General features: G+C 42.3%; 2 protein-coding genes across 2 annotated transcripts in view; one reads left to right on the plus strand and one right to left on the minus strand.

Moving 5' to 3' along the window:
- Positions 1–13502: 13502 nt before the first annotated feature.
- On the minus strand, positions 13503–51418 carry slc7a11 (solute carrier family 7 member 11). The gene is made up of 13 exons (XM_055224992.1): positions 51244–51418; positions 35674–35947; positions 33965–34091; positions 33032–33147; positions 32169–32294; positions 31250–31349; positions 28460–28504; positions 23536–23659; positions 18059–18162; positions 17829–17925; positions 16293–16442; positions 15162–15339; positions 13503–13987 (listed from the first exon to the last, which is right to left on the minus strand). Exons 2-13 carry the CDS (start codon positions 35933–35935, stop codon positions 13935–13937), a joined length of 1482 nt encoding a protein of 493 aa, XP_055080967.1. The 5' UTR covers positions 35936–35947; positions 51244–51418; the 3' UTR covers positions 13503–13934.
- A 17933-nt stretch (positions 51419–69351) lies between these two features.
- LOC117377935 (nocturnin-like) overlaps positions 69352–72089 on the plus strand; it is a 7778-nt gene continuing 5040 nt past the window's right edge. Inside the window, exon 1 of the mRNA XM_033974461.2 lies at positions 69352–69863. Coding sequence (XP_033830352.1) covers positions 69707–69863 — 157 coding nt within the window. The 5' untranslated portion in view covers positions 69352–69706. The remainder of the gene's footprint in view (positions 69864–72089) is intronic.

Genomic DNA, 72089 nt, shown 5'->3' on the forward strand with positions numbered 1-72089 from the left:
CAGCAATTTCCATCCATCAATTTTCTTCTGTCTTATCCAGGACTAGGTCACGGAGGCAGCACGGATTCCCAGACTTCTCTTTCCATGCACACTCCTTCCAGTTTTTCCAGGGGGATCCCAAGGTGTTCGCAGGCCAGTGATGGGTATTCCTTGGGGCCTCCTCCCAGTGGGGCATTTCTGGAACACAGGAGGTGTTCAGGGAGGTGTTCCGAGGCCCCAGGGAACCGGAGCCACTTCAGCTGCTTCTGCTCCACCTGGAGGAGTTCCTCACCCTGTCTCTAAGGGAGCACACTGCCAAACTGCAGAGGACACTCATTTCGACTGTCTGTGTCCGAGTCCTTCTCCTTTTGGTCATTACCTAAAGCTCATGACCATAGATCAGAGTAAGAACAGAGATCTAAACCAGGTCTAAACCAGGACTAATACAGGAACCATAGGTGAGGGTAGGAACGTAGATTGATTGATAAATCAATAGCTTTGCTTTGGCCTCAGCTATGTCTTCACCACAACCGTCTGATACTCATGAACAGGACTCCAAGATACATGATCTTCTCAGGAACTTTACAGGGACTCCCCACCACCTGGAGAGGACAAGCCACCTTTTTCCTGTTGAAAACCATGGCCTCAGATTTATAGGAGCTGATTTTCATACCAGTCACTTAACTCTAACTCAGCGCATGTTTCACCACTTTTCTTTTTGACATATCAATATATTGAGGTTTTGGCACATTTGTATTTTCTGGATTTTCAAACTTTTAAATAGACCACTTTGCTTTTCATACAGCACAAACAAAATGTGCTGGACAGATGAAATTGGATAGGATCCTATATAAATATTTATGCAACCCTTACAGTTTTCTTGACCCCTCCTCTCTGTTGGGTTGTGAGAGGCCACTAAATTTAAGGTGTTGCACATATGCTGTTGTTAGCACCTAGGGTCACCTCCTGGTCCTGACCATTTGCTGAATGTCTTTAACCTCTCTTTTCATTTCAAGATACAACTGCCTGATAAAGCATTCAACCCACAAAATTGAAGAAAGGAAAAAAGGGTCACCAAAAACATTTGAGAACTTCCATTATACCAATATATTCCATGTCCCCATTAACACCATCCTGTCTTCTGTCTGAAGCAGGATTTTTTATGCTTCTCTTTAGCACACCTCCTGCATTCTTCTCCATTCCACCTCAGTGTTATAGACTTCAGACTGACTAACTTGTTCTGAACGCTGGGATCATCAGAGACGCAGTGGCCTGGAGCAGACAGACTCTCGACAGCTCTCCTCCTCATGCATCTTTGGAAGGCACTTCAAAAACAAAGTCATTTTGCTTTCTGTGTGTTTGGTATGGAAATGAGACGTCCTGATGATGTGGGCCCTAGGTCTGTACGATACACACACACACTTCCTGGTTCAGCCTCATCAGCTCCCCCAGTGCCTTGTGGGAGTTGGAGTCCAAACTTGTCTCTGTTGGTTCCAGGCTCCTCCTGCATACCCCTTAAATACAGAATATTTTGTCTTTGAAACAAGTGCTTTGTGCATTTGACAATGGACAAACCAATCGCCTTGAAGCATTTGAGTGAAAAGTCCACCTCATTTCCATCCCTTCTATAGAGTGATCTCAGATTTATAATGTGTGAGACTTATTTCTATCTCTGTAACAATCTAACACCACATGTTATATTGTACTAACAATATTTTACAGCGTTTATACAAAAGCATTACACTGAGAATTGTTTTCACCTGATCTATTTTTACATTATTGTATTAACTTGTCAGCTCAAGTTAAATATTGATTTGCTCTGTAGAAAGTGTTTCCCTCTGAAAATATCAAATGATGACAAACTTACAAAATCCGTTTGTTTTTGTTTTTTCTTGTTTATGCCAGATTTTTTTATTTTCTCAAATTGATGCCCTTGCCTCTCTCTGTCAGGAGCAGAGCAGTCTACACACTATCAGAGCGGGGCTGTGGTTGTGCTCCAATTAAACATGAATCTGATGCTCACACGGCCTGCTCATCCAGGACACACCAGCCTCGTCCCAGCAGTGTTCCCCCAGCAAAACAGGTCACACCCCCCCGCCAGGCCCCGCTACACCCGCCCCCACCACTCCACCCACCCCAACGCCTGTTGCCATGGAGACATAATGTACTATTAGGAAAAGAGATTAGGAAAACGAGCACTTTTCAAAACCATTTATTCCTGTGTTGCTAGGATGTTCACCAACCACATGTGACTGCAGTAAGGTCTGTGGGATTTGGGTTTCAAAATCAATATTCATATTGGTCACATCTTTAATAAGTCCAGGAGCAGTAATGAAATATGAACTAATACAAGAATCTTATGCTTTTCAGTCGTTGTAGAGGTTTAAACTACAGGGTCAGTAGTGACATGACGTGATGTCACATGATTGAGTCGGCTCTTTGGAACGGTTCCTTAAAGTGATCGATTGGAACCGGATCTCATTTTTTAAAAGAGCCTAATCTTTTTCTTTTTTAATTTGTATGTATTTCTATACTGATTAACTTTGAACGAACACAAAAATCAGCACAGAAGCAGAGCAAGCAACTCGAGTGAGAGCTTTGTATATAAAAACATATTTGGGATCATAATGACACTTTGTTTGTTTGTTTGTTTGTTTTTGTTTTTATTGTTATTATTATTAGTTGTAGTAGTAGTAGTAGTATTGTTATTATTATTATTATTATTATTATTATTATTATTATTATTATTATTAGTCGTAGTAGTATTGTAGTGCAATGTTTTATATAGATTTTCATAATTTCACAGGCGAAACACAGTCCCATTCTCAGTCTGAACCATTAAAAAAAAAATCTTATCCTTGGTCATTTCTCTGTAGATAAAATGAGTTCTCAGATAGGCTTCTGTCATATAAATAAATAGAAAAGAGCCAGTGTTTTGAATGGCTCTTTGAAGCAAACAGATCCAAAAGATTCAGATCCCATAAAGGAGCCAAAAGTCCCAATACTAGTTATCAGCTTTTATACAGAAAATGCAGAAAGTCTTGGCCAGAACACCCAAAAGCAAGACACTGCAGCCATAGGATAAAGGACAGGAAAATGACAGGGACACTATTTGTTGTCCAATTAACACACTGCTGGATGAGAACCTTGTGAAAATAACTATATGTGAACATCTCAGATAGTTTTTGTTTGTCATGGTTCAACATTGGATTGAGTGACATGTTTAAGTGGGCAGGGCTAACAGTTCAAACTAAAACTTGCTACGACTGTGCTCATGGTTCTAAATCAGGTGCCGCACCTTTAAATGGATGGACCACTTAATGATGTAAACTCAATGTTTTGAGATTAGAGAAGGCCGTATTAATTACTGAAGTATCCATGTGTTTTTCAATACATTTTGAATTAATAAAAACACTATATAAAATGATTAAAGCTCAAAAAAGAAATGCTACTTATGTGACAAATGACATGACAATATAATATACACTTTAAATAACAAACATCGCAAGAAAAATATAGAATTCTGTTACTGGACAAACATTTTAAAGTGAAGACATTTCATCACTCATCCAACCAGCTTCTTCAGTTCTGGTCGAGTTGCTGGTGGGTCACTGCTTTATATCTTTTTGAAGGACTGAAACTAACACAAACTAGGATATGTTATTATATACGTTAGTAGCTCACACCATTTAACTAGTGAACTGTCCCTGAGTCATATTTTGCATGATGTAGAATTCAGTTTTCTTTTGTGCTGGAACCTTGATAACAACAACAAATCTTCAACATTACTTAGGTTGCAGTGGCTCAAAGGTAAACCAATGATCCACTAATCAGAGTTAGAGATTCTCAGTTCCCAGTGGCTCTTGCACATTTCTTTTATACTGAGCTTTGACTTTGAGTGCCCAGAGATGTAAGTAGGTCCACCTCCTCCCCTGGGGCCAGACTTTAGGGGTGCTCCTCCTCTTTCTTGGGGGCCGGGGCTGTGTGTTATAGGTCCTGCTCCTCCTCTCTCTCAGGGGCCGGGGCTGTGTGCTGTAGGGGGCTCTCCTCTCTCTCTGGGACTGGGGCTGTATGCTGTACAGGCCACTCCTCCTCTCTCTCAGGGGCCTGTCTGCCCATCTCTGCTATGGGCAGACACGTCACCTGTTCCCTGGCTGGTGCTGCTGGTTCTGCTGGTGCCTCTCTGTCACTCTCCCATCTCCTCTGCATCAGCGCTATGGCAACAGGGAGAGCCAGTGAGCGCCACGTGCAGCCAATGGGAGCTCTGGTCAGAGGCTGGGCAGAAAACAGGCTTCTGCCAGGCAACAGGGAGGAGGGAGGTAGGGTCACTGTGCACTGTGCTGTATGCGGCTCTGTATGCAGTGGAGATGACCCGGGGACCCACATCACGTTCACAGCTAAGAGGTCTGTGTAAACAAGTACACAATAGTAGTGGTTAATAGGATTGGTTGTTTAAAGGTATTCCTGTCTGGGTTCATTATTTACTGAATGGTTATTCCAATTCATTAAAGACTTTGTGTCAGAAAACATCTGCATTTGGCTACAGTGTGAGAGTCTAAACCCATTACTGGCACCGAGAGGAGTAAGGAATTTTAAATTAGGTTATGAACAGAACAATTGCTCCCTGCTCTGTGTGATAAGGGTAATTTGAGCGCTATAATGTGTTATGTTGCCAGAGCCTTAACCTGCAGATAGAAGACACATCCAAGTTTTTTTTTTTTCCTTTTCAGTATATGGACAGGCCTCCAGAATTCACTCACTGAGCTGCAGAGGCTGCACTAGCACAGATTCATGATTGGCTGCAGGTGCTGGTGTTTAGGTAGTGACCATTCATGTGAGGCTCATTTTGCTTTCTGATCTGAGAACCAAAACACCAAAGTATAACTTATAACTCATGTCCAGTGTTTTTGTAATTAAAAATACATCAATATTACAATTGTTATCAGTTAGTGCTATATTTGTTTTGAATCTCTTGTCTGGGGACATCTAAATCTTACATAGGTTTCCTTTAAAGGTGCACTATGTAACTGTATTGGTGGAGGGTATGCCACCTGCTTGTATCCATGGAGTTATTATTGCTTAGACCTACTTTAATGGAGACAACCAGATAACCCAACCAGGATAAGTTGCAGGTCAGATCTGTGGAGAGGCAACACCACTTAGAGTAAGGATGAATGTTTTTCATGAATATTAACAATTAAAATGTGAAATGAAAAAGTTTAATGCCAATTATAGCTCCATGGAGACAAGCTGGTGGTGTATGTGTCATCAGAAAATGTTATAGTTGCATTTTTAATATTGTAAATCTTGTATTGTATTGTAATTGTTAAAAAAAAGCCTAATTAAAGTGAAGTTTTGCAGCTCATCCAAGATATTTTTTCAGTTCAGGGCCGATTGCTAAGGGAAGAGCTAACTGCACTGAAACTAACACACCTGTTGTTTAGAGTTTCTACAGTTTCTGTTTGTTAGCTAGGTCTATTGAGCTACACTAAGTGTGAACTGTGCCTGAGTCATAGTTTGCATAGTTATTATTCAGTCTAAAAATCTGACCAGAACTGGGCAGCGAAACGTCTTCACTCAAAAAAACATTGTGTCCAATTGACAGAATTGAATTTTTCATTGAGGGGGGGTATAGTGAAGAGGAACAGTGTGATTGGTGTAACAGGTATCCACACTTCAAACTCCGCCCCTGCAACCAGCTGTTTGTAAATTGAAACACCTGGCTGCAATCTGGGTAGTCCTGTGTGATGTCATGTAGTACTTGAAATTGCAGTGGCCACTAGAGGCAGCACACACTGTCAGTTTTAGAACAGAAAGCTGCAAATGTACCAAATTTACACTAAACAGACAAAAAAGTTGCATTAGTGTCCATCCATCCATCCATTTTCTTCCGCTTATCCGGGGCCGGGTCGCGGGGGCAGCAGTCTAAGCAGGGACACCCAGACTTCCCTCACCCCGGACACGTCCTCCAGCTCCTCCGGTGGGACCCCAAGGCGTTCCCAGGCCAGCCGAGAGACATAGTCCCTCCAGCGTGTCCTGGGTCTTCCCCGGGGCCTCCTCCCGGTGGGACATGCCCAGAACACCTCCCTAGGGAGGCGTCCAGGAGGCATCCTGAGCAGATGCCCGAGCCACCTCAGCTGGTTCCTCTCAACGTGTAGGAGCAGCGGCTCTACTCCGAGCTCCTCCCGTGTGACCGAGCTCCTCACCCTATCCCTAAGGGTGCGCCCGGCCACTCTGCGGAGGAAGCCCATTTCAGCCGCTTGTATCCATTAGTGTCCATCCATCCATTTTCTTCCACTTATCTGGGGCCGGGTCTCGGGGGCAGCAGTCTAAGCAGGGACTCCCAGACTTCTCTCACCCCGGACACATCCTCCAGCTCCTCTGGTGGGACCCCAAGGCATTCCCAGGCAGGCCGAGAGACATAGTCCCGCCAGCGTGTCCTGGGTCTTCCCCGGGATCTTTTCTCGGTGGGACATGCCCAGAGCACCTCCAACAGATGGCCGAGCCACCTCAACTGGTTCCTCTCTACGTGTAGGAGCACCGGCTCTACTACAAGCTTCTCCCGTGTGACCAAGCTCCTCACCCTATCCCCGGCCACCCTACGGATCATTACCCAGAGCTCATGACCATAGGTGAGGGTAGGATCGTAGATTGACCGGTAAATTGAGAGCTTTGCCTTCCGGCTCAGCTCTTTGTTTACCACAACGGATCAATACAGCCTCCGCATCACTGCAAACGCTGCACCGATCCACCTGTCAATCTCACGCTCCATCCGCTCTTGAAAAAGACCGCAAGATACGTACTCCTCCACTTGAGGAAGAGACGTACCACCCACCCGGAGAGGGAAAGCTACCTTTTTCCGGGTCCCTCTGTATAAGAAGGGTGACAGGAGATCTGCCAATCCAATCGCACTGTCCCCGACCGTCACGCGATGTTGCAGAGACATGTCAGCCAAGACAGCCCCACAACATCCAGAGACTTGAGGTACTCGGGACGGATCTCTTCCACCCCCAGAGCCTTGCCACTGAGGAGCTTGCCAACCACCTCGGTGACTTCAGCCAGCGTGATGACGACGAGTCCGCCTCCGGGTCCCCAGTCTCTGCTTCCTCTTCGGAAGACGTGACGTTGGGATTGAGGAGATCCTCAAAGTATTCCTTCCACTGCCCGACAACATCCCCAGTCGAGGTCAGCAGCTCTCTGCCCGCACTGTAAACAGTGTTGATGAAGCACTGCTTCCCCCTCCTGAGGCATCAGATGGTTTGCCAAAATCTCTTTCTAGGCCATCCGATAGTCCTCCCCCCAACCTTGAGTTTTTGCATCTGTGACTGCAGGAGCTGCAGCACGCTTGGTCTCCGGGTACATGTCAGCTGCCTCAGGAGTCCCACGAGCCAACAAGGCTCGATAGGACTGCTTCTTCAGCCTGACAGCATCCCTTACTTCCGGTGTCCACCACCGGGTTCGGGAGTTGCCACTGCGACAAGCACCGCAGACCTTACGACCACAGCTACATCAACAATAGAGGTGGAGAACATGTCCCACTCGGAGTCCATGTCCCCAGCCTCCCCTGGGATCAGGGAGAAGCTCTCCCGGAGGTGTGAGTTGAAGACCCCCCTGACAGAGGGCTCCACCAGATGTTCTCAGCAGACCCTCACGATATGCTTGGGCCTGCCAGATCTGTCCGGCTTCCTCCTCTGCCAGCGGATCCAACTCACAACCAGGTGGTGATCAGTTGACAGCTCAGCTCCTCTCTTCACCCAAGTGTCCAAGACAGGAGGTCGGAGATTAGATGACACAACAACAAAGTCAATCATCAACCTCCACGTGCCACGTAACAAAACATCGCTCTGGTTCAGATCAGGGAGGCCATTCTTCCCAATCACGCCCCTCCAGATGTCACTGTCATTACCGACAACAGGAGTCCCCGTCTAGAACCCCTTCCAGGGACTCCAAGAAGGCCCAGATACTGTGCACTGCTGTTTGGCCCGTAGGCGGCCACAACAGTGAGAGACCTGTTCCCGACCCGGAGGCGCAGGGACTCGTTTTTATACTCGACATGGGGGCTTCTGAACTGCTCTTAGTCTGACCAGTCCCCCAGGACCTGTTTGCCATGGGTGACCATACCAGGGGCACAAAGCCCCCGACAACATAGCTCCCAGGATTATGCTTTAGTGTTTGGTTCCATTTTAAAGGTGCACTATGTAACTTCTAATAGAGGGTACACCACCATGGACATGTTCATGGAACATGTGTAACCAGTTCATACATATGTATAATTACACAAAATGGTGTTTTTTTATTACAGTTTTGTTTATACCTGGTGTTTAATTTTATGTGCAGCCCTGGTCCTCCAGCCGCTTCTTCTATGTTTTACTTTCTTCTTCATGTGTCCTTCGCCTTGCCCCTGGTATATATTCGGGGTTTGACTCCCACCTCTTCCCTTTGCGAATTAGTATTGGGAAGAGGTCAGTCATCTATTGTGATCCCAATGTTAAAGTGTCCTCTTGTAATTATCTTTACTTTTGTTTACATCTGTGGTTATATTTTATTTGTATTTAAGTTAATATTGAGCTCATGTGTTGTTTCATTGTTTTTGTTTGTTCATGTGGGCAAGTGTGGGGAGATGTTGACTTTGTCCATTGTCTTCTCACATGTAGTGTGGGCTGGACTGACGTAGAGCAGCAGGAGTTCATAAAGTTTTGTGGTTTTGTTGAACAGATTAAAGGTGACTGTCTCCAAAAGTTCCCGCTGTGTCTTGTGGCTCCTTGGCACCTCGCAACACAACGCAGAAGTCCACATTCTAAGCAAAGCAAAAACATCTCAATACAGACAAGCAAATGTCATATCATCCATCTGGAAAATTGCACAGTGCACCTTTAAACTCTATTGGTCAGATGATGGTGGGCTCCACTTGGTTTTGATATTTAGTTAGAGCTGGTGGTGTGGCCTGGTGACTGGTAGGAACAGTGATGACTGGAGGATGGGGTGTTTTTCTTTTCTTTTTTTTTCTTTTTTCAGACATCTAAAAATAATCAAATAAATAAACTATTTATGAGCTCATGCTTTGGGGCAAAAGCTGCTCAGTGCCTTCTTTGTGTTGTCGGCTGCACGGAGACATATTGCCCCCTGCTGGCTGCTGCTTGTCACTTTTTATAAATGCTTCTTGTTTGGTGATACAAGGGTAAGTACCAAAATATTGATCCAGTAACAATGGGTTTTGTATTAAAATGGATTGAGATTCATCTATAAAGAATTTTCCCTCAATGTATGGACCCAGTTTGAACTATTCTAAAATTTAAATGAATGTGCAGATAAACTAAAATATTAACCTTGTAATACTGGATTCAAATTAGATGTATTTTTATATTTTTGTTTGTTTTGTTTTGTTGTTGTTTTTTTTCGTTTTTTTTTACTTTCAGAAATAAGTATTTTATTTAATAATATTTTATGATACCTCAGTTTGCATCGATATATCAGTATTTTTGTGTAATTATGTTTACATTATCTAAAACATATCAGGAGATGAGTTTTCTGTCATTCACAGGTTTATGTAATATTTAGATTAAAGAGGGGATATTATTTATTATGTTATAAATTTGTTCCGTCATCAAAAACATGCCTGGAGAAGTTTTGGATGCCATCCATGTATGTTTCTCACCTGGAAAATCCAGAATGATCTCTCTGTATTTTGATGCAGAAATCAGTGTGGTTCCCATACCCTTCACTGCATCTCAAGCACAGCTATGTGCAATCATGATTTGTTTTGTTCAGTGACACATGTGAAACAAAGGAGCTCATTGGTCACCTATCATTTACAAATAAAATTCAATTTCTCTGACCTCAGATTAACAGAGTTTAGTGCTCCACTCATTGCACAAATCTGCCATGTTTTTCAGCTCTCTGAGATATTTATTTGTTTGCAATACGAATGGACCATGTGTATTCCTAATTGTCCACACTCACTTGAAAATGGGGAGATTTAGTAGTGATCAGACTCACATCTTTGTAAAGTATTGAAGAAATATTTGCTCTGGATCCCAGGCATGCATGTTTCAGTCTCTCCTGGGCCCTACTTGAACCCTCCTTACAGTTAGGTGTCATATTCTGTTCAGTGCTCTGCCCACAAGCATATGTCATCCAGGCTCCCACATGACAATTCTCCATAAATATACAAAAACATGATGCAAAACTGTACACTGCAACTTCACAAACCTGATGTAATGTGCAGTAGTTAGGGGGGATGCAAGATGATTGTGTTGTGATAGCACTCTTAAGGGGGAGTGACAGCACAGAGAGCAAAAGGAGGGGAGATGAGAGTGAAACTAATAAAACATAAATAATACATTGTTTTGGGCAGTATTTCTACCTTATACATATTATACCATACTATGGAATATTTCAGACAAATCACCAATATCTCCAGCAGGTTTGCAGTTCCTCCACCGGAACAGTTACACAGTGCACCTTTAACATGCATTTGCAGAGTAATGCATCTCTGCAAAGGTCTGATGTGGGTCCTGGTGTTTCACATGAGGACAGGTGGAGACAGCACACTTACACATACACTCATATACTCAACACAGGAGCAGTCTCCTGTGTTGAGTATACACTCACCTAAAGGATTATTAGGAGCACCTGTTTAATTTCTCCTTAATACAATTATCTAATCAACCAATCACATGGCAGTTGCTTCAATGCATTTAGGGGTGTGGTCCTGGTCAAGACAATCTCCTGAACTCGAAACTGAATGTCAGAATGGGAAAAAAGGTGATTTAAGCAATTTTGAGCGTGGCATGGTTGTTGGTGCCAGACGGGCCGGTCTGAGTATTTCACAGTCTGCTCAGTTACTGGGATTTTCATGCACAACCATTTCTAGGGTTTACAAAGAATGGTGTGAAAAGGGAAAAACATCCAGTATGCGGCAATCCTGTGGGCAAAAATGCCTTATTGATGCTAGAGGTCAGAGGAGAATGGGCCGAGTGATTCAAGCTGATAGAAGAGCAACATTGACTGAAATAACCACTCATTACAACCGAGGAATGCAGCAAAGCATTTGTGAAGCCACAACACGCACAACCTTGAGGCAGAAGACCCCAACGGGTACCACTCATCTCCACTACAAATAGGAAAAAGAGGCTACAATTTGCACGAGCTCACCAAAATTGGACAGTTGAAGACTGGAAAAATGTTGCCTGGTCTGATGACTCTCAATTTCTGTTGAGGCTGTGCAGGCTGGTGGTGGTGGTGTAATGGTGTGGGGGATGTTTTCTTGGCACACTTTAGGTCCCTTAGTGCCAATTGGGCATCGTTTAAATGCCACGGGCTACGTGAACATTGTTTCTGACCATGTCCTTCCCTTCATGACCACCATGTACCCATCGTCTGATGGCTACTTCCAGCAGGATAATGCACCATGTCATAAAGCTTGAATCATTTCAAATTGGTTTCTTGAACATGACAATGAGTTCACTGTACTACAATGGCCCCCACAGTCACCAGATCTCAACCCGATAGAGCATCTTTGGGATGTGGTGGAACGGGAGCTTCGTGCCCTGGATGTGCATCCCACAAATCTCCATCAACTGCAAGATGCTATCCCATCAATATGGGCCAACATTTCTAAAGAATGCTTTCAGCACCTTGTTGAATCAATGCCACGTAGAATTAAGGCAGTTCTGAAGGCGAAACGGGGTCAAACATCGTATTAGTATGGTGTTCCTAATAATCCTTCAGGTGAGTTTATGTGTAAGTGTACTGTTAAACTGAGCCAGCTCATGAGGGACACATTTACTGTTCTCTTACTTCTCTTACTCTCTTTCTCTCTCTCTCTCTTTCTCTCTCTTTCTTATTGTAAGTTTTGCAGCTGTCTCTCCTCCTTCCCTCTTCTCCATCTCCCTTCCCTCGTACCATTTCTACAGCTGTATACCCCCCTTCTCATATTTTTCTCTTTGTATGTGCAGCTGTGGAGCTCTGCACGTCTCTAACCTCTCTCCTCCGCTCTCCTCTTCCTCCTCCCCTCCCTCTCTCTCCCTCTGTCCTCTCCTCTCCCTGCTTGCTCCGGACCATTGCTTGTCCCAAATTTGTCTAGTTGTAGCTCTTCTCTCTTCCCCTTTGTCCCTTCGCCTCTCTCCTCCTCTCCCTTGTGCAGGATTTGTGTTTGCAGAAGTTGTTCTGAGTATCCTCTCTCTCTTTATTATCTGTATCTCTCTATCACCACCCCTCTCCCTCCACTCCTTATCTCCCCCTCCATCTCCTTCCACGCTCTCTCTCTTCCCTCCCAATCCCCTCATTCTTCCTTCCCGCCTCTCTCTCCCCTTATCTTTTGCAGGATTTACAGCTTTAGCACACTTTCCCCCATTTGCTTTATCTCTCCTCCCTCCTCTTCCCTACACCCCACCTCCATCCACCTACACCATCACCTCCCATGCTATACCCCTCTCTCCCTTTCCTCGCTCTTTCCTAACCCTCTCTCTCATCATTCTCTCTCCCCCTCTCCTCCTCTCTTGTGCAGTATTTTCAGCTACAGTTCTGAGCAGCTCCTCTCCCTCTCTCACTCCCCCCTTTCCCCTTCCTCATCTCCCCTTTATTCCCTCATTCTCCCCCTCCCCACTCCCTCTACCCCCTTCTCTCTTGCACAGGATTTTCACCTCTTTCTCCCCTCTCTTCCTCCTCTCCCCTACATCTTTCCCTCTCTACCCTTGCTCCCTCCTTCTCACCCTCTCTTCTCTTTTCCACTCTTCACTCTTGTGCAGGATTTGGTGTGTCTCTTCTCTCTCCCTTTTCCCCCCTCCATCTCTTTCCTTCCTTACCTCTCTTCACTCCTCCTCTCTTGTGCAGGATTTGGAGTGTCTCCTCTCTCTCCCTTCTTCCCCCTCCCTCTTTCCCTCTCCATCACCTTCCTCTCCTCTCTTTTCTCCCCCTCTCTTGTGAAAACAGCTGTAGCTCTCTGAGTCTTATCTGAAGCTGGCAGCAGACATTTCCTCAGCTCACACTCTGGTAATAGAGACCTTTTATCACACACTTCCATACTGCCTCTTTCCCTGCGTTACCTCCCTTTCTTTTCCGCTTTTCCCTTCTCTCATTCCAGTTTCCCCCTTTTCCTTCTATCTCCTCTCTGTCTCATTTGCCTCTTTTCCTTCTCTCATTCTCTTCCTTCTCTCTCTGCACCCCATAGTCTCTTGTGCCTCTTTATCCCACTTCTCCCTCTCACTGTCTCCTCTCTCCCTCCATATACCTCCCCCCTTTCTCCATCTCCCTGTCTTTTCTGCCCCTCACTTTGTTACCACGGTCCTCTTTTCCTTCTGTCACTTCTTTTTACCTCTCCTTTTGTCTTTTGTTTCCCTCTTTCTGTCTGTCATCTTTGTTCTTTGTCTCTCCTCTATCTCCGCTCTCTTCTGCCTCTCCCCCTCTCTGTCTTGTCCCTCTCTCCATCTCCTTCTGCATCCTCTTTTCTTCCTCTCCTCCTCACTTTTCCTCTTTTCTTTCTCTCCTCTGTCTCCAAAATCAACTGACAAAAACATGTTTATTGATATACAAATTTATTAACAGTTTACTACAAAAACTATATTTTATAATCAAATACTGCACAAATACAAGAATTTCAAGTACCCCCAGAAGGTCCCTGTAACTCTGATTGGGAAACATTGTGGTGCGCTTTTGACATAAGTGTATCTGCTCACACGAATACGGAGCTTTACCTAATGAGAAGTCAAGACACCAAATCAAAGGGAGGGAATGTACCTTCGCTCTTACTGGGCTAAAAATGTAAAAGCTATATTAGATTTGTTTACCTCGTATCTGTGGACACGCTTATGAAATTTGAAATGAAGATTCAACATACCCTCCTTTAAGTTGCATAATGTACAGTGCACAGTAAAGATGTGTGAGTCAGATGCATTGACATGAATGTATTTAGAACAGACTTCATTTGAATGGAGCTGAAGGAGGACGATTGCAGCTCAGTCAGCGGGGACCACCTCCAGTACGATCTGCAGGGCTCGGCTCACTGCGTCTGCACACACAGATCACACAAGGCAAACAAATCACACAGGGCACCCTAGTCAGACAAGACACACAAGAGACACAAATCACACAAGGCGTACAAAACACACAAGGGACATTAGTCAGACAAGGCGCACCAACCAGACAAGACATCCCAATCACACAAGACGCACAAATCAGACAAGACACACGGATCAGACAAGGCATAAATCACAAATCACGCAAGACACGCAAGACATGCAGACACACAAGTCACACAAGTCACACAAAACACACAAGTCACATAAGACACACAAGTCGCACAAATCAGGCAGAACACACAAAAATCACACAAATCGCACAGGACGCAAGACACGCTCTGATGGCCAGCTCAAAATCATGGTGCCCAAGGCAAGACTTAAAGGTCCTATATTACACACAATTGACTCTTGTTAGCTTTACCCTGTTATAATGTTGTTACCTCATCAAAAACATACCAAGAGTTGTGCTTTGTTTCATTCACACACATATGAGTAATCCTGGTTTATTAGTCTGTCTACATCTCCAAAGCTCAAAATGCTCTGTTCCATAAAGTCTCATAGTGGTAGTTTTCAAGTTTGTAAATCGCCACACACACACACGAGTGTCGCCACACGCATGTACACACACACACGTACACACATACACGTACACACACACAGTGCTGACTGTGGAGTGGAGTCACTTACTCTCTGTTCTAAATGTAAAATATGCAGGAGCCTTTTTTTGCATTGCAGAGAAAACACGCTTTGTTGTCAGTGCTGTCGTTTGCCCAGGGTGGGGTTATATAACATATGGGCATTCGTCATTTTCAAACCCCCGGATTGTGTTTACAATGAGTAATTTGGGACAGGTACTAAAAATCCTGAAAGTCCTTTATGGACTATAGTGATAAAAATCTTACTGTGAAAAGAAATAGCAAATCAAGTTTATTTTAATAACTAAATAGTGATGGGCTCTAATCACAATATGATGGGGAAATCACAATATTATTTTGCATATTGTCCACCCCTAACCCATAGTATGAGGCTCTGTGGGACAGTTGGCAGGGGTAAGGCTTAGAAACAGGTAGAGGCCAACTAGAGACTACCCAAACTTACCTGGTTTTACGTTTTATTATGGGACGCCACTGGGGCCCTTGAATGTCAGACCATATGGCCACTTACTGAGTGCCTTCAGGAGCCATTTAGGCTGGTAGCTGTACTGAATGAAGATGTAGTACACTGGGAGGCCAGTGAGCGAGATGGCAAACCCGATCCCCGTGTTGACAGGGTCCGAGAATAGCGATAGAAACACCATGAAGAAGCAGGTCAGGCAGAAGATGACAGGGATGAACAGGGGCACCTAGGGGACACAAAGAAAGATGTATGGTAAAACTAGAGAAATCATCACTATAGTACCCAACCTCCAGTTCCAGTAGCCATGTTTTCACTGTAATATTTTAGTCTAAGATCTAATACTAATAGGGAGCTTAATCACAATTTTTTTCTCAACTTTCTCAACTTTTCCCAACTTGTCCAACATATATATTTGATACAGAGCAGTGTTGTGATCACAGTCATCCTCCATTCATTTCAGCACTAACCTGACCCCACACTGTCACCTGCTTAGTCTAGGGGTCCGTACTTGGTCCACACCTCATCACTATCTTGGCCAGACATGTCAGACAGGCCCACGGGCCAAATTTGGCGATATAATTATATTTGGCCTGCGAGATCATATCAAATATGTATTAGAGCTGGCCAACCATCACTGCACCAATATAGCGCATGCACCACTAATACTACAAATCTCAGAATGCTTTGCAAATACATAGGCGCCAGCACCCACTACAACTGTTGACACTCATTAGCATCTGCAACCTGGCGCCTTACTCAAATTTACCCCTTCTGAAAAACATGCAGATGTTCAAATTTTTCAGTAAACATTTAGTTTGGCCTGCAACTTAGTCCCAGTTTTTAATTTTGGCCCTCTGTGAATTTGTTTGACACCCTTGATCTAGGCCATTTCTCTGCTGTTGATTCACATCTACGGCTGTGCAATCAAATTCTAATTGAAATCTAGGTTCAGTCATCTCTAATTGTCAATGGTCCTTTTACTAAAGAGATCAACCAATTCTGTCAGTAAAAACATGTTTGATCTGCTACCTCACATACATCAGGAAAAGCTAGTGGGCGATTCGATTTTTAACAAAGGGGGATGGTTCAGTATACAAAAGTACATATTGAAAAGTGGCCTTGGGGCTGGGCAGGTGCTTGGGGCATGGCAGGTTGGGCTGGGGGTGGGACATGGCTCACCTTAAAGGGGCGAGGCAGATCGGGGTGGGTGTAGCGCAGGTACAGCAGACCCAGGACCACCACAGCGATAAAGAGCCAGCGCATGAAGCTCATGAAGTTCAGGAGGCCGTAAATGTCTCCAACGAAGATCTGCAGCACTGTCATGGGATACTGCACACACAAACATATTTCTATAGAAAAAGTCTAGATTCTTATGTCATCTCCAATGGATGGTATTAACAAGCATCAGAAGAACCCGATATGTCAAATCATGAACATAAGGGATGGCAGCATTGACAAACATGTATATCTCTTATTTTTTGTTCGTTTTTTGCTTTATCTTTGTAATGGGTGGAATTGTAGCAGGAGTAGGCGTGACCGTTCGTAGGGAGGGCTCATACGCCCCCTTTCACTACTCGCTTTGGTCGAAAACACGAGCGTCTCCTGCTCTCAGACTACCTCTAGCCATCCACCATGCAGAGAGAAGTAGCACCAAGCGTTTGATGTGAGTTTGTGTGCACTTCTGCTGCTAACATGATTACTACTACTGTGTTTATGTAAAATATTAATTTATTGTTTTGAATTTAGTCATGGGTTATAAGTTAAAGGAAGACAAGTACAAGCATTTGAACTCAAATTTGGCAAAGGTATTATTGATCTATTTGATGGCATCTAGCTGGTATGAACCTAATGAAATGTGTGTGTGTGTTTTATAGGAATATGATCAGTTCTTAGACTTGTCACTGTTTTATCCCACTATTGTTTTATTTTACTAAGTGTATATGGGTCTATAATTTATAATTCTTGCACCTCGGCACTTTATATAGTTTAATAAAATTCGGGCAATGGTGCAATACAGCGTAGTATAGTGAAGTGCCAAACTATTCTAATGTTTTAATTGGATTTGCTGTGTTTTACATTGGATGATATTGATTAGTGTGTACTCTGATGTGGAATAGCACTGGACACTTTACCTGCCTTTACTGAATGGCCGATTGCTTGCCTTAAGTGTTTTAGGGATGCCACCTTGTTAAATAAATTTGTTAAATTTATGTCCAGCCTCTCTCCAGTTTATTCTGGTACCTGCTCCTCCTGAATACTACATCTTGATAACAATATTCAGGCAATATTTTAACAAAGCACATGGAATGTAACAAAAATCAGGTTCTAATCAATCCTAAAACTAGTAATGAAACTACATACTCAAGTATCACAGCAACTATCACAAAGAATGACAAACCAAAATTTGCCCTTTTCTAAACAGTTTTAGAATGTCTCCTGTCTGAAGATTGGTAAAAGCTTGATACAACAATGACAATAAAGAACAAAGTATCAAACTTAATTTAGAAATTTAAGTATTGTGCCAACACTACTTCACAGAGGTTCAAGTATGGCACAAAACATGACCATAAAATAAACCAAATGATGCAGAAATATCAATTTACTTTGCATATCAGCAAAACATCAATTTCATTGAGGTACTATAAATTTTTTGATACATCTCTCCTACCTCTACATCGAGGCCTGTCATGTATGTGTGATGTTGGAGACACTGACCAGTACAAATACAGCGGGTAGAGGCGTATGTCTGCGTATATGGATCATGGACAGAACTGCGGGCAACTGCTGCTCCCGAGATGCCACGTAGAACATCCTGGACAGAAGGTAAATGTGAAGGAGAACAATGGATGAATAAGGTGGGTGGTGAGGAGAGGGGAGGATGGTGGTGAGGAAAGAGATGGGTGGGTGAGGAGAGGGGAGCAGGAAGGGATGAGAGGTTGCAGTACCTGGCCAACGCAAAGAGGGAGCCGTTCATAGAGCCGAAGCAGGACAGAGCCACAAAAACAGGCACGGCCACAGAGAAGCCCCCGTACACCCGATCAGCAAATGTCTGGAACAGAAAAGGAAGGATGAGACGGAGGGACAGACAGAAGAGATGATTGATTTTTCTTTAGTTCCCTCTACTCATCTCCAAGTTACATGTCAGATCTGTGGAGAAGAGACCCCGATTATATTCTAAGAAAAACACTGATATCTCTCTGAAAACAAGCAGGTCACATGATGCCCACCAAAAAAGGGCATAATACACTTGTAATAAAAGGTAAATAAAAAATATTCAATAAATAGAGCACATAAGTACACTGACAATGTTCCATTTGTGAGACAAATAATAAAGACTTTTAGGTTTTTAGATGGTATTTGGCAAGTTTGGTTCAATTCAACATTTTGATTTCTTTACAATTTTCTCATTTTAAATCTAAAACAAACCACAGCTATTGTTTGTAAAATGGGCATGGCACTTGATAAGCAGTTCATTAATTTAGTCTTTTAACACAAGGTAGTGTTACGACCCAAAGGGATCAAACATATTTACGAAAGGACACAGGAAAACAGAGGTAAGGGTTCAAAGCAGGTTTTTATTTTATGGCTTCGGTGTCTTATCCAACTGAAAAGCAGGTGAAAAAAAAAACCTTACCAGACCTCGAGACCAAAAAAAAAACAAAAAAAAAAAAACAAAAACAAAGTAACGAAGGAAAACGACCATGGTGAGACGGCCAATGTAAAATAAGGACGGTGCACTGTACAGGCCAACCCTATACAGAGGCCGTGTTCCAATTAGTCAAATGCACAATTCAAAGTTATCCTTCGAAGTACTTGCCTAAGTATCATTCGAAGCACCTGGCCAAGAATGGGTAGTCCTCGGTGTAGCCATCATCTTGCCAAAATGGGACAGGCCTACACCACGGACCGCACTCCACCACTGTCTTTGCGCATACAATATGTACGATACATATGTTACGTACATTTTTAATTATTTATTATTCAATAGAAGAAAAGTCAAGGTGTCGTTGTCACAGCCATTTATTTCTGTTTAGATTGAATATCAATAGGCAAATATAATGTTCAAGGTGACTTTTTCTTCCCCCAATTGTAGCTACTTCATAACTTTAACAAAATATACCTTGTGAAAACGTAATAAGAGACAGAGGTAACCAATATAATTTTTACATTCCTAGTCTATAAACCATTGCGCATTGTTCGCAATAAGTACCACACCTATAGTAGCCAGCCTTAGTGTCCAGCCATGTCTTGTTTCAATGGATGGAGATAGCAGTTCACTCTGAGAGCATCTCTTAGGGTGTTGTCACTTCTTAATACACTCCACTTCTGTTTGATTATTTGTTTCATTGGGTTTGCTTCAGTGCCGCATTCAGTTACAAAATACACTTGATCAGGATTTTTCTTTGGTCTCTGAGTTAATAGTTCTTCTCTATCGAGACTTTTGGCTTGATTGTATGCTAGGACAGTGCTATCTTCGTAGCCCGTTTTTGAATCTTGAGCACTTTTTTTATTTTTTTTTTTACCAAAGCTAGAATCAGTGTCACAGGTCTGCTGTAGTCTTTGAAACTGACCCTAAAGCATAGTCTGCAGTAGTTGTATTTTAAATCTGCATTGTGAGAACCACCTCCAGGGTGCCCTATTCAAGGCGGAAGGCCAAAGTGTGTTGGTGATTAACTTTATCCGTCATGTGGTAATAAAGGCTTTAAATTATTTTGCAGTTGAAGTGCCTCATTTTTTTTCCAACTTCGTATTTGAAACTGTACAAAATTGTCCTTTTGGGTGCTCTTCAGTATAGGGACCAACCTCTACACATCCAATTAACACTCCTGTCCCTAACTTTTTGCTTGTTGATATTTTGTTTTTCAGTGAATATAGAATTTTCAACAATAAAAGGTAACATGGCAATCTAAATATGTTATGTGTTAACAGTTACATAATACCCCATTACATAAAATACCCCTTCTCTAAGAAACACTGGTACACAATATAGGGGGTGCTCAGAGTGTGGGACGGACGATGCTTTGGGGGCACTTGAGACAAAAAGGCTGAGAACCATTGATCTAATAGAACCATTTACTATTTCTCAAGTAGCCGACAAGTAAAAATAGCGCCATAAAAAGTAGTAGATTCGGGCGGAAGTTCCTGAATGCATTGTGCCTGCTGACGTGGTTGACTGTCTCCTCGTAACAAGCTCTGGAGACTACAGTGAAGTTTGAAATCGAGTTTGGAGCAAAACTTTGGTCCACTGTCTGAGAAAGAGGAAGAGTGCAAAGTGATTAATCCCATCTGCACCTTTTAAGAGCAGCTAATACGCTAACATCTGTGCTTAAGGCGGGCTATCGCTCACCATACAGTGCAATGAAGCTAACTACATTAGCAACGATCCAGCACTCTGCCAATAAGGCCTGGCCTGATTAGCACTAGCATGGAACGCTACAGCCCATTATGCCAAAGTACACCTCAGAGATCAGACCAGAGGAGTGTGGGGTAGAGGTATTACAGACATGGCATCACATTGACAGTGTTATTCAGCAGATCTTATGACAATCCATCAGTAATGTGCTTATACATACTTATAAATAACAGTGACTTTAAAGGCCCTAGGTTATACAAAATTGACTATTGTGAGCTTTTAGCCATGTTATGTTACCTCATTAAAAAATATTCCTGGATCTGTGTTTTGTTTCATTCACATATTTGAGTAACCCTGGTTCATTAGTCTGTCTATATCGCCAAAGTTTAAAATGCTCTGTTCCGCCTCTAATGAAGAGGTAGTTTTCAAATTAACAGCTCCTTTTATCCTTTGTTTAGTAAATATCCAAATTATATATATAATTAAGTGGAGCGCTTCCTGTATTACTACATGACATCACAAGGTGGAACAGAGTGTTTTCGGTTTGAGAGAAGAACTCAGCCTAAATATGCAGTGTTTATGTGTTAAACAAAACAAGTCCAGGTATATTTTGAGGAAACATAACATAGATCAGAAAATTGTTTAATATGGGCCCTTTAGAGGTACCCTGTGTAACATTTCTGTGGAGCGTCTCACCTGCTTATGGTATTTAACTCTATGGAGACAAGCAGGTGATACCACTGGGCCAAGTTACAGGTCAGGTCTGTGGACAGGGGAGCATGCTCAATGATGAAGGTAAAATAGCCGTGAGTATCACGTATAACAACAACTGTATAATAGTTGCACCCTTAATGTTTTTACACAATAAACCATGCCAGAGATATTGAGGGAAATTATACAAAGAGGAACATTGCCCCCTGGTGGCCTTGTGGAAATACTTTTCCAAGAAAGGTCTCTTGACGATATCCAGTGGATGTTTCTTAATCAAGGGGGATTCAGTATGTAAAAATAAGAAAAGAGGGGTCAGGTGGCCCTCCCCCAGGACATTTTGTAGAAAAAAAATATATATTTTCCCATAGTTTTGAATTAGATTTTTATAGTTGAAATTGACCTGCGTCTTACCATATATTGCCAAAAATCTTTGGGTATTAGACAGACCTACTAATATTTCAAGGTAGGTTCATAGGTTCAAGTTTGTCAGTGCTATTAGATTTTCATTTTGTTTTAAGATCTCCATGTCTTTTAAGTATATTAAAAAATATATTTACCCATCTTAAAATCCCAACAAAACTTTTTTTTTGATCCTCAGCCACAGTTTGACAACCTCTGCTCTAAACCCACTTTCACATGCACTTTATAGGGAACCGCAGCCTTTGAAACATATAGAGTATTTAGGCTACGCTAATTGCGTAATACACATTGGAATATTGACACCTCGGTTACAAATAGATACATGACAAGCACAAATGCAAATGTGTTTATCAGTCTAAAGCTGACTCTACACTGTGGAGGGGAATTGTGTCCCATCACAGGGAGCGAAAGATCCTCAATGGCTTAATTAAAATTCCCACAAAATTTAAGCATGAGATTATATGTTTAAAATGACTATCTGCCCTGTGTACTTGACCATGGTACCTCTTGAAGCTGCATTTAAGAGGAGACACTACAAGCATTTATTTTTTGGGTCTGATGGATTCAAAATATATATTCAAGTTATATTATTATATTATGTTATCTCACTGTTCATTTTAAAGGTACTGTAATGTAATGTTCACTCTTTATTTAGTCATTATATTCAACTATGTAAACTATGTAATCTGCACTAATGTTTGTTCTTGAGTCTTGCAGAAAATGTCTTTTGAAAGTGCAGGATCCCACGGGAAGAAGGTCACTGTGAAACCTAAAACAGAAACATCATGGGATGTTTGTGCGAAGGGAAAGAGTGACCTTCTGGAAATGCAAAAACAGAATATATTTCTCTGTGAATTTCGTCATATGTTTTTACACCGCTCTTTCTCCTCAATATTGAGACAAAATAATCTCTCTTGTCTTCTCTTCTCTTTTGAACTGTAATGTAGGTTGTGAACCTATCAGGTCAGTTTAGTTGTCACCAAATGAAATCTTGTAAGAGACCAAACTGTCAAATCTGCACCGAAAGATGTATTAATATTTCATTTAATCAGCCTGCAGCCATAGAGTTATATGGGACATTGTCACTTCAAAGGTTCTCTCAAAATGTTTAATGCTTATTAACAAAACACACGACATGAAGACAAATACATGGAGTTCGGACCAAAACAGCGACATTGGCATACCATGGATGCGCATTGGAGTTTAGTGCTTTAGTGGTAATTCATTACATTTTGTCTGATTGTGACGGGATGATGATGAGAGGTGGATAACTCTTGTTTTGTTTTTTTTGTTGTCTTTTTTTCTCAGAGGATGTGTCCAGCTCCCACTCAAAGTTCAGATCAGTCCGCTGTTATGAGACGCAAACAGTCTAGTCCTTCCCCAAAGTTTCCCTATCATTGTCTTAATGATGCTCGTTCACTCGTTGTAGTCTTGTGAAATTGTGCGTGAGAGTTTACATGATGGATGCATTTTGGTTGTCTTGTCAACAAGGGGATGGCAAACCTCCGCGCTTACTTAGTATATCACATGAAAAGCATAACTAAGATGGGACTAAACCAGGACTAGACCAGAATGAGGATTGGATATCAGTTAACGAGATCTGGAAAATTGGTTTATTTCATATTTGGAGATGAACGTGATAAAAAGAACATTTAAAAAAAAGGCTGGTCTTATCTGGACACAAGGTTTGTATATTGCAAAAATAGGATTTACAACTATTTATATTGTTCAATTTCAGTTTGAGTAGTTTTGACTATGGGTTTATTTAGTTTGGTGAATTCCTATCCCGCTGACAAATAATTTGGTTTGGAATGAGAAGATAATTAAAAGTACTCAAATTCAGATTACCCAAGTGACTTTAGTCATTTTGAATGATCAAGATTTGAATTTTTTTTATTATAATTACAATTTTTGTTTTGCATGTGCAGCTGTTCTCACCACAGCCACCGCGTCTGAGGCCAGCAGCTCATCCACAGACATGACACTGAAGTAGGCCACGTTGGTCAGCATGTAGCAGGAGGTCACCACGGCCATGGAGATGGAGATGGCCAAGGGCAGGGTCCTGAGGAACACACCCAAAGTCATCAGCATCTCAATCAGAGCAGGTCATTACAGCTGTCCAAAAGTTTGGTGAAATAGATAACTACATTCAAAGACACTGGTCACTACAATAGATTATATAGACACATTATATAGACATTTAGATTATATAGACATTTATACACTGTACTCTTTCGTCTTTTCTGATTCTGATTCTGATTCTGATGTTTTATTCTTTATTTGTCAGGAACCATGTACAAATTCAAAAAGAGATGATTTGTACCAGATTTAGCTACATTTCATCTGCAGTCCCTAGGCAGGTGAAGACATATTAAAATACACATTTCATTAAGATACACATTTCATTATATTTGATTATTCTAAAGGAAATGTTTGTTAGATATAAGCCTGTGATTAATAAACTTTTCTTTTTCTTTCATTTTTTTTTTTTTATAACAGATAATGTCCTTATAAAAAGAGTATAAAAAAGACTAAAAACATGGACTACCACCCTAAACCCTGGAGAGTCACATATCCAGCAGTTTTCATTCAAAACCCTTCATACTTGGCTAAGAGACACGAAACCCATTTGCAATAAGAGATTATCAAGTACATTTTAAATAAAATGTTTGGCGTGATCATGGTGATTTTTCAACAAAATGTTAATTTTGGGAAAAAAAAGTTAAATTTTATGTTTTACAGACATTGTCAGATTTGAATGACCCAAAGCAAACCCCGGGGTTTAACATGGCCTCCCATTGAAGTCAATGGGCCGTGCTCAATGGCGCAGGTCTAGCTTAGCCTAGGTCAGGGGTGGGTAAACCTTTTGACACAGGGCCACAGTGGGTTCTAAAATTTGACAGAGGGGCCAGACCAGGATATACATATGTATGTATTATATTAGAGATTTGGCCTGTAAAATGTAGCTAACGCATGAATATGCAAGGCTCATTGTACAAATTGTTTTCCAAATGCATTAATTAAATTCATAATTCATGTATTAAATTTCAGTTAAATAAACAGCAGAAAAACTTTGAACAAGCTTTACCCTTACCTATTTTAGTATAATTTGGTCATGTTCGGCGGGCCAGATTAGGGCTCTTCCCATCAATAATGAGACTCTGCTCACATGACAAGAACGAGCAGAGCGGCCACTAGGGTTAGGGAGGCTAGGAACTATTAAATACATAATAAATGATAATGTTTATGCTTCCAGGGCACTGTTTAAGACAACAGATGGATTTTTGGCTGAGAAAAATTTCATGATCTGGAAATTGGTAAAAATCGGCACAAAATTCGACCTTTGTGAAAGTTGTAGGTGCCCTTTCAGCCCCTTTCAGCACCTGTCAGCCCTATAGGCCCCTGTCGGCCCCTGTCGGCCCATGTCGGCCCCTGACGGCCCCTGTCGGCCCCTGTCGGCCCCTGTCGGCCTAACACAAGCAGTTTGTGATTACATTGCGCTCTATGAGAAAAATCCTTTCTGGGCAGGAAGAATTTTTACGTTGTTGTACCAGTGAGTGGCCACTAATCCAACCAACTCGAGACAGCTCTAGACTAGCAATACTTTTAATAGATCCATGACCCAAAGGTGCACATGCACTTTTGTGTGCTGGAGTAATTATACTAGAGAATATCTTTTAAGATGACTCTCTAGTGCCCACTTCAAATTTTATTTTTAAAAATTCATAAAACCCCATTTATTTGTCATGGACTAGTGAAAGAATTTACAGAGTGGCTTTTCATAATGAGTAACAATGTGACAAAGTCCCATCATTCTAACTCATCGTTTGAGTGCAAAAAATTGAAGAAAATTATTATTATTTCTTTCTACCAAATAAATTGCTCCTTAGAACCAAAAAATCCTCGAAAACTCTTGAAAATTGCCTCAAAATTAGAGATGGATTCAAATTTAATTTACATAACATTGCCAAGAACCTTTTCAAATTTAGTTTGATGTAGAAACACAAGAAATTTTGTGCACACAACCTTTTTATTAAATTATGCTCATATGCAAAATCTAGCTCTCATTAACAAACTTGTCCTAGGGTTTTTTATATGAAATGGGAAAAATGCACGCATCCGCAAAAATATTTTACAATATTTATATGCCAATATTCATACAATGTTGCATTGGCCAGAGTCTGTATGCAAAAGGGATTCTAAATGGTTGAACCTTGAGAATGTCATGAAAGACTTCCTCTTTACATTCACTGCTCTGTTCAGAGTTACCTTTATCTCAATCACTTGTTACATTTTCCTTAAACGCAGTGGTTAAACATTCATTTAAAATCTGGGCACAATTTAGGAGAAATTTTGGTCTTAAAAATATGTCAATATATGCCCCAACTTAAAAAAAAAAAACCCCACATGTTTACTCCCTCTCTTATTGATGACACTTTGGGCTGCAATTGGTCTAGGGACACTGAAGAACCTTAAAGGTCTTTTTTGCCTCATTTGAAAGTTTGAAAACAAAGTACTATATCACTGACTCATTTCTTCAGGCATCTTCAGATTTGCAGCTTTATGTCTTCCTCATTTAACCATTTCCCCTCAAGGCCACCGGACTCTCTTCTTGAAAACATTTTGCACTTGAACCCACGCTCTAAAGCAGAGGTGTCAAACTCAATTTCACCGAGGGCCACATCAGCAAAATTGTTGCCCTCAAATTTGTATAGATGTAAAAAAATATAACTGTGTAACTATGTATCTATTGATAAACTGATATTTTAAGACAGTTATACATTTTAAATTACCTTGTCGCAGGCCACATAAAATGACGCCGCATTTGGCCCCCGGGCCTTGAGTTTGACACATGTGCTCTAAAGGAATCATTGGTAAAGTCTATGCTGTACTCAACTCATATAATAGCGAGCCTCTGACTCATGCTAAAATGAAATGGGATGAGGAGCTGGATACAAAATTCTCTGAAGATGTTTGGCAATCTGTTTTAGATAATATTCACGCGTCTTCAATCGTAAGACAAAGAGTTACACAATTTAACCTTTACCTTGGTCCAAAGTAAAGATAGCTAAGATCAAACTGGAACTTGATGGTAATTGTGATCATTGTGAAACTGAACCAGGGACACTGTCACATATGTTTTGGTTTTGTTTAAAGCTGAGAAACTTCTGGCAGTCCATCCTTAAATTTCTTTCCGAAGCATTAGGGTCTAGCATTGAACCTGAAGCCACAATCATAATATCTGGTATCTGGTATTCACCGTCATAAAAATTATAAAAATATACCGGTAATTGCTTATACCACACTCTTGGCTTGAAGATTAATACTGCTTAAGTGGAAAGATAAACAACCCCAACCTTTAGATTGTGGATTTTTGACCTTATACACCATCTAACATTAGAGAAAATCATATTTTCTATAAGAGGCTGTACCGATAGGTTTTCCCTCACTAATCTCACAGGAGTAGAAGTACTACTACTTCAGTGGGTAGTGTTATACGTATGTTATTTGTAAATATTTTTTGTTATATATATTTGTAACATTTTTATGGTGCAACAAGGTTAGTTTGTTCTGGGGTTTGGGTGTTAAAAATATTGTAATGTTTTTGAAATTGTATTTCTAATTGAATGTTTAATAAACACTTAAAAAAAAAAAAAAAAAAAATAGGGTTTTATCCAATGAACTCCAAACTGAGGCAGCATCATCAGGACATATCTGGGGTCAAAAGTTGTTGGGTTGGATTCAGACAAACTCAGTGTAGCATTTGTGCATTTTGATGACCTAGACATAATGTTAAATATTAAATAAACTTCCAAGCTACAAAGTAAAAATGTAGTTTGTCAGACAAATTAAATTGAGTACACACATCTTTTATGTGATGCTGAACAAAAAGGTGACACACACCATCAGCATCCACATTTGCATAACCACACCCCAAATTTGAAAAGAAAGTCATGAAAACATTGTATTTGTTTTAATCCAATAGAATTTGGTCCACACATTCCTCATGTGATCCTGAGAAAAAGTCTATAGAGAGCACACCTCACTGATGTGATTTCTAATTCACTGCTATCCAAAATTTGACAAAATTTGGCTTTGAATAAGTCTCAAGGTGTGATCATAACGAAGCGGCCATTTTTCAAACGTTGTCAAATCTGGACATACCCAATGCATCGTTTGTGTATTTTAATCACCTGGACATAATCAGATGTGATGTATATTATTGTAAATGCCTCTGCAGCGCCCCCTGCAATGTTAACATCCACCAGAAACATTTATCTACAATGTCACACCGGAATATTGAATCACATCAAGCCAGGGTTTGCAGCCCTCCCACAGAAGTGTGCCCTTCGCGTTTGCAAGGATTGCAAGGGCCCTTTATCACTGGTTGCAGTTTTAATTAGCATTGTGGTTCTTAACTAGACAAAACTTGGCAAGATTTTTTGTTAATTCTTACATGTAATGATGTTAACTCTGTTTTTGTGAAGTTATTAAAACCTATCATATGCATATGTTTTAGTTTATGCACAATTCTGCAAACATTCTCTATCAAGAAGCCTCCATTTGGCAGGCTGTTTTAGTGAAATTATTAAAACTTATCATATGCATACATTTTTTAGTTTATGCACAATTCTGCAAACATTCTCTATCAAGAAGTCTCCATTTGGCACATTTTATAGTAAACTGGTTGAAAAAGTCCCCAAGGCATAGTCAAAATAATAGTTTAACTACCTGACAAATAAAAAATAATAATAATTTTAAAAAAAAAAGACTTGACAATTAAAATAGTCTGCTGTTAGTTGCAGCCCTATAGTCAGTCCTGCAGTGAACTAACTGAAAATAAGCTTTCATAAGGACTCACCGCTCTGGGTTCTCAATCTCCTCTGTGACAAAGTTCAAGTAGAACCTACAACAGAGAATAGGGTCAGAGTGAGGGCGGTGTGCAGAGGAGAAGGGGGTCAGAGTGAGGGCGGTGTGCTGAGGAGAACAGGGTCAGAGCGAGGGCGGTGTGCTGAGGAGAACAGGGTCAGAGCGAGGGCGGTGTGCAGAGGAGAATGGGATGAGAGTGAGGGCGGTGTGCAGAGGAGAACAGGGTCAGAGCGAGTGCGGTGTGCTGAGGAGAACAGGGTCAGAGCGAGGGCGGTGTGCAGAGGAGAATGGGATGAGAGTGAGGGCGGTGTGCAGAGGAGAACAGGGTCAGAGCGAGTGCGGTGTGCTGAGGAGAACAGGGTCAGAGCGAGGGCGGTGTGCAGAGGAGAACAGTGTCAGAGCGAGGGCGGTGTGCAGAGGAGAACAGGGTCAGAGCGAGGGCGGTGTGCAGAGGAGAACAGGGTCAGAGCGAGGGCGGTGTGCAGAGGAGAACAGGGTCAGAGCGAGGGCGGTGAGCAGAGGAGAACAGGGTCAGAGTGAGGGCGGTGTGCAGAGAACAGGGTCAGAGCGAGGGCGGTGTGCAGAGAAGAACAGGGTCAGAGCGAGGGCAGTGTGCAGAGAACAGGGTCAGAGTGAGGGCGGTGTGCAGAGAACAGGGTCAGGGTGAGGGCGGTGTGCAGAGAAAAGGGTCAGAGTGAGGGCGGTGTGCAGAGAACAGGGTCAAAGTGAGGGTGGTGTGCAGAGAACAGGGTCAAAGTGAGGGTGGTGTGCAGAAGAGAAGAGGGGTCATGTGCATAGGAGAACAGGGTCGGAGTGATGGCAGTTTGCAGAGGAGAACAGGGTCAGAGCGAGGGCAGCATGCAGAGAACAGGGACAGGACCATCACTGCAAAGCTAACAACTAGCATGCTAATGTACATTTCCTTAATATCAGACAATACAACACTTGAAGGTTGTGTACTTTCTGCACTTATTAGATGCAGAAAGTACACAGACCTCAAGATTTTCTTATACAATATATCTGTACTGGGAGAAGACCCATTTTGCTCAGTTATATGGGAAAGGTACAGGCTCTTTAATAATGTCTGTGTAATCCCTCAGTCGTTCAGGTCTGATCCATTGTAAAAGCCAAAAGTAAAATCTGTCAACTGGACAAAAACTTGTAGGAGTGAAGACGTTTTGCTGCTCATCCAAGCCTCTTCTGCAGTTCTGGTCAGATTGCTGGTGGACACTGTCTTATATCTATTTGAAGGGAGGAGCAAACAATACTGAAACTAAACAACTTTCGTTTTTCAGTTTCTGTGTGTGGACTAGGTCTATTGAGCTACACTAAGTGTGCCTGAGACATACTTTACATATTCATACACCCCTTAATGGATGTTTTTCGCACCTATTGGCATCCTGGCTAGCTCAATTGTTCTTTGTTTCCTTTGTTTTTCTTTGGGTCTGAGAATGGAGTTATAGATGGGGGAGAGATGATGTCCGAGGAGCCAAGGAGGAGGTGTTGGTACATTTTCTTATGGAGTGGCTGTTTAGTTTCTCCAATGTACCACTCACTCTTTACTGCACTGAATGGAGAAGACTCCATTACTTTGTTTATGGCTCAGGGTTTTGTCCTTTGTCTTAACCAGTTTGTCTTAAAGTGCTTGTAGGTTTGAAATAGACTGGAATTTAATACTGAAAATTTTCTGAAGCTTTTCAGACACCTCAGCTGTGTAAGGAATAGTTACTTTTTTTCATCCTTCAAGGTTCAGATTCCCTGTTGTCCTTTTTTTAGCCCGCTTAAATCAGTGGAAGGCCCACAAGCAGAGAGGGCTTTCTTCACATTTTGTTCCTCCTTCACTTTTCCCTCTGTGCTTGTGGACACCACTTGATCGCTGTGTTGTAGTGTAGTGTCTATAGTTACTGCACAATCTAAGAAGGCCAGTTTGTTCTCCTTGGGCTCTTCTCGTGCAAACTTGATGTTTGGATCAACAGCATTAATATGTACAGTAAAGGGCTCCAGATCTTGAATTCTGATTTTAGTCCAGTTGTCATCCACATATTGATACCAACGCGTGGGTGGAGTGCCTGGAAATGAGCCCAATGCCTCCTGTTCAAATTGTTCCATTTATAAGTTAGCCATAATAGGAGAGACCAGTGAGCCCATGGCAGAGCTGTGGATTTGCCTATAAATGTTTTCTCCAAATTGGAAATATGTGGTATTAAAACAAATTTCCAGCAGTTTGCAGATTTAGTCGGGTGACTGTTTAGTTCTCTTTTTGCTTTGTATCCTACAGTAGCCTCCTTCGCTACTGATGTGGGGATACAAGTGAAAAGAGAGGTCACATCAAATGAAACCATGGTCTCATCTGAATTAAATTGGAGATGCTTTACTTTGCCCACAAGTTCTCCTGTGTTCTCAATATGGTGCTCCGTGTTGCCAACCAGAGGAGCCAGGATGGTCTTCAGATATTTGGCCACATTGTATGTAATGGAGTCTGTGCTACATACAATGGGTCTGAGGGGTACTCCTTTGTGGATTTTTGGGAGGCAACAGATGCAAGGAATGGAGTTACCAGGATAGAGTCTGTAATACAGCTGTCTATCAATGACTTCTTCCTTCTCCAGCTTCTGTAAGCAGTCTATGATTTTCTTCTTTCTGCCCACTAGTAGGGTCTTATTTCAGGAATTCATAGATGGCAGAGTCATTGAGGAGGCTGTTCACTTTAGCCTCGTAATCAGTTGAGTTCAGGATCACAGTGCAGCACAGTTTATTGTATTTATTTTGTGAGCACACATACCAGCCGGCATAGGCGTACATCCCAGAGTAGAAGGCCAGCGGCATTCCAGACAGCTGCATCCTGCTGGTGTCAAATGCATTCTCAAAGTTGGACGTCTCCCCTAAAACCACAAGCCAAGGTTTAAAAGTGCGTTGTGTAACTTCTCTTATGAAGGATACATTATGCTATGGCTAACTGGAATGTTCCTCAGTATAGTATTACATTTTTGTATATCCATGAAGAAAAGCATGATGTCAACAGGACAAGTTAATGGTCAGATCTACAGAGAGGCAAGACAAGTCAGTGTATGATTTTCAGGATATTATTAATATACTTGCAATTGAATAAATGCAAGATACATTAATGCCATATGGTGAAACATTCCAGATAAAGCAGTGAAATGTCTCTGCACAGCATTTTATATATATATATATATATATATATATATATATATATAAACACCACATAGATACACATGAAAGAAATGTTATTTAAATTAAATTAAATGAAATTTAAACCTTTAACCCACACTACATAGCAAATGATTCATGGAGAGAGCGGTAGTGAAATTGAGAGATCAGATATGGTCTGAAAGTTGTGAAAAGTGCTTATAAACTCATTGTGATGAATAATTAAGATGCTTGGAATGCAGAAGGCAAATGAGGAATAACTTTGGACCACTTCAAACTGCTTAAAATGAACTAGTTGTTTTTTCCCATTTTAAGAAAAACATCTGCAACAGAGCCTTTATATAGGCCAACATTTCATTTTCATTTTTGAGTGTGTGTGCAAAATGTGCAGCCCAGCTTGAGGTTTGTGAAGTTTGCTGCTGAATAATAAACAGAGAACAACACTTGCTGGTCTACTTATACAGTACACAAGGGTACTACGGCACTGCAGTACTAAAGAAATAATACTACAGCACAACTACAGCACTGACCTGTCATTATCAGGTAGAGGCCAGGCACCACGATGATGGCGATGGCCAGGAGCTTGCTGAAGGTCAGGAAGATCTGCACTCGGGCTGACCACGTGACACTCATGGCGTTCAGGTACATGACCGCGGCTGGAGGGAGACACGGAGGAACAGAGCTGAGGCTTAGGCTTGTCCTGGTCTCATCTGTTTGGTTCAGAAGTATGTAAACTTGATTTGGTCCTATTCTAGTCCTGGTGATGGGACTTGTAGTTCTTTTATGGGATCCAAATCTTTTGAATCTGTTCACGTCAAAGAGCCGTTAAAAAGATTGAATCTTTTTATATGTATTTACGACAGAAGCTAATGTGAGATCTGTTTTAAATGGTTCAAACTGTGACTGGAAATGTGTTATCCTATTGAAATGATGCATAATCTAAATAAACGTTGCAGTACAATAGTAAACATTTTTAAATTAACTGTCAAATATATTTTTGTGCACAAAGCTCTCACTTGATGAAGTTTATTTGGGGTACTCATTGATGTTGATGGATTATGTGAAGTAAGGTTGCAAAAAGTATCAGATATAAGATACTAATTAACATTAAAGCTAGTATCGAAACTAAATACCCTTTTTTTCCATTATCATTGTAGTATTGAAATCTGTATGGAGTCCATTCTTTGGCATCAACATCATAGAGTTTAGTATTGTGGCAGCACTCATAGAGATGTGATGGTGTCCTCTGTTGCAGGTGGAGTTTTTGTGGTACTGACTGATGCAGATGGAGTGTGTGGTACTCTCTGATACAGATTATGTTTTTATGTAGTATTCTGACACAGATGTAGTTTATGGGATACTCTCTGATGCAGGTGGAGTCTGTGGTACTCACTGATCCCGATGGTGGTGGCCAGCTTGACTGCCAGAGGGGGGATGGCACATGGCATGAAGAGCGGCTCCAGGATGTACTGTCCAAAGGCCAGCGAGATGACTGCCATGGCTGCGGGTCTGTGGGCGTGAAGAGAGAGCCTGGTCATTCTCGTGTACAGGAGTTACCCCAGAGAGTACCAGCAGAGTACCACGGAGTACCTGAGGGCATGAGGAGCACCGTAGGAGTCCCAGAATAGTACCAGATGAGTAGCCAGCTGTGGTGTGGGTGTGTTTTCACTAGGTAAAGGTGTCTGTATGGAGCCATTTACTTTATTTCACCCTGCACACTTTTACCGTAAATGTGACTAAACTGCATTTTCTTTGTGGTGGAAATTCTGGTTATGTGGGAATCACATTCATTTAACTGATGTAAAACTATGATAAATATTGGCAACAGATACAGGTTTGGTGGGAACCAAACCAAGTCAGACAAAAATTAAAACCTGAATAAAGCACTTTCCCACATGTTAATAAGCCTCCTTATCCCTCTCTGAGTACTGAGTACCACAATGTTTTGATTCTGGGCACATGTGAGATGCTAAACTGGAAACAGCTGCTGCCAAAAGATGTGTGTTAGCTTTGGCTTTGTAAGAAACAGCATATAGGTGTTTTTTTCTTGCCTGGGTTATTTATAAAGAAGGGTACGACTTTTATTCATATTGTTTTGTGTCGCTTAAGGGTGCGCCAAGTACCTTGCTTTCTCCATGGAAATATTATTGCAATGGTTCAAGGGTTTACTGGGACGATCCAGCTATTTTTAATGGGTATTGTGTGGTTTAAAGTACCGCAGTATTTTCTGTACTCATACACTGCACTTCTACATGGTATTATAGTTTAGGTGCAACATTAGTGAGAGAAAAGACATGACTGGTCTGAATGAGGTGTAGTGTGTTACCTGAGGGCGACCAGCTCCACCCAGAGCCGGATGAAGGCCATCTGAGGGCCGAAGGCTGCCAGGATGTACGTGTAGTGGCCCCCAGACTTCTTTATACAAGTCCCCAGCTCAGCATAGCACAGGGCCCCTGCACAGATACAAGATGTAAGACCCGCACACACAGGCAGATGGTAAGGTAAGGTACACTGTTCCCATAGGGAAATTTGTCTTCTGCATTTGACCCATGCTTCAATGCCACTGGGGCATCTCCTCAGAAGCAGTGAGCGCCACACCACTGTGCTGGGGGACCCATCTCCAGATCTTGAGATGGTCTTGGTCAGAACTACCTTAGCTGGAGGATTTGACCTATGGTGCATGTTTGAAATTGTTAAAATGCAGATTTTTTGTTATAATATAGTAGATTTTGGGGTCCAGTCACTTCCACTTCAACATTTGTGAATTTACTTTACATATTTCAACAAAACGTTGGTGTACCAACTAACTGGTGCATTTCCTCTCCTGACTCTAGACACAACAGATAGAGCTGTAAAATATTATGAGGTTCCCTGGGAACCTCTCACATGTGGAACCGCTCCACACACAGCTCAGTGCTGAATCTGGGTTGCTTCATTTGAGCCTAAACCCAGGCTCCGAGAGGGGCTTTGAGAGGGGCTTTGAGGGACTCTTGCAGGGCCCCCTGCCGGGCCCCAGGGCCCAAGGGCTTATACAGCTGTGATGAAATGAGTGCACTTTTACAGTTGTGGTCTTCTCTTCCACAGTCACTACTATTTAACTGAAATTGCCATCATATGTAAATTTCTTTATGTGCCCTGACAAAGTTGATTAGACTTAATATAAAACTTTAAAATTACAATTAGTTAGTTAGACGTGCTGTCAGACCTGTTACTGTCCATTTTTACCTGCATGTTTAAAACCATATTCTAAATTGTGCATTTGCTAAAATTTTATTTTACCATTTTATTCATATGTTTTACATACGTTTCTATTCTTTGCTTGTGTTCGTGTCTTTCTACTTCACCGAGTGCACGTATGAAATGACCAGTCATTACTGTAGAGACCCTACAGAGCTTTCAGATCTTTTGTAAGTACTAAAAATGTGAACAGTTGTCAATTCTATTTTGATCACATTATGCTGGTAAACTCATGAGTTGCTAATTATGATTGGCTTTCCTCGCAAACACTTGTCAGTATGCAAATGCAGCTTGCTAACATGTCACTTTACTCAACCCAACTGTGCAAGTTCTCCCACTTAAAAAGATGAGAAGCCTGTAATTTTCATCATAGGTACATTTCAACTATGAGAGACAAAATGAGGAAAAAAAAATGTAAATAAAGAATTCATTTGCAAATTATGGTGGAAAATATGTATTTCGTCAATAGCAAAACTTCGTCTCAATACTTTGTTATATGTCCTTTGTTGGCAATGACAGAGGTCAAAGGGTTTCTGTAAGGCTCCACATGGTTTTCACACACTGTTGATGATAGTGTGGCCCATTCCTCCATGCAGATCTCTCAATTTCTCAAATGCTGCTATCTGAAGCTCTGTTACTCAAGGTAGATATCAAGCTGAGCCTTGTTTTGACACAATCTGATAACTTTTTTTGGCATATAGCCATACATGTAGAACACATCTAGCATGATACTGCAAAGTGACATCACAATGTCAATATGTGTGAGTAATGTGTAAGCATGTATAATGTGCATCTGACCGAACAGTGAGAGTACTCCACAGGCGATCCACACCAGCAGGCTGACCCCAATACTGCCCGAGTGCCTAACAACGCCTTTGGGTGAGATGAAGATGCCCGCTCCAATGATGGTCCCCACAATGATGGACACTCCCCTCAGCAGGGTCACCTTCCTGCCCAGCTCCAGCCGATCCGGGGACCCTCTCTGGTCCTGTAAGGGGCCATTTTGCTGACCGTCGCTCCTATTGTCGGGACCCAAAATAGGGGGGGATCGGAAGGGCATGGTACACCAGCCCTACATAGACACAAGCAGAGGGTCAACATGTTAAAAGGTACAGTGTGACAAAGTATGTTCATGGTCACTTTGTCCCTTATTTGTCACTTTAAAGCAGACCTATTATGCAAAATGGACTTTTGAGAGCTTTTAACCATATTAAAGTTGTTTCCCCTCATTTACTCACCCGAAGTTGTATTTGGAGAGATTTGTGAATGTTTGAGTAATCTTTAATTTCTTATGTTCATGTCATTTTGCCTATCAACCCCCATTTTCACTGCCACTCCTCCATGACCACTTTGTACTTTCTTCTTTCTCCAACTTTATTTTATTAATTGGTAATATGTGCTTTTTATTTGGCAGTGTTGCGTGTTTTTTTTGGTACAAATGAAACAAAAATCAATCTATTGTGTTGTGTCAAGAGTGTGACTTACTCTACTTTCTTTTGCTTTCGGATAAACCGTAAATACATCTTTTTGAGTGAAAGTTGTACATGAACATTGCACCAAGCCGTTTGCTTAAGTATGCTCAAGAAAAGGGTATCTTTAGAGGCAGCATGAACGACCTGATTTGTGACGCCAAAGGTGTAGATTGGTGGAAGTCCAACATGAGTTCGATAAAGAAGATTTCAAAATATTTTGTATCAAGTGAACATTAAAGAAGGGGCATTATGTTAACAGATTTTTGGAGCCTTCTACGATGTTATAACATTGTTTCCTCACCAAAAACAGGCCTGAAGAGGTATTGGATGTCATCCATGCATGTTTCAGTATTTTAGCAATCTCTCCCAGGCCCTATCTGACCCCTCTTCATGGTTATCAATAAGATTCTGTGCAATGCTCTGCCCACAAGCCTACATCACCCATGCTCTGCCATGATAATTCTCCATAAATATACAGCTTCACACTGCGGTGTGAGGTAGATTCAGATTCAGTGGACCGCCGGCCAATTATAATATGGTAGTGCTCTGAAGGGGGAGTGTGACTGAGGGTGTCAAAAAAGAAAAGTCAAACTTATTTAACATGTTAATGCATTGTTTTCAGCAAATTTAGTATTTTCAAAACAGGAACAGGTAACCTGGTGATCAATACCCCATAGAAGTAAAATACCCTCTCAGAGTTTGGGCTACTGTAGGTTATATTGTCCACTCAAAACACTGTCACAAACAGATCCAGTGTGTTCTGAGCATCTGACAAAAAGCACATGAACGCACCCAGGTCAAAAGTAATGCAGGTTGAGTGAGTGAGCACCTCCTCTGAGAAATCTCTCAACTGCAGAGGTGTAGCAAAATAAAATAAAGCACTATACTTAAGTACAGACACCTAAAATGTGTACTTTAGATTTTAAAGTGGATATTTCTTTTACTTCCCTACATTTGAGATTCCAGGGTATTGGGGAGGAGAATCTGATCAACAGTCAAACCTTGGATTTAGGAGGAGCAGTGCAGTTTTTGTCCCAGTTGCAGGACACAGGGCCAGCTCTTTACTTTCCGGGGTGCTTGAGGGTTCATGGGAATTTGCCCAACCAGTCCAACCTGTGTGCTCCTTTGACTTCATTTTGTGGTTTGCTCCCCAACACTCCCTTCACAAACGTCTGTGGCCTTCACAGCACAGCTGCATTTACACTGAGACAAGATTACACATAGGTGGACTCTTTTTAGTCAGTAGATCAACATTCAATCTTTCTAAAATCATCAGGCAACTTCTAAAAGCAATTGATTGCATTCAAGAAAAAGGGGGCTGAATACATTAACTCCCCAACCAGAGATTGGGTACGCAGCCCCAATAAGTATCACGATGAGTGAGGCAGCGACTGACCTGAAAGACAGTGGCTCAGTGGTTAGAGTGTTGGTCCCCCAACCCGAAGGTTGGAGGATTGAGTCCCGCTCGGACCAAGTTCTGTCGTTGTGTCCTTAGGCAAGACACTTCACCCACATTGCCTAGTATGAAAGTGGTGTGTGCTCGAATGTTAGGTGGTCGGAGGTTGGCAGCCTCGCTTTTGTCAGTCTGCCCCAGGGCAGCTGTGGCTATAATAGTAGCTTACCATCACCAAGTGTGGAAATGAATGAATAATGACTATAGTGTAGCGCTTTGAGAGGCTTTGACAAGCCTATAAAGGGCATTACAAGTGTAAGCCATTATTATTATTTATTATTATAAGATCATGGCCCGGATGAACACAAGGCAACCCCGACACCACCGATGGATGTGAATGCAGCATTGAGAGCGATTCCCTACCTCAACCATACCTCAACCATCACAGTGACCCTAGAGATGCTTGGCTTGGAGCCAAGGATCTCTAGGCTAAGGCAAGGCAGTGCGGAGAGAAGTGAGCCAACTGCCAGAGAGGTGCGATGAAAAAACAAGTGCCCAAAAGGTCAGCCAGATGCCCATACCTGAAGCTGAAGGCTCCAAGCCTTGGCCAGCCGCCTAAAGAGGTATACACGAGATAATGAAGCCAGACGAATAAACCGGCTGTTCGCAACACAACCGCCGAAAGTGTACGCTCAATGGCAGGGTAATAACACTAGAGCAGACACACCAAGGCTGGAAACCGAACAGTCACATAACAGCAATGCACAGTGGCTGGTGGCTCTGAGAGAAGACCACAGCAACCTCCCCGAACAAAATTCTGTCGCCATCACCGTGGCAGACATCCAGGAAAGAGTCTCAGGTATAAAACCAGGCCCTGACATGATCCACGCCTACTGGCTAAAGAAGCTCACTGCTCTCCATGAGCGAATGGCAGCACAAATGAACCATGGGACTCACCCTGAATGGCTAACTGAAGGGTGTACAATACTGATCCAGAAGGGTACAGCCCCATCCAACCATCAGCCGATAACCTGTCTCTCCACAACATGGAAGCTCATGTCAGGCATCATCGCGACTAAGATAAGTGGGCACATGGATCAGTACATGAGCACAGCGCAGAAGGGCATCGGCAAAGATACCAGGGTAGACCAGCTCCTGGTAGACTGAACAGTTGCCCGAGACTGCAGAACCCATAAGACCAACCTGTGCACTGCCTGGACTGATTACAAGAAAGCCTACGACTCAATGCCACACACGGATCGTAGAGTCCTGTACAACATCAACAGGACTCTAAAAGCCTTCATTGCAAACTCAATGAGGTTGTGGAAAACCAGCCTTGAGGCGAATGGCAAGCCACTTTCACAAGTGACCATCAAATGTGGCATATACCAAGGAGACACACTGTCCCCACTGCTGTTCTGCATAGGTCTAAATCCCCTCAGCCAAATCATCAGCAACACTGGCTATGGATACTGTCTCAGGAATGGAGCTACCATCAGTCACCTCCTCTACATGGATGACATAAAGCTGTACGCTAAGAATGAGTGAGACACTGAATCACTGATCCACACCACCAGGATCTACAGTACAGACTGGAATGTCATTCGGGCTTGAGAAGTGTAGCCGGATGGTGACAAAGAGAGGCAAGGTAGTCCACACAGAAGGGGTCTCCCTCACAGAAGGGAGGACAGTTACAAGTACTTTGGTATCCCACAAGCAAATGGCAACCTTGAAGAAGAAACAAGGAAAGCAGCTGCGGCCAAATACCTCAGACAAATAAGGCAAGTCCTAAGGAGTCAGCTCAATGGTAAGAACAAGACCCAGGCAGTAAACAGCTACGCCCTGCCAGTAATCAGATACCCAGCAGGAATCATAAGCTGGACAAAAGAGGAGATACAGACCACAGATGTTAAGACCTGAAACCTCCTGACCATGCATGGCGGGTTCCAACCCAAATCCAGCACCCTGAGACTGTACGTGAGCCGAAAGGAAGGAGGCCGAGGACTAGTGAGCGTGAGAGTCACAGTCCAGGATGAAACATCCGAGATCCATAAGTACATCAAAGACAAAGCCCCAACAGATGATGTGCTCAGCGAATGTCTCAAACAGTGGAGCACAGAGTAAGAGGTGCTGGAGGAACCATCATGGAAGGGCAAGCCCCTGCATGGGATGTACCACTGGAACATAATTGAAGTGGCTAATATCAAGAAATCCTACCAATGGCTTGAGAGAGCTGGTCTGAAGGACAGCACAGAGGCACTCATCCTGGCTGCACAGGAGCAGACCTTGAGCGCCAGAGCAATGAGACAATCCAGCACATAACTGCAAGGTGTAAGATGCTGGCAGGGAAAGCATACATGGAGCGGCGTAACCAAGTGGCGGGCATAGTGTACAGAAACATCTGTGCAGAGTACGGACTGGAAACCCCAAGATCAAGGTGGGAAACACCTCCAAAGGTAGTGGAGAATGACCGAGCCAAGATTATGTGGGACTTCCAGATACAGACTGACAGAAAGGTGATGGCAAACCAACCGGACATTTGTGGTGGTGGATAAACAACAGAGCAAAGTCGTTGTGGTGGACATCGCAGTAGCAAGTGATAGGAACATCAGGAAAAAGGAACATGAGAAACTTGAGAAAAATCAGGGGTTCAAATAAGAGCTGGAGAAAGCCTGGAAGGTGAAGGTATCAGTGGTGCCCGTGGTCAATGGAGCACGCGGGGCAGTGACCCCCAAACTGGAGGAGAGGCTACAACAGGAAAAACATCAGACATCTCAGTCCATAAAAGTGCAGTACTAGGAACAGCAAAGATACTGCGCAGAATCCTCAAGCTCCCAGGCCACTGGTAGAGGTCCCGAGCGTGGCAAAGAGAGGGGATGAGACCACCTGCAAAGGGTGAGAAGGAGATTTTATTTATTTATATATATATATATATATATATATATATATATATATATATATATATATATATATATATATATACATACATACATACACATATACATATATATATATATATACATACATGGACAAAATTGTTGGTCACAGAAATAACTTGAATCTGACAAAAGTAATAATAAATAAAAATTATATGAAATTTACCCAATGAGAGTCAGACATTGCTTTTCAACCACGGTTCAACAGAATTACTTAAAAAAATAAACCTATGAAACAGGCTTGGACAAAAATGATGCTACCCCTAGAAAAGACTGAAAATAATGTGACCAAAGGGATATGTTAATACCAGGTGTGTCCACTAATTAGCATCACAGGTGTCTACAATCATGTAATCAGTCAGTGGGCCTATACAGGGCTACAGGTCGTCACTGTGCTGTTTGGTGACATGGTGTGTACCACAATCAACATGGACCAGAGGAAGCAAAGGAAAGACATGTCTCAGGAGATCAGAAAAATTATAGATAAGCATGTTAGAGGTATAAGACCATCGCCAAGCAGCTTGATGTTCCTGTGACTACAGTTGCACATATTCAGAAATTTAAAATCCATGAGACTGTAGCTAACCTCCCTGGACGTGGCCACAGGAGGAAAATTGATGATAAATCAAAGAGACGGATAATACGAATGGTAACAAAAGAGCCCAGAAAAACCTCTAAAGAGATTAAAGGTGAAATTCAAGCTCAAGGAACATCAGTGTCAGATCGCACCATCCGTTGTTGTTTGAGCCAAAGTGAATTTAATGGGAGACAACCAAGAACGACCTCATTGCTGAAAACAAATCGTAAAAAAAGTCAGATTGGAATTTGCTAGACTACATGTTGACAAGCCCCAAAGCTTCTTAGAGAATGTCTTATGGACAGATGAGACAAAAATGGGACTTTTTGCCAATGCACATCAGCTTTATGTTCACAGACAGAAAAATGAAGCATATCAAGAAAAGAACACTGTCCCTACTGTGAAACATGGAGGAGGCTCTGTTATGTTATGGGGCTGCTTTGCTGCATCGGGCACAGGGTGTCTTGAATCTGTGCAGGATATAATTAAATCTCAAGACTATCAAGGGATTCTAGAGCAAAGTCGACAGTGAGTGCCGGGTGTTTAAGAAAGAATGGATGCCTAAATACTTTTCTACTGAAGTCCGGTCCAAGGCTGTATGTCTTATTTGCCAAGAATCTGTTGCGGTTTTAAAAGAATACAACATCAGGCGCCACTTTTCCACCAAGCATGCTAATTACGCCAGCAACCTTTCAATACAAGAACGTACTGAGACCTCTGACAGGTTGGTAGCTAGCCTGCAGGCTCAGCAAAACACCTTGATTCGAGCAACTTCCATCCAAGAAGCAAGCACAAAGGCAAGTTATTTACTGGCATTCAAACTAGCCAAAGCCAGCAAGCCTTTCTCCGAAGGAGAGTTTCTTAAAGAGTGCATGGCAGAGACAGCAAGTATTTTATGTCCTGAGAGCAAGAACAAATTTGAAAAAATAAGCTTATCACGCAGGTCAGTGATTCGCCGTATTGAAGTAATTGACAAACACTTAACAAGCAAGCTAGACAAAAAAGTGGAGTCATTTACTTTATATTCTTTGGCACTGGACGAAAGCTCTGATATAAAGGACACCGCTCAGCTTTTCATTTTTATCAGAGGAATTAATGAGCATTTCGAGATAACGGAGTTTTTGGATATGGAATCCCTGAAAGGAAAAACACGGGGAGAGGATTTATTTAACAGCGTGTCAGCGGTCATACAGAGGCACAAGTTACCTTGGAGTACGCTCGCCAACATTACCACAGATGGATCGCTAAATCTGATGGGAAAAAACGTCGGGATGCTCAAGAGAATTCAGGACAGGGTGAAAGGACAACCCTGAGCAGGAGGTAATTTTCCTACACTGCATAATTCACCAGAAAGTACTGTGTAAATCCGTGCTGTAGCTTGACCACATAGTGAAGCCAGTTGTGAAACTCGTTAACTTTATTCGAGCAAGGGGACTTCACCATCGTCAGTTTATTCATTTTCTTGAAGAAACTGACGCTGATCACACGGACTTAATTTACCATTCTAATGTCCGCTGGTTAAGTATGGGAAAAGTATGTCAATGTGTGTGGGAGCTCAAACAGGAGATTATTTCATTTTTGGAGCAACTTGGGAATACTGACAATTTTCCTGAGCTGAATGACACAGATTGGTTTTGTGATTCAGCTTTTACTGTGGACATACTGACACACATGAAGGAGCTGAATGTAAAGCTACAAGGAAAAAAACAGTTTGTGCATGAAATGCAAGCAAACGTCAGAGCCTTCAAAACCAAGCTGGTTTTATTTTCAAAGCAAATATCAGACAAGTCATTTGCTCATTTTCCCACACTGTCTATGTTAAAAGAGGCCCCGCAACATGTGAAAAAATATAGGAAACACTGGATGACCTGCATGAGGAATTCTGCCGGCGATTTTGTGATTTTGGAAAAATTGACAGGACACTTCAGTTGGTGTCATATCTGTTGTGGAAAAATTACAATTCTAGTTGAAAAGTAATCCATTTACGAAGCTCTGTGAGTTTTGCAATACAGGAAAAAGGTCTATTGTTTGTTGTAGCAGATACAGACAGGACAGGGCCCAGGCCTGCCCTGGCCACAGATTGGTAGCCTCCCGGCCTCTCCCCCATTTCCCCTCTCCCTCTAAGTCCAAGTCTCAACCAATCAACCAACCACCCACCCTGAGCATCTGAGCTCTGACTATTTTATACCAGAATGACAATGCTACATACATTTCAAAGCAGAGTGACTTTTGTTTCACACTCATATGATAATGAACTTTTACACTTAGACAGGTAGAACAACAGCGAGTTTTCTGTGAGATGGAGACAGAGCCTTCACACATGTTAATGTCTGGTCTGGGTCTGGCAGACTGACACATATCAAATGCTTTTTAAATACACAACACGACTATACTTAAATTTCTATCACAATGTCCCTTCTCACAAGACCCAGAAACGGTGCCACAGGAATTGCAGTTGGAACTGATTGATCTCCAGTGTGACATGACGTTAAAGGACAAGTTTAACTCCCTGAAACTGGATGAGTTTTATGCTTCATTAAGTGCAGTCAAATTTCCAAACATCCAGAAGATGGCAAAGAGGATGCTGGTGTTGTTTGGCTCTACATATGTGTGTGAACAGACTTTTAGTGTGATGAACATGTGAGATTAATGTTTCATGTAACATGATATTATTATATATGATATATTCAACTTTGACCTGTATGTTTTTGTGGGTGCCAGTGTGGCACGATGATGTCATAATGTACTTGGAACATACATGAACGTGGAAGTGCTATGTGCATTTTTGTACCAAGACGTGCAAGACGTGTGTTTCTTAAGAAAGACCAGATCAGCATGCTGACTTTGTCTTCAGTGAACCCAGATAACATGTACATGTTTGTATATTCCAAGCTAATCATTAAGAGAATGTGACGTGTGCTACTAGTATATAGAGCCCACTCTGGAGATGTAAAATTAGGAGAGAGGAGATCATGGTGTTGAATCAGTTTAAATCATGCCTCTGCCGAAATAAAGAAACTGGTTAATGGATCTACTTGAGCCTACTGGACTTTTGTTTGCGGTGTGCCTCCGGGATAAGCTGACAAACACCAACAAAGCACCCCACATATCCCAGATGAGTGATGAACACCTCAGATCTGTTCTGAGAATTGCCACAACAGGATTACCATCAGATTTTGATGCACTGGCTAAAATGGGTGATCAACAACACTGTTCTCATTAAAAAGTATGTTAATACTTTATTGCTTTTTTCTGTTTATGTTTGATATGTACTGTTGACAAATGCAGTTTTTTTATATTATCATATCTTGTGCTGACCCAGCCGGTCTGTCAAATTTTAAAAGTCAATGTGGCCCCTGAGCCAAAAAGTTTGCCCACCCCGTTCTAGAGAGAAATGTGCTGGCCAGTGTCAGAAACTTTGGTCTCAGTCGCAGTTCATGTGTCTTGCAACAGAACAATGATCCAAAACACACAGCTAAAAACACCCAAGAATGGCTGAGAGGAAAACATTGGACTATTCTAAAGTGGCCTTCTATAAGTCCTGACCTAAATCCTGTTGAGCATTTTTGGAAGGAGCTGAAACATGCTGTGTGGAAAAGGCACCCTTCAAACTTGAGACAACTGGAGCAGTTTGCTCATGAGGAGTGGGCCAAAATACCTGCTAAGAGTTGCAGAAGTCTCATTGACAGTTACTGGAATCGTTTGATTGCAGTGATTGCCTCAAAAGGTTGTCCATCCATTTATTTTCTTCCACTTATCCAGGGCCGGGTCTCGGGGGCAGCAGTCTAAGCAGGGACTCCCAGACTTCCCTTCACCCCAGACATGTCCTCCAGCTCCTCCGGTGGGACCTGGGACATGTGTCCTGGGTCTTCCCTGGGGCCTCCTCCCGGTGGGACATACACGGAAAACACCTCCCTAAGGACGAGTCCAGGAGGCATCTTGAGCAGATGCCCGAGCCACCTCATCTGGTTCCTCTCGACGTGTACTCCAAGCTCCTTTCATGTGACCTAGCTTCTCACCCTATCCCTAAGGGTGCACCCGGCCAACCTATGGAGGAAACCCATTTCGGCCGCTTGTATCCGTGATCTTGTCCTTTCGGTCATTACCCAGTGGTCATGACCACAGGTGAGTGTAGGAATGTAGATTGACAGGTAAATCAAGAGCTTCGCTTTGTGACTCAGCTCCTTCTTTACCAAAACGGACCAATACAGTGACCGCATCACTGCAGACACCACACCGATCTGCCTGTCAATCTCAGGGTCCATCCTTCCCTCACTTGTTAACAACACCTCGAGATAACTGAACTCCTCCACTTGAGGCAAAGGCTCTCCACCCACTCGGAGAGGGCAAGCCACCTTTTTGCGGTCGAGAACCAAGGCCTCGGATTTGGAGGATCTGATTCTCATCCCAGGCGCTTCACACTCGGCTGCAAACCATCCCAGTGCCTGCAGGTCCTGGCTCGATGAAGCCATCAGGACAAGATCATCTGCAAACAGATGAGATCCTGCGGTCCCCAAACCAGACCCCTTCTGGCCCCTGGCTGCGCCTAGAAATTCTGTCCATAAATATATTGAACAGAACCGTTGACAAAGAGCAGGCTTGGCGGAGTCCAACACGCACCGGGAACAGATCTGACTTACTGCTGGCAATGCGAACACAGCTCCGGCTCCGGTCATATAGGAACCAGACAGCCCTTAGCAAAGAGCCCCGGACCCCATACTCCCGGAGCACCCTCTAAAGGACACCATGAGGGACACGGTCGAATGCCTTCTCCAGATCCACAAAACACATGTGGACTGGTTGGGCAAACTCCCATGAACCCTCAAGGACCCGATGGAGAGTATACAGCTGGTCCAGTGTTTTGCGGCCGGGACGAAAACCACACTGCTCCTCCTGAAACCGAGGTTCAGCTATCGGTTGGATTCTCCTCTCCAGTACCCTGGAATAGACCTTACCGGGAAGGCTGAGGAGTGTGATTCCCCTGTAATTGGAACACACCCTCCGGTCTCCCTTCTTATACAGAGGGACCACCACCCCGGTCTGCACTGTCCCCGACCGCCACACGATGTTGCAGAGACGTGTCAGCCAAGACAGCCCCACAACATCCAGAGACTTGAGGTACTCAGGACGGATCTTGTCCACCCCCGGAGCCTTGCCACCAAGGAGCTTGTCAACCACCTCGGTGACTTCAGCCAGCCACCCACACTGTAAACGGTGTCGGTGAAGCACTGCTTCCCCCTCCTGAGGTGTTGGATGGTTTACCAGAATCTCTTTGAGGCGGTCCGATAGTCCTCCTCCATGGACTCCCTGAACTCTTCCCAACCTCAAGTTTTTGCCTCTGTGACTGCATGAGCCGCGGCACGCTTGGCCCACCGGTACTCATCAGCTGCCTCAGGAGTCCCACGAGCCAACTAGGCTCGATAGGACTCCGTTAGCTTGACGGCATCCTTTACCATCCAGCACCGGGTTGGGGTATGGACAAAGGTATGGGCAAGCTCCGCAGACCTTACGACCATAGCTACATGCAGCCGCATCGACAATAGAGGTGGAGAACATGGCCCACTCGGAGTCCATGTCTCCAGCCTCCCCCTGGATCAGGGAGAAGCTCTCCCGGAGGTGTGAGTGGAAGACCCCCCCTGGCCAGGCCCCGTGGGGAAAGGCCCGGCCACCAGGCAATTGCTCCAGAGCACCCACTCCAGGCCTGGCTCCAGGGTGGGGCCCCGGTAACACCAGTCCGGGCGACATAACTCCTTGCTCTATCACTACTCATGTGGGGCTTTTGAACTGCTCTTATTCTGACCCGTCTCCCAGGACCTGTTTGCCATGGGTGACCCTACCAGTGGCATGAAGCCCCTAACAACATAGCTCTCGCGTGCTCAAACCCCTCCATCACGTTAAGGTGGCGGTTCAGGGAGGTTCAAAAGGTTGTGCAACAAAATATTAAGTTAAGGGTACAATCATTTTTGCCAAGGCCTGTTTCATGAGGGTTTTTTTTATTTTTATTTATTTTTATTTTTTTTATTAATTCTGTTGAAGCATGATTGAAAAGCAATGTCTGACTTTCATTGGGTTAAATTTCATAGAATTATTATTTATTCGATAGATAGATAGATAGATAGATAGATAGATAGATAGATAGATAGATAGATAGATAGATAGATAGATAGATAGATAGATAGATAGATAGATAGATAGAGAACATAGACATGAGCAGAGATGACAAGTCAGGACAAGATCCCAATGAAACAGGTGTGTCAGGTGTGTCATGTTTCAGTTGCAAAGAATCAATCCAGATCCAGGAACAAGTCTGTTCACATATGCTTCAGAGTCTATGCAGCAGCGTAACAGAAGTGTCATCATTTAAACAAGCATGTTGGTAACACTTTATGATAACTACACTACAGGCTTACAGACTTATTAAAGCATAAACAAGACTTCATTATAGTTAACAAGTTGTGTCTGAATAATACATTTTTAGTAACTACTTTAGGAGTTAGAGTATTAAAGGTACAGTATGTAACTTCCTGGAGGTGGAATGATCCAACACATTGCCTCATGTGAAAGTGGAGTGGGTGTTGGTGGTGTGACAGGCTAATGGCACAGATTTTGTTAGACTGGCCCAGGGCTACAATAGTAGATTACCACCACCAAGTGTGGAGTGACTGAATAATGCACGAAATTGTACAGTAACTTTGAACGTGCTATATAAGTATAATACCTTCTTCTTCTTATTATTATTATTATTATTATTAATCATCAATCATATCAGTTAACCCTAGAGCACTATCGCCGGGGGATTTTCACCTGAGCAAATGTATTTACATGTTTTTCAATATGTTGCATTTTTCTGAGTGTCATGAGTCCCTGGGTAGCTTCACCATTGTTTTTGACATCTATGAAGGTGTGGGCGTTTCCCTACCCCAAAGCCCACTTTTTCCTACAGGCTTGCTTTCGGGTGATTTTCACCCGGCAATAGTGAAAGAGGGTAATGTACGTTTTGGGTGGATTTCACCCAGTGATAGTGTTAGTGTTTAAAATCAAGCGATCCTGCCACATGTCAAGGGTGACAACATTCAGGCTCACCATATTTACTGTCCTTCGTCAACTACAGCTGTCATTCTGTCGCAGGATTAGTGTCTCTGACATCTCAGCTAGTGAGTAACACATAGGTAAGGTTTATTTAACTTGGCAGCTTGTTAGCTGATTAGATCTCTTCTTTTTTCTTTTTTTTTTGCCAAAAGCTACATTATGTAGCTAGCTAGATAACTGTGCACATTCTTTCTTTCAGCAAAGAGCTACATTAACAAGCAAGATAGCTAGCAGGTGAAGTTCTAGAACAACTTGAAACAAAATGTCTAAAAGGAAGCCAGTGAAGTATTTGACCCAAAAGGAAAAAGAATAGATTCTGTTCAGGGAAAGCAGTGATGAAGATGTTGATCAAGTGGAAGCAGAAGAGATGTATGACAGCGACAGTGATGTGGACTACATTCCGAAACCAGGTGATGATGATGATGATGATGACAGTGATGACTTTGAGCTTAGTCGTCAGAGAAAAAAAAATAAAAATGACTCCATGATTACAGTAGACTGACCGCCAGACACAATACCACCTCTAGGTTTACTGCCCATTCTACTTCATCTGCCACACCTGATGAGGTCCCTGCAATGCATGATGAGGTCCCTGCCACACACGATGAGGTCCCTGCCATGCATGATGAGGTCCCTACCACACATGATGAGGTCCCTTCCACGTCTGATGCGTTCCCTGCCACACCTGATGCTGGTCACAGGAGGAGAGGACGTTTCCATGAGAATGATGGCGAGGCCAATATTGTGAGACTTGAATACAGCTCTTACAAGAGTAGTTCTGGTTTCCAGTGGAGTTCTCGGACTCAGACATTGGCAGCTACCAGGACAGCTGTACGAAATATCATGCCTGCTTTTGCACCAGGACCAACACCAGAAGCATCAAATGCTGATACCCCTGAGAAGTGCTTCACATTATTTTTTGAGGACTAAATCATCAACAAAATTGTGACATGGATGAACACTCGTATTGAAGCCGTGAAGTATCGTAAGATAACAGGTACTTTCCAGAAAAGAACTCCAGCAGAGGTGCGTGCACTGCTAGGGATTTGTGTCTTTAGTGGTTGCCAGATGGACAACCATTTGTCTACTAAAGAAATGTGGAACCCTGCAACTGGTGCACCTGTGTACCGTGCAGCTATGTCTGAGAGTCGTTTTTCGTTCCTCCTTACCTGTCTGTGATTTGATGATCCTGACACACGGCAGGAAAGACAGGCCATGGACAAATTTGCTCCCATCAGAAATATATGGCAAACATTCACTGACAACTGTAAAAAATTGTATGTGCCCAGTCAGAACATAACTGTAGATGAACAGCTGCTGGGATTTAGAGGGAGGTGTCCATTTAGAATGTACATCCCCAACAAACCTGCCAAATACAGTATCAAGCTTGTCCTTGCTAATGATGCCCAAAGCAAGTACTTACTGACAGGAATACCATATCTGGGGAAAACTGCAACACAGCGACAGGATGACAAAGTCTTGGCCAGTATTTCACCAAGGAGTTGACCAAAAATATCACCATACAAATAGGAATGTCACCACTGATAATTGGTTTACTTCTATGCCACTAGCAATTGACCTGCTGCAAAACTGTGGCATGACCCTTGTGGGCACAGTAAAAGCAAATAAAAGGGAGATCCCACAAGTGATGAGAGGAAAAGAAAAGCACACACCAGGCTCCAGTGCTTTTCTCTTCACTAAAGAACTAACTTTGGTGTCCTTCCTTCCTAAGAAAGCTTCAAAAAAGAAGGTTGTCCTGCTCCTGTCATCCATGCACACACAACCAACAATAGGACCCACTGGCAAGCCTGAAGCAATTGAATTTTACAACCAAACAAAGGGAGGTGTCGATACTTTTGACCAGATGTGTGCTCACTATGGCTGTGAAAGGAAAACCAAGAGATGGCCACTTTGTGTGTTCTATGGTATGATCAATGCTAGTGTGATTAACTCCTGGATCATTCACAATGAGAATGCGATGAAGAGAGGTGACAACCAAATGCAGAGGAGGCCTTATATGCAGGCTTTGGCACTGGCACTCATCAAACCATGGGCAGAGCAGAGACTGTCCTCTTCAAATCTGTCACGTCAACTCAGAGTCCTGATCTGTAGTGTGCTTGACATCCCTACCTCTGGCACTCTTGCAAATGAGGCAGGACCAGTGGCAGCAGAAAGCAATAGTCCCTTAGTGAGGTGTGCTGACTGCCCCGTAGGCTCGGACAGGAAGACACGGCACAGGTGCCTTGTCTTCCGTCGACCGGTGTGTCCACGCCATTACTACCCTGCGTGTACTGACTGCATGTAAGGAATAGGTAAGTAAGAATGTTCTTGGAATGTGGACGCTAGCCTTATTTAGTGCAGTGGTTATGAATATATATCACAAAGTGGTGAGTTCAAAGTGAATTCTTATGGTGAAAACAATATTTTAATCAAGTGGTCATTTTTACACACTGAAAAAATATTATCTTGTAGCTGTTTGCGTGCCAAGGAGTCTGTGCCTTCACCAGGGAAGTCTCACATATCTCAGGAATGGGTGGACCAAAGACCAAGTTTCTTGTACCATTTTTTTTTTTTTTTAGGAATTTTTTGTTCTCAAATTCCAAATTTTTCAGTAATTTTCTAGCATGTTTGTAGGATCTTCCTTGTTTTTATTTTCCATTTTGTTACAAATACCACAGTTGAAAATGAAAGAAAACCACTCTAATTTATCAAGTGTTGTCATATTTTGATCTATTTTTTATGACAAGTACTTTTTGTTGGGTATATTATATCGGGTAAAAATTACCCGGCAAAAGTGATGGTGTAACTTTTTATAGCGAAAGTGTTCTAGGGTTAATAAGGTTGTGACAAAAATAAATAAACTGCTTTAAAAAGTACATGAACAATACATTGTGTACTCACGTGTGGACAGGAGCCCCGTGTGCCTGCTCCTCTTCAGTCTCTGTGATCAGCTTAGCATTGGCTCCTCTTCTCGCGTTTTGGCTCCAGTACACTATACTAGGGACCATCCAGTGTGACTCCTCTGCTCCTCTGGCTTTTCAGGCACCAGGATACCGTTCTGTGGGTCCTCCCTCTCTCTTCCAGCCCTGGGACACGGTTTTTAAGGGCCTTTCTTTGGCCCCTCCTCCTCTCTCCTCCCCTCTCTGAGCATGTCGCTGAATGAGCATTCAGAGGCAGATCTCCCTGAGGCAAGTTGTAGCAGTACCAGGAAACAGGTGGGACCCAGCCAGACATGGCACCTCAGGGAGAGCCGAGTCCAGGATTGGTCCTGGTTCAGTCCTGGTTCAGTCCTGGTAAAGTCCTGGTTCAGACCTGGTTTAGACCTGGTTTAGATTAGGTTTAGTCAGTTAGCTTTGGTTTAGGCTTGCTGTGGCCCTTATGGAGTCCTGGCTTAAACCTGGTTTACCCTTGCTTGACTCCTGCTTGAGACCTGGTTTAGTATTACTTTAGTCGTGTTTTGGAACTGGTTTCATCCTGGTTTAATCTTGTTTTTGACCAGGGTTAGTCTTGGTTTAGTTCTGCTTTAGACCTGGTTTAAATCTGAATTAGTCCTGCTTTAGGCCTGGTTTAGGCCTGCTTTATACAGTTTAGTACTGCTTGACACCTCTGTTTAGTCCTGGTTCAGTCCTGCTGTAGACCTGGTTTAGTACTGATTTACACTCTTTGTTTAGACCTTGGTTAGTCCTGGTTTAGTCTTGGTTTAGTCCTGGTATAGACCTGCTTTAATCCTGTATTAGACCTTGGTTTATTCATGGTTTCGTGTGGTTTTAGTCTTGCTTTAGTTCTGCTTTAGACCTGTTTTACCCCTAGTTTAGTCCTGCTTTATACAGTTTAGTACTGCTTTACACCTCTGTTTAGTCCTGGTTCAGTTCTGCTCTAGACCTGGCTTAGTACTGCTTTACATCTCTGTTTAGTCCTGGTTCAGGCCTGCTCTAGACCTGGTTTAGTACTGCTTTACACCTCTGCTTAGTCCTGGTTCAGTCCTGCTCTAGACCTGGTTTAGTCCTGCTTTAGTTCTGGTTTACTCCTGCCTTAGAACTGGTTTAGTCCTGGTCTATTCTTGGTTTAGACTTGGGTTAGTTCTGATTTTGTCCTGGTTTAGTCCTGCTTTAGACCTGTTTTAGTCCTGGTATAGTCTTGCTCTGGACCTGGATTAGTCCTGCTCGAAACTTGGTTTAGTCCTTCTTTAGTCCTGCTTTAGATGTGGTTTCGTCCTGGTTTAGTCCCACATTAGACTTGGGTTAGTCCTGGTTTAGTTCTGCTTTAGACCTAGTTTAAGCCCAGTTTAGTCCCGCTTTAGGCTTGGTTTAGGCCTGGTTTAGTCTTGGTTTAAACCAGGGTTAGTCCTGGTTTAGTTTTGGTTTAGTCCTGCTTTATACACGTTTTATTCCTGGTATAGACCTGCTTTAGTCCTGATATAATCCTGCTTCAGTGATAGTTTAGTCCTGCCTGGATCTGATTTCATCCTGGTTGAGTCCTGCTTTAGACCAGGTCTAGTCCTGGTTTAGTCCTGGTTTAGTTCTGCTTTAGACCTGGCTTAGTCCTGGTTTAGTACTGCTTTAGACCTGCTTTAGTCCTGATATAGTCTTGCTCTGGACCTGGCTTATTCGTGCTTTAGTCCTGGGTTAGTCCTGCTTGAGACCTGGTTTAGTCGTACTTTAGTTGTGTTTTGGAACTGGTTTTGTCCTGGTTTAGTCCTGTATTTGACCTGGGTTAATCCTGATTTACTTGTCCTTTAGACCTGGTTTAAACCTGGCTTAGTCTTGGTTTAGTTCTGGTATAGACCTGCTTTAGTCCTGGTATAGACCTGCTTTAGTCCTGATATAGTCCTGGTTTAGTCCTGCTTAGACCTAGTTTTATCCTGGTTTAGTCTTGCTTTAGACCTGCTTTAATCCTGTATTAGAGTTTGGTTTATTCAAGGTTTTGTGTGGCTTTAGTCTTGCTTTAGTTCTGCTTTAGACCTGGTTTACCCCTGGTTTAGTCCTGCTTGATATGCAGTTTAGTACTGCTTTACATCTCTGTTTAGTCCTGGTTCAGGCCTGCTCTAGACCTGGTTTAGTACTGCTTTACACCTCTGTTTAGTCCTGGTTCAGTCCTGCTCTAAACCTGGTTTAGTCCTGCTTTAGTTCTGGTTTAGTCCTGCCTTAGACCTGGTTTAGTCCTGGTCTATTCTTGGTTTAGACCTGGGTTAGTCCTGATTTTGTCCTGGTTTAGTCCTGCTTTAGACCTAATTTAGTCCTGGTATAGTCCTGATCTGGACCTGGCTTACTCTTGCTTTAGACTTGGCTTAGTCCTTCTTGACACCTGTTTTTGACCAGGGTTTAGTTCTGATTTAGACCTGGTTTAAACCTGAATTAGTCCTGCTTTAGGCCTGGTTTAGACCTGGCTTAGTCTTTGTTTAGACCTTGGTTAGTCCTCATTTAGTCTTGGTTTAGTCCTGTATAGACCTGCTTTAATCCTGTATTAGACCTTGGTTTATTCATGATTTCGTGTGGCTTTAGTCTTGCTTTAGTTCTGCTTTAGACCTGTTTTACAGTTTAGTACTGCTTTACATCTCTGTTTAGTCCTGGTTCAGTCCTGCTCTAGACCTTGTTTAGTACCGCTTTACGCCTCTGTTTAGTCCTGGTTCAGTCCTGCTCTAGACCTGGTTTAGTACTGCTTTACGCCTCTGTTTAGTCCTGGTTCAGTCCTGCTCTAGACCTGGTTTAGTACTGCTTTACGCCTCTGTTTAGTCCTGGTTCAGTCCTGCTCTAAACCTGGTTTGGTCCTGCTTTAGTTCTGGTTTAATCCTGCCTTAGAACTGGTATAGTCCTGGTCTATTATTGGTTTAGACTTGCATTAGTCCTGGTTTTGTCCTGGTTTAGTCCTGCTTTAGACCTATTTTATATCTGGTTTTGTCCTGGTTTAGTCCCACTTTAGACTTGGGTTAGTCCTGGTTTAGTTCTGCTTTAGACCTGGTTTAGAATTAATTTAGTCCTGCTTAAAGCCGGTTTAGTCCTTCTTTAGTTCTGCTTTAGACCTGGGTTAGACCTAGTTTAGTTCTGCTTTAGACCTGGTTTAAGCACAGTTTAGTCCTGCTTTAGGCTTGGTTTAGGCCTGGTTTAGTCTTAGTTTAAACCAGGGTTAGTCCTGGTTTAGTCTCGGTTTAGTCCTGCTTTAAACCCGTTTTAGTCCTGGTACATACCAGCTTTAGTCCTGATATAATCCTGCTTCAGTGATGGTTTAGTCCTGCCTAGAACGGATTTCATCCTGGTTTAGTCCTGCTTTGGAACAGGTCTAGTCCTGGTTCAGTCCTGGTTAAGTTCTGCTTTAGACCTGGCTTAGTGCTGGTTTAGTCCTGCTTTAGATCTGATTTACTCCTGCTTCAGTCCTGGTTTTGACCTGCTTTAGTCCTGGTATAGTCCTGATTTGGACCTGGTTTAGTCCTCCTTTAATAATGGTTTAGTCCTGCTTTAGTTCTGGTTTAGTTCTGCCTTAGACCTGGTTTATTCCTGGTCTATTCTCGGTTTAGACCTGGGTTAGTCCTGGTTTTGTCCTGGTTTAGTTTTTCTTTAAACCTGCTTTAATCCTGGTATAGTCATCATTTGTCTTGGTTTAGACCTGCTTTAGTCCTGGTGTAGTCCTGGATTTGTCCTGGTTTAGACCTGCTTTAGACCTGCTTTAGTCCTGATATAGTCCTGCTCTGGACCTCTCTTAGTCTTGCTTTAGTCCTGGCTTAGTCCTGCTTGAGACCTGGTTTAGTGTTACTTCAGTCCTTCTTTAGATCTGGTTTCATCCTGGTTTAGTGCTGCTTTAGACCTGGTTTAGACCTGGTTTACTTCTGCTTTAGACCTGGTTTAAATTTGGCGTAGCCCTGCTTTAGGCTTGGTTTAAGCATGGTTTAATCTTGGTTTAGACCTGGGTTAGTCCTGCATTAGTCCTGCTATAGTCCTACTTCAGTGATGGTTTAGTTCTGCCTAGACTCGGTTTCATCCTGGTTGAGTCCTGCTTTAGACCAGGTCTAGTCCTGCTTCAGTCCTGGTTTAGTCCTGCTTTAATACTGCTTTAGTTCTGGTTTAGCCCTGCCTTAGACCTGGTTTAGTCCTGGCCTGTTCTCAGTTTAGACCTGGGTTAGTCTTGGTTTAGTCCTAGTTTAGTCCTTCTTTAAATCTGCTTTAGCCCTGGTATAATCCTGGTATAGTCCTGCTCTGGACCTGGCTTAGTCTTGCTTTAGTCCTGGCTTAGTCCTGCTTGAGACCTAGTTTAGTCCTACTTTAGTCCTGCTTTAGATCTGGTTTCGTCCTGGTATAGTCCAGCTTCAATTATGGTTTAGCTCTGCACGCCTGGTTTCATCCTGGTTTAGTCATACTTTGGACCAGGTCTGGTCGTGGTTCAGTCTCGGTTTAGTTCTGCTTTAGACCTGGCTTAGTCCTGGTTTAATCCTGCTTTAGGCCTGGTTAAATCCTGCTTTTGGCCTGGTTTTGTCCTTATTTTGTACTGGTTTAGACATGGATTAGTCCTGCTTCAGTCCTTTTTCAGACCTGCTTTAGTGTCGGTATAGTCCTGCTTTAGACCTGAGATAGTCCTGCTTCAGTCCTCATTTTGTCCTACTTTAGGCTTGGTTTAGTCTGCATTTAGTCCTGCTTTAGACCTGGTTTAGTCCTTGTTTAGTCCTTGTTTAATCCTGCTTTAGTTCTGATTTAGTTCTAGTTTAATCCTACTTCAGACCTGGTTTGTCCTGGTTTAGTTCTGTTTTAGGCTTCTTTTAAACCTGATTTAGTCTTGGTTTAGACCTGGTTTACTCCTAGTTTAGTTCAAGTTTAGTCCTGCCTGAGAGCTGGGTTAGTTCTGCTTTCGACCTGGTTTCGCCCTGGTTTAATCCTGCTTTAGATCTGGTTTAGTCCTTATTTTGTACTGGTTTAGACATGGGTTTGTCCTGCTTCAGTCCTGGTTTAGTCCTGGTTTAGGCCTGCTTTAGACCTGGTTTAGTCCTGGTTTAGTCTAGGTTTAGTCCTGGTTTAGTCATGGGTTAATCCTGCTTTAGACCTGGGTTAGTTCTGGTTTAAGTCTTCTTTAGACCTGGGTTAGTCTTGGTTTTGTCCTGTTTAGTCTTTCTTTAGACCTGGTTTAGTCCAGGTTTATTCTTGGTTTAAGTCCTGGTTTAATCCTGATTCAGTCCTTGGTTTAGTGCTGCTTTAGGCCTAGTTTAGTCCTGGTTTAGTCCTGTTTTAGGCCTGGTTTAGTCCTTCTTTAGTCCTGCTGTAGACCTGGTTTAGTCTCGATTTAGTCCTAGTTTAGTCTTGGTTTAGGTCTTGGTTAGTCCTGGTTTAGTCCTGGTTTAGTCCTGCTTGAGACCTGGGTTAGTCCTGGTTTAGTCCTGGTTTAGGCCTAGTTTAGACCTGGTTTAGTCTTGTTTTAGACCTGGGTTAGTTCTGGTTTAATCCTTCTTTAGACCTGGGTTAGTCCTGATTTTGTCCAGCTTAGTCCTTCTTTAGACCTGGTTTAGTGCCGGTTTATTCCTGGTTTAGTCCTGCTTTAGGCCTGAATTAGTCCCTCTTGAGATGTGCGTTAGTCCTGGTTTAGTCCTGGTTTAGTCCTGATTTAGTCCTGCTTTAGTCCTGCTAAAGAGGGCTCAGTGCAGAGGGGACATTGAAAGAATACTTACTGGCTCTTTTCTTGTTGCTAGGAGAGCTTCTACTATAGCAGCACTTTTGTGAGTATAACAAGCTGCACCATACTGTATATGAACACTCTCACCACATTTTCTTGGAAATATGCCAATAAATGTGACATGACACCTAAGGAGAGAGATGTAGAGATGTGGTCTAGTTCTGGGTTAGACCAGAACAGATTTAGAACAGGCTTAACTGGTTTAGAACAGGCTAACTACATAAAGAACATGAGGAGGTCAAATCTTTATCTTGAACTGATATCCGATCCAGAACGTTGCTAAAAGGAACATCTGCAAAAGGACAATATTACATAATATATTTTTTATATGTCTTACTGACCTCAATTACTTTACCTGTTTCAGTTGCAATAAAATACTTCTTTTGCGATTATTTGAGAATGGAGTGTAAGAACATTGCTCTCATGTCGTTTAAATGTTTCTGCTCATGCCTGGTCAGCCAAAATTGCACACTTTTCTCTCCAAGCAAACTCCACACAAGCACTCTCTCTCTCTCTCTCTCTCTCTCTCTCTCTCTCTCATTCTCTCTGGGCATCGTGACTCGAGTAAGTCACTGCTAGTCAGTCAGTTTGTCACTCTAATCAGCACTGGTCAACACAAGTTTTCCTGACCCCCTGCGTCCTCGCCCTCCTGTTCCAGCCCTGGTCAGGGAACTAAGAGATCACTACCTTGCAGGACATGGGAGTTACAGTGCCTGTGGAGGAGCACATTAATGTTTTTGAGCGTCTGGCTTTGTAGTATTTCCTTATTGTTCTGACTCAATGACTCCTTGTTTGGGCAGATCCCCACTTCCTCAGTTTAGCGTGCTCTCTCTCTCTCTCTCTCTCTCTCTCTCTCTCTCTCTCTCTCTCTCTCTCTCTCTCTCTCTCTCTCTCTCTCTCGCTCTCTCTCAAGTGACAAGTGTGAACACAGCCCTGGTTTACACCGTTTAAGTTTATATCCCTAACCCCCCCCCCATAGCCCGGTTCAGTCCTCACTGGGCCTTTCTCAGGGCTTTAGACACGACTCATATCTCTGCGCACACACACATTCCCACACTCACATCTGCCCTCTTCCTCACAAAAGAACTGTGCAAACTTAAAGGGCCTGTACCTGATTTTCATGCATTCATGTCCAGATAACTACTCCTTACATCATGTTAATTGCATAACACAATTTTACAATAATTCACAAAGTACCCTATCCTCTCTCTTTCAGTTCTGATGGGTGTGACTGACAGACATAGATGGTTCAATCTGAGGTCAAATAACTTATACATTTTGTCTTAAATGTTATGAGTACCCCTCCTCGAACTGCCTGGAGACGTTTAAGCACCTGAATGATCCAGGGAGCTATGTTGTCCGGGGCTTCATGCCCCTGATAGGGTCACTCATGGCAAACAGGCCCTGGGGGACGAGTGGTTCAGCTACCCTTAATGATGAGGATTCAACAGCAGTGCAAAGTACCCAGCCTTCTTGGAGTCCCTGAGAGGGGTACTATACAGTGCACTGACTGGGGACTCTGTTGTTCTACTAGGGGACTTGGACACTCGGGTGAAGAGAGGGGCAGAGCTGTCACCCGATCACCACCTGGTGGTGAATTGGATCCACCGGCAGAGGAGGAAGCCGGACAGACCTGGCAGGCCCAAGCGTATCATGAGGGTCTGTTGGGAACATCTGGCAGAGGCCTCTGTCAGTGGGGTTTTCAACTCACACCTCTGGGATAGCTTCTCCCAGATCCCGGGGGAGGCTGGGGCCATGATCTCTGTCTCTATTGTCGATGTGGCTGCTCGTAGCTGTGGTTGTAGTGTCTGCTGTGCTTGTCGCGGTGGCAACCCCCGAACCCAGTGGTGGATACCAGAAGTAAGGGATGCTGTTAGGCTGAATAAGGAGTCCTATCGAACCTTGTTGGCTTGTGGGACTCCTGAAGCAGTAATGATTGTCAGATTCAGGAGGAGCAGTGTGCATTTATTTATTTATTTATTTATTTATTTATTTATTTGTTTATTTATTTATTTATTTATTTATTTATTTATTTATTTAGAAGGACAGTGCATACTGACTAACAGCACAATTGCATAATATTCCCATCTGTAGTCCTTTGCCAGTGTGTGTCCTTGGGCAGGTACTAGGTGCAGTGTGTACAGAAACATCCATGCAGAGTACAGACTGGAAACCCCAAGGTCAAGGTCAATACCTCCAAAGGTAGAGGAGAATGATTGAGCCAAGATCCTGTGAGACTTCCAGATACAGACTGACAGAATGGTTAGTATTCATTGCTCTGGTATCTGTAATATTACTGAAGTAACAAAAACAAAGAGAGAAAGAAGGGTCAGAGTGGAGAGAGAGGGCATCTTTAAAACATCTGTCCTCTCGTGAGATCTTAAATTCCTCCAACTCCAAACTCTCCATCTTGTTTGTTGTTTAAAGGGGGTTTATTGTCATGGAGATGCAGCACTATAGTCACAACAGCTGTGAGACTGTCCTGGGAAACACAGCTAGAGTATTCATCTGTTGTTTTAACCTATCTGTGAAATAGACCCTGTGAAGCAGAAGAACCAACAGTGTCATAGAGGGTTAGACATGCACTGACACACACACACACACCCCTACACACATACTAAACCATGTCTGAGTATGATTATGACAATAAGGTCTCTTTTCCACTAACATAGTTCGCTTGAGGCCATCTTGGAGCTGGTCTGTTTGGTGCAGCTCCCTCCAGCCCAGTTGCATTTCCATGCCCCAGGCACATATCTGAATTATACTCGTAATTGTATAGCCAATTGCAGCGATTCACAAAAAGGTATTTAGTAATTCCAAGTTTGTAGTGCTGTGAGACATGGCTAAAGCTAGCATAAATGCAAATCTTCAGGTTTACCATCAGCTTTTCTGTATTTATTTCACTTCTCCGATAGCCTGAGATCCAGAGCACACACTGCTTAATTAGTTAGTCTGATCACCAGTGAATCTCCGTGTTTTCAAATGGGTGTGATTGACAGGTGGATTAGCGAGTCGGGGGGCACGCATGATTTGTCTGTATTGGAAAAAAATTAAGAAAAATATCACAGAGGCTGAAAAACATGACAGATTTCTGCAGAATCAATGAATCAAGCACGAAACTCTATTATCTGATGCGAGAGAAATGTGATTTTATTTATAAATGATGGGTGACCAATGAGCTCCTTCATTTCAGATGTGTCACTGAACAAAACAGATCTGACTGGACAATTACATTTGGCCGCGCTTGAGACCAAAGTGCTCCAAAGCAAACCAATGGAAACGAGGCTCCACTCAAGTTAAAAAGGGGGTATTATGTAAAATCTACTTTCTACCATATTATAACATTGTTCCCTTATCAAAAATATGCCTGAAGAGCTTTAAGATGTCATCCATGCATGTTTGAGTAATCTAGCGATCTCTCCCTGGCCCTATTTGAACCCTCCTTACGGTTAGCTGTAGCATTCTGTCTAGTGCGCATCCCACAAGCTTGTGTCATCCAGGCTCCCACATGACAATTCACCAGAAATATAAAAAAAAAAAAAGCATGATACAAAACAATACACTACAACTTCACAAACTTGATGTGATGTGGAGTAGTTTCCTTAGCGGGATGCACACTAATTAAGAGGCAACTGTTGTTGAGATATGGGGCTTTACAAAAAAAATTTGATTGTGTTGAACCTCAAACCTTTAAGGTACACTCATTAACTTTTTGGTGGATGGTCCGCCACTTACTTGACACATGACAAGGACAAAGGACACAAGACAAGCAGTTGAAGTCACCAGGCAAATTTACAGGTCAGATCTGTGGAGAGGCAAACAATCATGAAAATAATAATATTGTTTCCTCATCAAAAACATACCTGGAGTTGTATATTGTTTAATTCGTACATGTTTAACACACAAACCTGGCATATTTAGGTTATGTTCTTCTCACAAACAGAAAACACTCTGTTCCGCCTTGTGATGTCATGTGGTAATACAGGAAGTGATCCATCAGGTTTTTAAACTCCATACACCTTCTCTAAAATCATTTGGACAATTTTAGCCCTGGAATTGCCCATCTCTACTAAACTAAAGATAAATGGTAGCTGTTATGACATCACAAGGTGGAACAGAGCATTTTGAGCTTTGGAGATGTAAACAGATTAATTATAAATGGTTACTCAAACTTGTGTGAATGAAACAAAACACAACTTTTGATGAGATAACAGCATTCTAACATGGCTTAAAGCTTACGAGAGTCCATGTTGTGTAACAATTTTTGCAAAATGCAATTTTTGTCCACTAAGTACCTTTTTATTACCTATATTTTTATTGCTTAGCCTTAATTTGCAGTCACACTACAGTCAGGCAGCTCATAGCTCAGTAAAGTAAGAACTTGAATAAGAAAATGAGACGTTCCATATAAATCCAAGCTGTTGCTAGTAAAGATGCTTTGCCTGGAATGTTCCACAATTAGGCATTTAACTTATACATCTCCATGGAGACCCAGAGAAGGCAGGGCCTCCCCTGGGCTAAGGACAGAAGAGAGTGAGGGGGAGAGAAAGAGAGAACTAGAATGAGATTTAGGAGAGGGGGGATGAGAGAGGAGGGAGGAGAAAGAGGGGGAAAGAGAGGAGACACAAACAAGAAAAATACAGGGCAGGAAATAAGGAGAGGAAGGGAAAGAAGAGAGGGAGAAATTACACAAAGTAAAGGAAAGAAGGGAACAAGAAGGATAGAGAAGCAGGAGAGAGGGGGTGAGGGAGAAAGAGGGAGGAAAGAGAAAGTAGAGAAGAATATGGAGAAGGGAGAGATGACTGTCTCATTATAATGTCACCTGCTCAGAAATCTCTTCACTCCTGCAGTTTTGAGGTTTGGTTGTATTTCATTTTGGTGCGTTGCCATGGAGACTGTACACAGAGATCACACAGGAATAGTATTGGTGAGAGTGGAGCTTTGTAAGTTTGATCTTTTACATAAGGCAAGGTGAAGGCGGAGTCAGGGTCACAGCGTTTTCTCTCTCTGACTGTATAACGAAGAAGTCTGGGTCAGTTTATACATGTTTACAGTAGCTCAGTTGGAGTGTTTGTCCACTGATCCAAAAGTTGCCGGTTAAAATCTTGCTCTCGACATAAACATCATTAGTAGAGCGGTCAGATCCTCTAAACCACAGGTTGGCGGTGTGATTCCAGCTCCCACAAATGAATATTGTGGTTGTGTCTTCGGACAAGACACTTAACCCACCTCGTCCTCAGTGCCTGTGTACACTGGTGTATAAGTGTGTGTGAATGGGTGATTGGTTTCTTGATGTAAAGTGCTTTGAGTGCTTTGAAGGTAGAAAAGCTCTATGTAAAAACACGACCACTTGTTTACTTTCTAAATGTTCATTCCCGTTTTTCTCTAATGCCTTAATGCCTCATGGGAAACTGAGGTGTAGTTTATAAAGCCTTTTCTTAACATATGCACACATTATTTTAAGTTAGAATGTGTTAGAAATGTGAAATACTTAACTCAAGGTGACCAAAAGCAAGGGAACTAAAGTCACAAGAATGAATAAGATGTTGCTTATTTACATTTAGATACAATGAACATATTGTGAAATAATGATCCAACTGTGTGATGGAGGGGGGAAAGAGCTTCCATATTTGTACAGTGTGATATTGTTACACCCATAGACCCCAGGTCCTTCTGGTCAGATCAGTTCAAACACAGGAATCTGAGGCCAGTGTTATCGTTGAACCGTTCGTTTAAACACAACCAGAGGCATGTACTTAAAATGGCCACCAGTGCACAAGGTCAATAAACTCATTTAGAATGGACTGTATCAAAGTTATGCATTAGACAATCAACACAAAGGAATACAAGAGCAGTGACATTCAAACAGTGTATGGAAATGTGATAATAATATCACTGGAGCTACAGGATCGACTTGAGAATAGGGTCAAAACAAACAAATGTAGGCTTCTTCAAATCAGATAAAAAATGAAATGTCCTGGATCCAATTTCTGCCCATATCATGACAGAAAGAGGAGGCTGGGGCCAGAGTATCTGATTTAGATGCCATGAAAGGAGGAAGTATTTATTTAAATCTTGTTCCTAGCTCTCAACATCACATCTTTAGTATTCACATACCTGAGTTTTCAGACACATGCACACCTTTAGAACAGACAAGCTAACTTTTTTCAGGCGGAGCTGTCAATTTGAAGTTTCGGCATATCATCTCGATACGGCACATCAGCAGGGTTGCCAGATGTATGATAACTGTCATCTTTGTTAAATAATTAATGAATGATGCTCGATAAAAACTTCAAAAAAGGGCCAAATGTACAATCTTTAATGATTTATTTCCATTCCATTTATTTCCAAATGTGCTGATATGCTGCTTGTCTAATCTGGACTCTCTGGTCAGACAGAGAAACTAACTCAGGATCGGTAGTAAACGTGAGCGGATGCGTGTGGAGCTGTGTGTTCTGACATTTGATTGGTCAACACCGACATGCTCAAAATAAACAGTTCAAAATAATGGCGCTTACAGCTGGACATGTGATGTTTGGCTCTTGTTTATAAATGAGCCATCTGAAAGGGACAGCAGAAGTTACCACAGGAATTAAACACATTGGATGTGTTCTGTGGATTGTATTTGTGGAAGAAACTGGGCATTAAACTTCTAAACAAACAAGCAAGTCCACACCTCCATGACAAGACAGAACAACACAGTAAGTAAGATGTTTCAATAACATTGTGTTGTGAGCTCTCTGTGTGTACAGTGTGTACAGATGGTTGGTGGATGTTAAAGGACAGGTCGATGGTGCTGTGTGTGTACGTGTGTGTGCGCGTGTGTGTATGTCCTGGTGCTCTGCAGTCTGAGCTGTAGAGTATTTACCTGTATGTATTAGGCCTCACCTCACCTTACGCATAAATAATGCTTCCAGGTTGTGCAAGAACTGTAGTAGAACTCTAGTTTCATGAAGTTATACAATATATCTGGCTTGGAGCAAGACACATGTTGCTCACATAATTGGGAAAGTTGACAGAATAAAATTTTCTTTGGTCCATGTGCAGCTATGTCTCATTTTGTTTAAGTTGAAGAGTTGCACATTTGTGTTGATTTATTATACTGATGTAGAAAGTGATTTCATGTACTTTACATTGAATATTTTTTTATGCAACTTGAGAATTTAAATAATAATATATATAATAAATCAAAAATAATCTATTGGCATATTTCATATGTTTTAGTTAATTTTATATGCATAGTGATAGAATATGGTGACATCACTCAAAGCTCTATGATTCCTGACATTGAGTAATGTTCTGGTAATGCTTACTCTCTGGTGCTCATTTGAACTCAGACTCAGACATTCGATCGAGTAACATTCAACAAAGGAATTTGTTGCTTTAAATTTCCTAAAAGATGATGGGACCTTCTCGCACAACTTCCACAGAGAGCTGGAGATGCTGGGTTGCATCAAAGAGCTAGATCCAGACCTTTTCAACCTGGTTGAACTGACAGATTTTGTTGACTACAATGGCTGTCAGGCTCTGGTATTTGAGATGCTAGATATAAGTGAGATCTAATGCAAAAGACGAAGATTTTTACACTTACACAGCTAAATTTGACCAATGGCAAAGCAGCTCCTGATATGGTTTGCAGTGTGTTGTAGTCATGCATATGGACATCAAACCATTTTTTGACTATTTCAAATTTTTTTTAAAACTGGTAGCGAAGTAATACATTTTTGCTGTAAATGGACAGTTAAATAGCAAACAAAAAGGTAGCGAGAAAAAAGAAAGGGAAATGCATGAAAGAAAATCCACAAATACTGGATAATTAAATAAGTGTAAACTACTAAAAATGACTCAAATCAATTTAAAGGCCCTATGTCTAATGTGTCCTCCCCCAGTACAGATATACAGGAAGTATGAGCATAAGTCCTGTGCTCAGGTCTCTGCACTGGCTTCCTGTAGCTCAAAGAATAGACTTTAATTAATGGGGAATCAGCATTTCAGTTTAATGCAGCTAAAACCTGGAACAGTCTTCATGAAGATGTGAGACAGGCCTCTACTTTGATAATGTTTAAATCCAGGCTCAAGTTCTGTTTAGCTGTGCATATGAGTGAAAGATTTTTATTCTGCACTCTTCTGTTTTAATGGTAATTTTATGATGTTTAATTGTGATTATTTATGTTTTGATTTGTGTGATTTTAATGTCCTTCTTATTCTGTAAAGCACTTTGAATTACCTTGTGTACAAAATGTGCTATACAAATAAACTTGCCTTGCCTTGCCAGTATTGTATCAGCAACTTTTGAGGTCAAAATAAGTCTGCTGTGTCTTGTCTGCATCTAATTATAAAATGGTTTATTGTCCAATAAATAGGAAGTGTGCAGTTAGCATGCTAGTTGTAGTTAACATTACAGTGACGGTCTCTGAGAGTTGTGAAAAGTGCTTATGAACCCAGCGAGGTGAATAATTTGAATCAGATATAATGACTTTAAGTGATTATAACTCATGCAGACATTTTTGCATTATACAGTGTTTTTGAGGCATCGGCACAGACATGGGGACAGCCATGTCTCTTAAGGTTGAAGCACATTTTATTGTCCCCATAGGGAGATTTGTCAGATGCTTCAATTCTGCTGGGAGACTTCATCAGCAGCAGTGCGCATGGGGGACCCATCTTAATGAATTTCTTGCTAGTCTTGGTCAGGACTACCTTAGATGGAGAAGTCTACCTATTGGGGAGCGACAGTGGCAGTACATGAAGGCCGCTGGACTGTACATTGAGCTACAAACACTATTGGACCAATGATGTTCGCAGCTGATAGAGTGTTCATCCTCTGACCTGAAGTGTTTGTGTTCATTGGTGTAAAAAGCACAATATAAGTGTGACCATTTACCATGTATTGTGCATGTTTTGGGTTGATGGTAGAGAGCATGGAGGAAACCCGTTCAGACATGGGAAGGCCATACAAACTCCACACAAAAAGGCCTGGGCGACTCAGGAATTGAACCCAGAACCATGGTGCCATCTGTCTAGTCTGGGAAATAATCCCAGGACCATGTTGTGCAGACACTGTGGTGGTGAGGGAGAGTTGCCTGGAGAGTTTGTACTTTTTTATGAGTGGGAGATGTTTTTCCTCCCTGTTTTGACTTTATTCTGATGTATAAAAGTATCTAAAGTGGATGGTGTAAGTTGCTGTCAGGCCCTGGGGACATGCATTGATCCTGAGAGACTGATGTGAGACAGAGGCAGGCTGAACAGAGCGGGGCCCCGGGCCTCTCTGAAGCTACAGCAGCTGTGGAGCCCACACAGAGCTGTGTTCTGCCCACGTGCCTCTCAACAAGCTCCCCCAGGACCCTGTAAAGAGCGGGCTCCCAGGGACTCTTCAGAGCCACAGGGCCACACTTTGTTTTGGCAGACGGATAGAGTTTGGAGTATTTATGTGTCTGCTCCTCCCACTCACCAAGGCTCCTCAGCAGCTCCAGGAAAGAGAGAGGGGCCAAGGGGAGCCATGGACAGCACCAGGAACACTGCAAAACCACTCACACATGTTAGGTTTACAGATTTTTTAAGGACATTACATTGACTATTGGCCATGAAGTATAGTCACTGTGTGCCTAATCTAAAAGAGTTTTGTTTGTTTTGTTTTGGGTTTTTTTTACTTTATGGGGTATTAATTATGTTTCACTTTTGTTTTAGATGCTCTGAGTCTCTCCTCCCTTTACTCCCCATGCTAAATCACCCTTCCTTCAGAGCACAACACAATCAGCGCGCATCCTACTAATGAAACTACTGCACATCTCATCAGGTTTGTTAAGTTTTGTATCATGCTTTTGTATATTTATGGACAAATGGGTGACATAGGCTTGTGGGCTGAGCAATGTACAGAATCTTCTAATAAAGCCCAGAAGAGATCGGTAAAATACTCAAACATGATGGATGACATCACAAACTTCTTCAGGCATGTCTTTGATGAGTAAACAACATCATAACATAGTAGAAAGCTAAAAAAAAAAAAAAAAAAAAAAAAAAAAAAAAGATTTTGCATAACACCCTCCCTTTAATCTCTGCTTTTAAATACAAGATCCTTAAACAGTGTCCCCTCTCACATTTGTCTCGCCTAGAACCGCTCCACTCCTATTTATGCCCTTTACTTCTGTTTACGCTGCTACCTCAGACTTCAAACTGCACTGTTACTAGACTTGGTGCAGTAGCCAATATGTGTACAGTAATAATACTCAAGTAGAAGTATTGACCTAAATAATGTATCATCCAAGACATGTTTATACCACACAGCAGAGATTTTGACTCTGCCTCCCTTGACTCTCTAGCTGTGCATAGAGGGGAAACAGCACCAAAGAGACAAGGGAAACGAAACGTAACTAGATAAAACTTGTGTGTGCAGGTGCTAGGTAGAGCGTGAGTGCCCCCAAGTGCCATTCAGTGGATGGTGCCTGAATGTAGAAACAACTATTGACTTGTTTGAGGTTTTGGGTCTCCTAAATTGAGAGGTGGTAGAGTAGTCAAAACTTGTACTCAAGTAACAGTAATGTTACTTAAAAATAATACTACTCAAGTAGAAGTACAAAGTACTTCTTAACTCGTAAGAGTGCAACACGTTCCAATAAAGCTGGGACAGGGGCAACAAAAGAATGGGAAAGTTGAGGAGCGCTTAAAATACACCTGTTTGAAACATTCCACAGGTGAACAGGTTAATTGGAAACAGGTCAGTGTCATGATTGGGTATAAAAGGAGCATCCCCGAAGGGCTCAGTCATTCACAAACAAGGATGGGGTGAGGTTCACCACTTTGTGAACAACTGCATGAGCAAATAGTTCAACAGTCTAAGAACAATGTTTCTTAACGTACAGTTGCAATGAATTTAGGGATTTCATCATCTACGGTCCATAATAGCATCAAAAGATTCAGAGAGTCTGGAGAAAACTCTGCACATAAGTGGTAAGGCCCAAAACCAACACTGAATGCCCGTGACCTTTGACCCCTCAGATGGTACTGTATTAAAAACAGACATGAATGTGTAAAGGATATTACCACATGGGCTCAGGAACACTTCAGGAATCCACTGTCAGTTAAAAGTTTGTCGCTACATCTCCAAGTGCAAGTTAAAACTGTACCATGCAAAGCGAAAGCCATATATCAACAAGACCCAGAAACACCACCGGCTTTTCTGGGCCCGAGCTCACCTGAGATGGACAGACACAAAGTGGAAAAGTGTGCTGTGGTCTCATTTGAAATTGTTTTTGGAAGTCATGGACGTCGTGTCCCGCTGGCCAAAGAGGAAAAGGACCATCTGGATTGTTATCAGCGCAAAGTCCAAAACCCAGCATATGTAATGGTACAGGGGTTTATTAGTGCCCATGGCATGGGTAACTTGCACATCTGTGAAGGCACCATTAATGCTGAAAGGTACATACAGGTTTTGCCATCAAAGCAACGCTTTTTCAGGGCCATCCCTGCTTATTTCGGCAGGGATGTCCCTGAAACATCCCTGCCGAAATAAGCAGGGATGCACATTCTGCACGTGTTACAACAGCGTGCCTTTGTAGTAAAAGAGTGCGGATACTAGACTGGCCTGCCTTTCCCATTAAAAACGTGTGGTGCATTATGATGCGCAAAATACGACAACGGAGATCCCGGACTGCTGAGCAACTGAAGTTGTACATTCAGCAAGAACTGGAAAGTATTCCTCCTGCAAAGCTTCAACAATTGGTGTCCTCAGTTCCCTAACTCTTGATTGTTGTTAAAAGGAGTCTCAGCGTTATTGGAACATGTTGCAGACATCAAATTGAAAATGAGTGAATATTTGCATGAAAAATGTATCAGTTTGAACATTAAATATCATGTCTAGTTAATTCAATTCAGTATAGGCTGAAAAGGATTTGCAAATCATTGTATTCTGTATTTTATTTTATTTTTTTTAAGTTTTACACACTGTCCCAACTCCATTGGAATTGGGGTTGTATTACTCGAGTAGGAGTAAAATAATGCTGCTAGTAGTACTCTTATATAGCATTCTTTAAAAAGTGACTGAAGTAAATGCATCTGAGTACTTCCCACCTCAGATTGCAAAAGCTGCTTTATTATTATGGTTGTTTGTCATAATTTGTTTAATTTTGTTAATAAAAAATGTATTTATTTATTTTTAAATGTACTTCTCGTCGTCTTCATCACTTTTGACAGAGTTTGTTCTTGTGTAACGTTTCGGTTCCGTTCCAATGTTTCCTCGGAAAAGTGAACCAAATCAATAGTCCTTGCAACTTTGCGTCATACCTGTCCCGTGCTGACGTTGCACTGAGCGCTGATTGGCTCCTTCAGAGTGGCCTTTCCCTTTTGCGCAGTGGCCTGTCCCATGTGTAAGATTGGAGGGGGGGGGGCTAATGTTGTTTTGTGTTCGTAGGAGTGACTATTAAACTACCAGGGGTTCAGAAGTGTAAGTCACTTTTTATTACGAGTTGGTGCAGGATTGAAACGTTTTAACGGGTCAGATCAAACCATTCATTCCCAAACCCGTCCGCTACTGCCGTCTCTTACTCAACAGATCCATGATGTAACTTTTGCCGGTAGAGAACTGACTGGCTTCGTTCACCGGGAAATGGAGATCGTTAAGGCGGATTATAATTCTGTGGAAATGTCTCGGCTTTGTAAGAACCAGACTAGACTTTAAGCCACCGGGGAACAGAGACCCAGTGCTCCGTAAGAGAACAGAATGAAGCCGGCTCGTCGCTGCTCGGCTGTTGCCCGGCGGCTCTGGAACTCCTCACGGGGGACCCCGTCTCCAGAGGCGGCCATACGGAGCTGTCACCGCGCCGTGAGCTCCAGCCATGACCCGCTCTCAGCCGCACGAGCGGGGAGCACCAAGACAGGTAACCCCAGGTGTCAAGTCTACCAGGAAGTGTGTCACATACTGGGTTTGGACGTTGTAGGACACTAACATCTAACATCTTTCTGTCTTGCCTCATTTCTTTCTCCTCTTTCTCTCTGTCTTCCTCCCTTCTCTCTTGCTTTTTCTTTCCTATGTCTCTCTCTCCACCTCTCTCTTTCTCTCCGCTTCTCTCTCATTTTCTTTCTTTCTTCCCCCTCCCTTTCTTTCAGTCCTTTATTTCTTCCCTCACTCTCTTTGAGTCATCTCTGTATTTATTTCTTCTCTCTTTCCTTCCTCTTTCTCAATTTGTTTCTGTCTCCTCTCTTTTGCTCCTTTTTTTCTTTTCTTCCCTTACCCTTTCTCCCTCTTTCTTTTGTCTTTTCTTCCTTCCTTCCCTCTTTCACTTTTCTGTCTGCTTGTCTATCTTTTATTGACATTGTGGTGTCTGTTCCCTCTAAGACATGAGACCAAAATGTCAGTACATACTCAAATATATTTGAGTATGTACTGACCTATTTGTGGGTTTCCTGTTATATTTTGAGATTCAGAAGATTCTATAATGTTTTGTTTTTAAATTGTCAATTCCTATGGCAACAGTGCTAAATTTCCATCATTCTGAAACCCATAGATAGCATAGGTACACTTACTCATACAATGACAAAACAGCATTTACATTTTGAGGACTTTTTCCCATTCTAAACATATCATATTTTGTTTTATTTAGTTAATTGCTATGAAAACAGTCATACATTTCCACTATTTCTCATTACAAATGGACTGTACTGTCCTTCCTTGGTAGACCTACTGTAAGCTGAAATAGACCCAGTAACATTACGGTAATGCGAGCCAATACTGTGTCACCTTACCCTCCTCTGCCCCTCTCCCTCCCCCTCTGCTGCTTCATATGTGGGATAATGTGTGTAGAGAGAGGGATGAGGTTGACAGGTGCAGGCAGGTGTTGACAGGTGCAGAAGGACCAGTTAATTGATATACAGTGGGTATGAAAGTATTCAGAGCCCCTTAAATTTTTCACTCTGTTATATTGCAGCCATTCCTCATTAATGTACACACAGCACCCCATATTGACAGAGAAACAAATTGTTGAAATTTTTGCAGATTTATTAAAAAAAAGAAAAACTGAAATATCTCACTACATCACCAACACTGAAAACTCCATCCAAAATACAGATATAATTTATACACAAGGAAGGCATTTTTTGGAAGCTTAAGCCTTCATTTAATAAAATAAAGACATTGTCATTCATTTTTATTAGTAAAATCATAACTATTGTGTAGTTTAGACAAGTTTTGTCCCTTGTTTATAGTACAGTTGCTAGATAACAGAATTGGAATTACCTCTGCGTATGTCACGTCTGCTGCCCTTGTCCAACCAGGAGGTACAATTATAAACTTCACCAGAATTAAAAAAAAAAAATAATAATAAAAATTGACAAAACTAGGCAATGCTAACTGTGTTTTAGTGAAAAGGTAGGGTACTCTAACCTGTCATACAGCATGGAAAATAAGTGAGATACAATTTACATGTAACTGTTTGGAAATTTAACTGAAACAGGAAATAAAACCACAGTATAAGTACATCTGCATATCTGATTAGGCTACTCTTGTATCAGCTGCTTCTGTGTTTTTAAAGTCCACACCATAGACTGTATAAAAAATGGACTAGGTGAGTGGGACATCACCCACATGCCTGATTTATATATTATTGATGTTGACGCCCCCTGCTGGCACTACACTCCATTGTGCACCATAGTTTTCCCTCATCATAAGTTTATTCACAGTTGTATTTTCACTGATTCATACATGTTTGAGTAATCCTATATCGTCTTGCATTTCACCTCCACCATATCTCCACCCACTTCACAGTATTTTCTAGTGAGTCATACACAAATGTTCAAAATGTTGTATAGACAAAAATAAAAACACATACATAAAATTCACTGCATGCTTTTCTGAAATCCCACAATGAAGAGGCGGGGCCAATAATTTCTGCTGTTTTGAAATGGAAGTCAGTGGTTTCCTCTTTATTAAGCTGTAAATAATGTTGTTTCCTCATCAGAAACATGCACGGAGTTTTGTTCCATTTATAAATATTTATCACACAAATCCTATTTAAACACACTGTTCCACCTTGTGATGTCATGTGGTAATACAGGAAGTGCTCCACTGTGTTTTTAAACTTCATACATTTTCACTAGAATCATTTGGA

This window comes from Periophthalmus magnuspinnatus, chromosome 10, assembly GCF_009829125.3.
Source record: "Periophthalmus magnuspinnatus isolate fPerMag1 chromosome 10, fPerMag1.2.pri, whole genome shotgun sequence".
Classification (NCBI taxonomy): Eukaryota; Metazoa; Chordata; class Actinopteri; order Gobiiformes; family Gobiidae; genus Periophthalmus; species Periophthalmus magnuspinnatus.

What these genes read in the sequence shown, in the direction of transcription:
- slc7a11 (XM_055224992.1), bottom strand. Translation starts at nt 35,935, where the DNA reads ATGCCCTTCCGATCCCCCCCTATTTTGGGTCCCGACAATAGGAGCGAC. An exon ending in TGGAGTACTCTCACTGTTCG is followed by an intron (nt 34,092 to 35,673) that starts GTCAGATGCACA and finishes GTATCTGTGCAG; the next exon opens with GGGCCCTGTGCTATGCTGAG. An exon ending in CCTCTACCTGATAATGACAG is followed by an intron (nt 31,350 to 32,168) that starts GTCAGTGCTGTA and finishes TTGTGGTTTTAG; the next exon opens with GGGAGACGTCCAACTTTGAG.